Source organism: Polyodon spathula, chromosome 5 (genome assembly GCF_017654505.1).
Source record: "Polyodon spathula isolate WHYD16114869_AA chromosome 5, ASM1765450v1, whole genome shotgun sequence".
NCBI classification, from domain to species: domain Eukaryota; kingdom Metazoa; phylum Chordata; class Actinopteri; order Acipenseriformes; family Polyodontidae; genus Polyodon; species Polyodon spathula.
In genome coordinates, this window is record NC_054538.1 from 16,719,582 (window position 1) to 16,791,670 (window position 72,089).

Sequence of the window (72,089 nt, forward strand, 5' to 3'; positions counted from 1 at the left end):
ACTGTGGTTAGTTCTCCAAGATGTTTGGGCCAACCTACCTGCCAAGTTCCTTCAAAAACTTTGTGCAAGTGTACCTAGAAGAATTGATGCTGTTTTGAAGGCAAAGGGTGGTCACACCAAATATTGATTTGATGTAGATTTTTCTTCTGTTCACTCACTTTGCATTTAATTGATAAATATAAACTATTAACATGTTTATTTTTTAAAGCATTCTTACTTTACAACATGTTTTCACACCTACCTAAAACTTTTGCACAGTACTATATATATATATATATATATATATATATATATATATATATATATATATATATATATATATATATAAAATATCCTACATTATCCAGAAAGTTTGGTCCCAACTTTCTGGAATTTGATGCTGGAGGCACTTTTGTGCTTTTTCCAGGACAGAAACATCCAACTTCAAAGAGACATCTGTGAAATTATCTGTGAAATTAATTGTTCCTCCACAAATAATAAATAAGCTAAATCATACTCTGAGCAAATGAAAGAAGAGTTACTCCATTACATAGCCTGTTTACGCACTGGTAAGTCTTCAGACTCTGTACAGTATTTGTAATCAGTGCTATATCACCCTCTTGTGGCTTGAAACAAAACACATAGGCATGGTTTCCAACCTACATACAGCAGCACTCAGAGCTGCTGGGACTGCAGGAGGTATGTGGTAAATGTCCTGTGTTTTTGTTTGTTTCTTTAAACCTGGTTGAAATTTAAATTAGAGATTGGTTACGTACCTAGGTTATGCATTTGGACCAAATTGGAATTTCAAATCAGTCCTGTGTTTTTCCATTGGCAGCAGACCCAGATCAAACCTGAAACTCTAGGCCAGACATTCCAACAGATCAATATTGTATAGATACAGTCATTCATTTGAATGTACAAAGGCAATATATTAACTACACATGTGCTACACTGAGCCTGAAAAAATGTATAATTTCTCATGCCAGATGGGCCACTGCAAAAAACTGTTAAAACAAAGTCCAGTAGTAGGTCCTGTAGGTTTGGACCTACAGATGACTTGGACATCTTCAGTTGTTTTTAACTTTGAACAGTTTCCAATCAAGCCATTTTTACAGACAGAGATATACTTTTTAGTTTTATAGAAAATCTAGTCTAAAACTGAAAACATGAAACAAGCACATTGTAGTATTACATTTGTACTGCCAGGGCAATATGTTTGACTGGATTGCCACTCTTTCAGGTTTCATTGTTCCTCATGGAATGCTTTTCTCAAGCAGCAAAGTAAATGGGTCAAGTGATTAATCTGGCGTCTGAAGTGTGATTTAGAAGCATGCAACAAAGCGTATTTATTAAACACGGGCAGTTTCCTTTAATCAGACCCAAGAAATTCCAAGATTAGAGATGTGACTTTTCATTTGTTGAGGTGATGAGGGGAAGGGTGCTCAAAAAACTAAACAAACACCAAACTGAAAGAAGTCCTTTCAATGAAGCCAGCTGGAAATGTCATCATCTGGTTAAAGCAAGGGATTGAAAAAAAAACTGCAGCATTTAAACCATCCACATTTATTTATTTGGAGACAAAAAGAAGTGAACATTTGATTTCACTTCCAACCGGTTATAGAAAGTAAACTATCTTTGATAGGACGCCTTTGTAAATGAGATCTAGGTCTCAATGGGTTAAATTCCTGTATAAATAAATAAACACATTAAAACAAAAGCTGTCCAAAACAGTTCATTTTTCAGGGCAGCCCCACTGGTGAACTACCCTGGAGCAGTAATGTCAGTAGTTTGCTGTAATGTAAAGTGAGGGAGCAGTGGGTCTGTGAGGGAGAGCGACAAAGCTGAATACAAACTAAAGGGGCATCATTCGTAAGCAGTTCTGGCAGGCTGCCCTCTCGGTTTTACTCCTTACCTCATTTGACCTATTCTGAAAAAACTGTTTTTTGTTACTTATAACTGTACAGCCTCTTGACTACTGACTGTTCCGTGGGTGATTTTGTTTGTATTGTAACTGGTTGTTTTTTTTGTAACTGCTGCTGACATTTTGTCCTGTGTTTGCGCTCTTTGATCTCAAGTCTTGTTACCCTTTCTTATAAAAAGTAGATGTGGTTCTGGATTGGACACTGGTCTTTAGACATTTTTTTTGTAGAATTATGGATAACTTCAGTGCCATTCCATAACAATTGAGTTTTTTTTTTTACTTGGCATTGCTATTAGACTGATATTGATGACTTATTACTGGAACAAAAGTACCCTTTTTCTGAAATGGCATGTTACATTATTTAGTAATCTTTAAAAAAAAATCTTGTAATGCCAATACTGGTATACAACATGGAATCTGAATAAAATAAAGCTTACTTCATTAGCTAACAGTGGTGTACATGTACATCATAATACCATCTGGGTATGAATGACATGCATTGTAATATCACCAGATCACCCAAAACAACATTTCACCTCCTTTGACTTCACAGATGCCTGTTTATATGCCCAGATGTCTCATTTACATCTGCTTGATTCAAGGGTTGAGGGTAAACAAATTCAAGTGCCTAGGCTCACAAGCATCAATTTGCCCAAAAACAATCAATTTGTAGAAATACTGTACAGAGAGCAAGAGATCTACCGTAGGGTTAAAAAAAAAAAATTGTTTGCCTTTTTTTTCAAAACCTTTTATTTATAAAAATCTCATCCAATGAAGTGAAAAATATGCTGATTTGAAATCTGCATCAGAATTCAGTCAAAAGTTTTCTTATTATAACCTACTTAGAAATAAGCACAGGAATCTGGGAACCCTGTTTATAAGCTGCCCCTGTTTACACCTTTAAAACAGAGTACAAATCAGTGGCAATTAACTTGCTCATTCAGAGTTTGAAAAGACGATTGGAAGAGAAGTTTCCTCTCATCAGGGCCACTGACATTTTTACTGCCGAACTGAGACTGTAAACAAACTGTGAAAAACTAGCAGATGCAACTGATTCGTCACACAAACGTAACCTTTCCTTAATCCTAACTTGAGCTACCGCTGTGGGATATGTATTTCTTTGTGGAGTTTAATCAGGGATAACACCTTGCCAGGACTACAATCCCTCAATTCACAGCACAGATGACACAATTCTAAGAAAACTAAGGAAAAAAATGATTTCATATCAAAAGGATAGAAGAAATGCAAGACAAATAATTACTTATAAAGTATAAATGAGTTTGATACTTTGATCACAACAGGTTCTATATTAAATAACACTAAGACATGTATTGATTTATACTTAATAATTGCTATAACAAGGGAAACTGGGGTACTGCATTGTTTTGTGTTTAGTAATTAACATGTTTGATTCCATTTAATGATTACCTAATCACTAAAAATGTCTTAAAGGAAATAAAGGTATTGGCACACCCATAATGATGACTATGTTAGCGTTAATTTGTTTATCCTGAATATGATATCTAATTTACTTCTAGTACATATCAACAGCATAAAACCTCTTTTTTGTCCATTGTGACAGGGTACTCGTGTCACGTGTGTGGGTAACCAGTGATATGCATGACAGACACATGGGAGTTGGAGTTGAAACGGCGCTCAGACGCGCAGGATTTATTAACACACATAAAGTAAACAAACAGGCCATTTGACGTTACCAGCAATGGTAACCCAGAGGACACATACAGAAGACTACAAAAGGCAAAATAAAAAAACTACAAAGAAAACGTACCACACAGGACGAGCGCTAGCCTTATAAATGAGGCGTCCCGCTCCAGGAACCTGCTACACTACGTAACCCTTGCTATACATTACTTGGGATCAATATCCCCTAAACTAACCTACTTATGAGCCGGTATTCATACAACGGCCCCTGCTGCTTCATATGGTTGCCTTGACAAGTACCGTGCTGCAAGTTCAGGGTTGTACAGCTGTAGTTCCTGCAAAGCGGACGCTGTCCTCTTTTTATGCTGACGGAAAAGCATTCAAGACCCGCCCCACCTCCTGACTGAGGACTGGCACAGCCAATCACTCGCTGCCCTTCCTCTCAACTAAGCCTAGCAGGTCCTTATTGACACGTTAGATACTTTACTCAAGTCACTGTAAAATTGTAAGGTAAAGACGTAAATATCAACGTAAGTTACTAACCCTTACTCGTTGGTAAAACTCATGTTAAAAGTAAACTTTCAGTGGCCCTAATTACAAAACAGTCATTCATGAGTTGTTAAAAAGTCGTCTTATGTTTATTTTTCTGAATGAAAGGTTTGACATTCATAAAATTGTAATTCTTTCCAGAAGTGCATCTGGTATGGCACACGTCTGGGAATCCACCTGGGATCCTGTTGTTGGTGGAGGTGGAGGCTGAGGGCGATGGCTGTCTGCGTCTCGGATAGGCACCATCCACTCCTGCCAGAAGACTTCTTCCTGAGCCTCGCACACGTTGTGCAGAATGCAGCAAGCCATCACCACCTGGGGGGCGATACTGCGGTCCAGCTCCATGCACTCCAGTACTATCTGCCACCAACCCTACAGCCTCCCAAAAGCTTGCTCTGCCACTTCCAGCATGCTTCCCAGTGCGTTGTTAAATGCCTCCTGTTTAGTCGTGAGATTCTCAGAAGAGTAGTATGCGGTCATTAACCGGGGGAGCAGGGGGTAGGCAAAATCTCCAACAAAAAAACATGTGCACACCCTGACCCTCTAACTTCTGCACTGCCTGGGAATAAGGAAAAAAAAAAAAAAAAAAAGATAAATTAGTGCGAGTGTACTACATAAGTAGTATCTTGATAAAAAATAAATATTGTATATAGAATAATAATATAGTAGAACAGAGGCAGATAAATGAATACTCTGCTTTCCCAGTTTAAGTAGACTGAGACAAAAATGACGGATAAGTCATCCGTTACAGAAACTTTCAAACTCTTGAGGTTTGTTGCCCTTCTGTTCCAAGGATGTCACAATAGTAATGTCATCTGAAATTGGTTCAACAAAATCTAGTTCATATAAGTTACCTTCCAGTTTACTTTTTTCATCCATAATAAATCAGATAAATGCCACAGCAAATTATTGTTAGCTGCAGCTATAGACTAGCAGTGTTCAGGAAATAGTGAAATCAACGACCCAACGCCATAACCTGTGCACCCCATGAGAGACCAATGCATAGAAGCTTAACGTTGTTTTAATCTTTTTAATACAGTAATCTGGGTGTATTTTGAACATTGGACAGAAATGAAAAAAATGTTATTTTTTGCAATAAAACACTACGTTTTACTTTTTAAATATAAACAAACTATACACCGTTTAAAAGCTCTGATTCTTAGCTTTCTAATGTGCAGTTTAGTTTTATTCTATTCTTGGGTTTACCTATCTTTTTTGCATGATTTGTGCCAGGAGTGAAAATGACTATCCAAACATCGTGGTCAAACTTTCATCTGCACAGCCCAGCCTGAAGCTCGCAGGCAGATCTGCTCCTTATTGTCAGAATCTGCGCAAATCGCTGATTTGGGGACATATTGTTTCTTATCTGTAGCTCTTTCCATGGCCAAGAAAATGAGCTGTCCAGTGTTATCTCCAAGTAGTGTGACTTCTTTGGGGTAACTCTAGACAGAAATAGTTCTGTATATGTACCATGGATAATATAAAATGATTACAGACGATCCTCGACTTACGACACTCTGACTCTTTTGCATTATTACCCTGCTTCGACCTTACGACATTGATACAGTATTTATGACACGGCGAGACCTGAACCATGCCTTCATGTGCGCATGCTTGGTGTCTGAACAGCAGTACCTACCGGTGGTCACCCTGACTCAGTCTAGTGGTGTTTTTTTTTTTTTTTTAAATGTATTTGCCGTTAGCAAATGTCTGATAAGAGCAATTGACTCAAAACAAAACCTAATCTGTGAACTCTGTCACATGATGAAGGGCTTAAATTCAGGCGATCGTATTTCCTGCTAGGAGTACCGCATACACACACTGAATACGTCATTGGAAAGCCCCTAGTACGTAGTTTTAAACAAGCCTGGTAGGTCTCTGAGTAATAAGCGCATAATCACCGGGCTGAGTGTAAAGAGTTAAATAAATATTTGCATAAGTACAATATAACGGGTCATTTTTGTAAAACTACATTATCTGTCCGAAGAGTCAGGAACGTAACCCCAATTTATAACATTGCTCCTATGGGAAAATGTGCTTCGACTTACGATGCTTCGACTTACAATGCAACTTCCAGGAACCAATTGTGTCATAAGTGCGAGGACTGCCTGTATTACCCTTGATAATATATGTACTAACGTTACTATACCGCATACTGCTTTACCACATAGCATGTGATTTTCATCTCTACTTATCATGTGAAGGTGTTAACATTAAATCTTGTGATAAGAATGTCAGACTAGGAAATCCTCATAGCTAAAGGGCATTATACTGCAGAGACAGTAGACATGGTTCAAACGTATAAAAGAAAACTTGGTGCTCGAAGCTATCATGATTGTACGGAAGTCGGGGAAGAGGTGCTGTCCAGTTTGAAGAAGGCCTGTTGATGGACTCAATGTTCAGTGAAACTTAAAAAAAACAAAACAAAACAAAAAAAGGGGGGGGGACCAAAATATTTGTTTGCAGGTTAACATTACTCAGTTTATGTAATGAGAGCAAAAAAAAAAAGTAGTTCAGTAAAGTTCTGTCTGCACAGCACAATTGTTTTGATTTTTTGGCCAAAAAGCACTTTTTTTTTCTTTACTATTTTTGTTTATTTATTTATTATTTTTTTTAAATTTTCTCAGGTGTCCAGTGTTGAAATGAGGAAGGTTTAAAGTGGTTCAGTCACAGTTTTGAAGGGGAGTCCAAAGACTCCACAAAGCCCTTGAACACTGGACACATTTTAAATTAAAAAAAGGGTCTTTAAGTCACGTGTTACAAAAATGTTTCAACTCTAGTATATAGCCCAGAGGTATAACTAAATATATCACAAACTTAGTTCCAAAAAAATGATTTATAAAAAAATACTACAAAAAATGTGTCAAAACTGTCCAAAATAGCCCCAGATTACGGTAGTAAATTGGCCAAGCAGTGACTTTAAATTGTGTCAGAAGCTTCAGTCCTGTGTTTTCGACTGAAATGATTCTATAGTCACTACCACTACAGGTACCCTTTAAGAACACTTTATCATTTGAAGGAGGCTGGTGGTCCTGTAGTTAAAAAGGGGGCTTGTTACTAGGAGGATCTTGGTTTAATCCCAGCTCAACCACTTACTCACTGTGTGTGACCCTGAGCAAGTCACTGAACCTCCTTGTGCTCCATCCTTCAGAAGAGACATAAAACAAACAAGGTCCTATTGTAAGTGACTCTGCAGTGGCTGTTGTGGTGCATAGTTCACCCTCTAATCTCTGTAAGTCGCTTTGGATAAAAGTGTCTGTTAAATGACTAATTAATGTGCAGTCTTTTTTTTGTTTGTTTTAACCAGTCAGTATACATGTTTCAGTACAATCACTGAAATGAGTCTGGTGGAGATGGTCTTGGACATATTTTGGATCCCGCTGAAGAACTAGGTGTTTGACGGTAGTGGTGGTCATAACTGTATATTTAAACATCCTGTTATGTACATATTTGGCATGGTAGTTTCCTGTGCATGACTGCAGTCCTGTGATTGAACTACATGATCATATGTTGAATGGTATCATGGAGTATTGTAGGTGCTTTGGCAATCTTTTCTCACTTTTCCTAATACTGTGCATTACATTAGTATAATATTGTATGTTTCATTTTGGTTTTACAGTCATAGCTGGAATTAAGTATAAAGGCTGTTTCCTATTGAGTGTGGGTGGGTTACTTCTTGACAGTTTTATGGAACAGATAAATTCCAATCTAAAATTCTTGCTATGCCTGAAAATCCCTCCATTAAAATCTGGACCCCTCCCTCTTTTTTTAAATCTGTCAATATATATTTTGTGTATACTAATACATTAAGCAAATATTACATTACCCACCTGTCCTTGTCACCCACCACCGCCTGTAAGATGGTCGAAGCCCAGTTCTTTCGGTTAAAGAATGTCCTTGTCGCTTGATTTGCAGCGGTTGGAATGTGGATGGCATCAAGCATGCCCATGTCTTGAGAGAGTCCATACCTCTCAAGAACACGCACTGCTATCTTCCAAGCTTCTCCCCTCTTATGGCAAATCTATGAAGCGATGTAAATGTCCAACGAGAGAGCTGCAAAACTCGTAAAGGTACAGATGCACAGTACATTTGTTCACCGCAAATTTATCACCCACCATCTTATGGTCAACAGCAAATGCAAGTTTATAGAGAGCTATAGCAACTCACTTTTGCAGTGGTATGGGGGCACGGGCAACGAAGTGGGCTGACAGCTCCATATAAGCTCTTACAAGTTCAACAGTAATTTCGAAGGTAGCCCAGGTCACTCTGAACTTTTCCACTCATTGGTCGTCTGTAAAGGAAGGCCTAAGCACAACTTCTTCCCACCACAGGGAAGGGCAGTGGTGGAACACAGAAAACTGAAAGCTGACAACGTGTTCCAATGGCTCTTTCACTAATCGCATGACACACACCCCTGTACTCAGCAATGCGCCTCACGTGAGTATCTGAGCGATAAACCGTACAGTGTGCTGCTGGATTCGATGCAAAACCCGCTTCCTTCGTGTTCTGACAGACAAATCAATGATGCTGGATAGAGCTAACGAATATTATAGCAATGTAGTAAAACGCACACCAAATGACGCGATGTACAGACAGCCAAACAATTATAAAGAAAACTGCTTAATATTTTAACATAGTACACATACAACTAAATTGTTACCATTTTCCCTCTTCGTAAATTCTGTTTTGTTTTGATTTTTTTGTATGTGTAAATGTCAAACACCGACAAAGTATTCCGATCTCAACAATCTGAATAGGGTGATTGCTTTAAATTACTAAGTTGCCCCTAGGGGAAAAAAACAAAAAACAAAACATATACTCGTATTGAAAGGTATATACTACCGTTATACTTCTTACGACTCTGTGTATACAAACGTGTGATTATAAAGCTGGTGAAACACAAGCCAATCTACCAGTGTGTGTTCAGAAAAATTATCATTACCAGAAACACTGATTGTATTGCTTAACATCCGACGTAGCTGATCAAATATATTTAATAAGTCATAAACATACCAAACACAACAACACCCACACACCCACACATACATACATACATACATACATACATACATACATACATACATACATACATACATACATACATACGCGCGCAATGAAAGCATACAAAACCAATATTGGTCGATTTAACTTCGCCGTCTGGCATTAACTGCAACTGCCTTTATAACCTCAGGGCAGCCGGAACTCTGGTTCTCATCGGTTTGTTTTTATTCGTGGACAGTGTTTGCCGCACTTCCGCATTCTGGGAGGGGAAGAAGAAGAGGACCCGCAGGAATCTTAGGTTTTATTGTGTGTTATGTTTACAAAATACAAAAACGGATTCACTGATTTAAAATAGAATATTACCGATATTTATGTAAATTGTTTATTTACAAATTATTTTCACATTGAGACAGTTTGATTACCGAGCTCTAGTGTGAATGTAGAGAATTGTTACTCAAGAAAAAGATTGCAGAGTAGTAGCAGCAAAAAATAAATAAATACATACATTTTAAAAATCTACTGCCACTTTTAGAACTTGTTTGTGAATATTATAAAATGAATAATCACTAAAGCTTTTTAAATAGTCAAGTTACTGTTCATATTTAATTTGATATGGAATACTTCACCAAAGTATGGTTTTATTTAATCAACTATCAACCCATCACCCTTAAAAAAAAATTAGCGCAGTGGTTTTCTTTGGCTAGTTCCGCTAAGAGTTTATAAATGCATTTATTTGTGTGTTGTAATGAGCGTCATGTTGACAGCTTGTCATGCGTAGTGAAGTACAAAGTACAAAAACATCAATAATGTCGTGAGGCTGTTCGTAAAGACGGCTGCTGAACATTACTAGCAGTACAATAGTTGTTAAGCGAGTATCTTGCATGCCTAACCAGACTATTCTGTTTCATGTGGGATGCTGGAATACTAGACGTGACTCACACAACCTAGTTCTCCACTTGTGTATGTATACATTAATATAATGCAGTAGACTGACAACATTTTGGTCATCTTAATATATGTACAAGCTCCTTGTCTCTGCTTGTGCAATACAGTGGATGGGTACACTGTGACTGTCGATCCTGCCATAGAATCTTGTTTTATAGCTACAGAGTAACACTTTATGTCGCTGTCCTTTTTGTCACAGACAGCCAGCCAGCTTTGCAGGACCTGTACAGTTTTTAATAATGTACTGTTTGTTTGTGTGTGTGTGTGTTTGTGTTTTTGTAGCTGCTTCAATGAAATAGCATCCCCCTTCATGTTTATACGTCATTGTTTACATTAAGAAGATCCCTCCACCACCCTCAATATAGCAGATTGTAAGGATGGAATTTGTGGAGTTGATAAAGACCCCACGGGTGGATAATGTTGTCCTGCATCGGCCCTTCATGTCAAAGGTGGAGGGGACGCTCTGTCTAACCGGCCACCACCTCATCCTCTCCTCTCGTCAGGACAGTAGCGAGGAGCTGTGGCTGCTGCACTCCAACATAGACTCCATCGAGAAGAGGTCAGTCTCTCCTAGATTGCGTTTACAGTGGATTTATCTACCCTTTCATTCTCTATAGTTTTCAATATTTGTTATTTTGTTATGAAATTAATTTTATTATTACTAAATATTCTACCATTGAGTGTTGTAAGAGTTATGTGCAGTATGAAGGTTCTCATTACAACATTATCTTTGGATTCAGATACAATTCCACCAAGCTCTATGTTTAGCTGTAGTCTGGTCTTCTTTAAGTTATGCATAGTTGTGGTTGTGGAGACACTATCATTCCAGACTAGGAAATAGCCATTGCATACATTATTCAAAAGAAATCAATCTCTTAATTTTTATTTTTTTTTAAAGTCTTGTATGTGTTAATGTCTATTCTTTTGTCCCAACTGCATTCATATTTAAGTACTTCATGCACCTTTCATGAGTATCTTGTTTCAGGTTTGTGGGCACATTAGGAACAGTTATTATAAAATGTAAAGACCTGAGGATAATTCAGCTGGATATTCCTGGCATGGAGGAATGTTTAAACATTACAAGTTCTATTGAAGTGAGTAAAGCTTTATTTAAGTTGTATGTGTTTAGTCAAAAGTTGTAGTCATCAAAAGTTTACATACCCCAATGGAAATTTATAGTTTCTAGAATTATTGAAAACAAATAAGTTTGGCTTTTGTGGATGAGGAAACAGTTACAAGAAATAGATGTATACAGTTATTTATTTCAGTAATTTTTATTTGTGCAAAACTTGAAAAATACAAATTCAAAAGTATTCATACCCTGACAAGGAAAATTAAACTTAAATACTAATAGTTAGCAATACTAACCTCTTTTAAACCATTAAGATATTTGTCAATGAGCTTTTGGCATGATTCTTTAGTGATTTTTGACCATTCTTCAATGCAGAATTGTTCCAGTTCATTCAAATTCCAAAGATTTTTCTTGTGCACAGCCTTCTTCAACTCATACAAAAGATTCTCAATCGGATTTATATCAGGACTTTGACTAGGCCATTCTAGAATCTTGATTTTATTCTTTATTCTGAAGTAGATTTTTATGTGTGCGTTGGATCGTTGTTCTGTTGGAACGTCCAGTTGCGCTTTAAACCAAGTTTTGTAGTGGAGGGTTTCAGATGATTGGCCAATATCTTTTGGTAAGCTATGGAATCCATTTACCATGCATTGGAACTAAATGACCTCTACCAATAGAGGAAAAACAGCCCCATAGAAGGATATTACCACCTCCATGTTTGACAGTAGGTATGTTCATCTTTTCTTTGTACACCTCACCAGACTTTCTCCAAACATAACAATGAGCGTGACCAAATAGCTCATTTTTTATTTCAGCACTCCACAAAACCTTTGACCAGAACTCATATCCATAATTCAAATGCTGTTTTGCAAACTTTAAGCAGTTGTTCTTGTGACCCTACGAGTGGCGTTTTCCTTGGCCTGCGACCATTGAGACCTTCACCATGCAACACTCGGCCTGTGGTTGAAATGGAAATCCCAGTCCCACTTGCAGCCAGTTCACTTTGACAGTCAATCTCATATTGTTATTAACCTTCCTCACAATTCTTCTACATGTTCTTGGTGAAAGAACCTTCTTTCTTCCAGACCAAGGGAGCGTTGTGACAGTACCATGAGTCATGTACTTCTTGATAATACAAACAATAGTTGAAATTTGGATACTCAGATGTTTGGAAATCTTCATGTATCCTTCTCCAGCTTTATGACAATAAATAATTTTCTGCCTAAGGTATTCAGATAGCTCTTTACTTTTTCCTATATTGACTTATGCGTAATGACAGCAATCATTCTATGCCTAACCCTTTTATACTTTCTAAGAATGTTCACCTATAATCCAGCATTTTTTAGACTTTGAGAATTAGTTCTGCATTACCATATTGAAATAGCTAGCAGCTTGTAGACAATACTATCATAGCATCAAAGGGTATGTGTGTGTGTGTGTGTATATATATATATTTTTTTTTATTATTTTTTTTTCTCTATTCAAGTATTTAGTTTGTTTTTCTGAATAAGGGTGTTTTTGGGCTCTTCAGGCACTATCTACTCTGGATTCAGTCACCCTCATGTACCCGTTCTTCTATCGGCCCATGTTTGAGTTGATTGAGGATGGATGGAATATGTTCCTTCCTGAACAATCGTTTAAGCAAATTGAGTCATTGGTAAGTTTTAATTAAAATAGTTAAGAAAACTGTATCATTTCAGTAGTTCAAGTTTTATAAGGTTTTCTCATATAGATAAAAAAAAAAGTGAATGGGCTCTCCTTCTCCCATGAATTTAGACTGATATTCCATAGTTGAGCAGCCAGATGTCGATTTTTTGGTCACTGTGACAAATGTCAGTGCACAAGTTCATCAAAATCGAGTTACCTATATGCAGTCTACAGCCTGCGAAGTATGTTGCATCAAGAGAAATTCTGTGACCTCAATCCATAGCATGCTGGAAGGCTGACACCCGTGTATTGTTTCATCAGCCCATGCTTGACTGCAATTTCTATCATGCAAAAACAAAAAGATTTTCAACATAAAAATAATGTGGTAATGTTGCTAGCACTGCTAAGAGGTAAAACCTTTATTAGCAGTCCTTTTAAGTATTACTAATGACAGGAGTAAAACTGTATTTGTGTAAAGTTTTGAAATTGAACACACATTTTGAAGAGAAATCCATCATCCAAAGGTGGATTTCTCTTCAAAATGTGTGTTCAGTTTCAAAACTTTGTTGTTACAAAGTTGTATAGTCCCAGATTTATTTCCATAGACTGACGAGTGGAGATTGAGCTATGTGAATGAGGACTTCAGTGTCTGCCCCTCTTACCCCCCCGTTCTGGCCGTGCCCAAGTCCACTGACGACGAGACAATCCGGAAAGTCGCCACCTTCAGGCATGCTGGCCGCTTCCCTGTTCTCAGTTACTACCATAAGAAGAACGGCATGGTGAGGTTTTTATTTTTATTTAATGTCAAACCCACATACACTTGTCTTGTGCAATTAAAGAAAAATGAACCATATATATATATATATATATATATATATATATATATATATATATATATATATATATATATATATATATATATATATATATATATATATATATAATGTACAGTGCTCCCTCGTTATAATGCTGGTCTTGGGGGACACACAATAAACGTTATAACCGAAAAGCATTATAAACGGTTGAGGGGGTTAGGGGCGCCGCAGGACACAAACCAACACACATCTGACTAAAATACAAAATAAAATAACTCCCTCTCTGTAATGCACATACAATCAAGCAAATTAACCATGCATAAAAGCACCATGTAAGCAACGCTATATATTTTACAAAAAAAAATTTAAAAGGTAACATTTCCACTCGTTGATCATTTCAATTAGCAGTTTTAAAACTATACATAGCATGGCTAAACTGCAGTTGGGAGTTCAGTTCAAAGCGACAGGCAAGCAAACCAAGTGCGAGAAGGAGAGCGGGTCGGGCGAAGGTAAGAGGGAATGGGCTCGCTTCAGGTTCGGCTGCCGGAGAGAGACTTAAGTGTCTCGTCTCCCGGAGAAAGCTGCAGCTCCTCTCGCAGCAAAAAGGTAAATGCATTAGGAAAGATAACCAAGTAATAGGCCTAATATTTGTTTAGTTATAAAACAAATGCTGAATAAGATGTCTGTGTTATAATGTGCCAGCGCAGCATTTCTTGAGTTCAGATGCTGTAACAAAAGGGAGAGACAGAAACGGAAGTTAGACTGAGAAGTTGTTTACAGTTTGAACAACGCCAGTACTGTATTTACTGTAGAAATATTGCATGAATCACTTGTATGGGGAATTGGGGGACATGCTGTAGGAGCGTTATATCCGAGGCACGTTATAACTGAGAGCCTTATAGTGAGGGAGCACTATATATATATATATATATATATATATATATATATATATATATATATATATACACACACACACACACTTTATCTCTGAACTATGCTTACTCAGGGTAAAATTGAGGCACATTTTTGCACCATGCCCTCAGTTCATCATAGAAAAGAGATGGAACAACTTAAGTGAGCACACTGTAGACAGCTGTCTGAGAAGGAGTACTTACCGCTGTGGAAGATGTGGCTGGGTGGCTAACCTGGAGTTAGGGTTTAAAATTGTATTGTGATTTGAACAGCGCAGTTCTGCCTGATGCATTGCTGTGCTGCTGTGTAATTTGTTGATTAAATTCTCCCAATGCCAGTACATCATCAAGGTTTTGTTCTATAGTCAGTGATGGTGTTGTACTATGACATCAGGAGCTGGGCTTGCATGTCTTGGAGGCAGCGATATTTCAAATGTGTTCAAGCCATGCACCGCCAACACAAGTTCACATCATTTATGTGATTTATTTTAAAGCAAACATTTTATTTAAAGAAAGAAAAAAAAAAAAAACAGAGCAACATTATAGTTCAATACCAGCCCATACATCAAAATAAAGATAGCAGCTTTAATAAGTGACATGTATAGCTCATAACAAACATATATACAGGATGTATATACTCTTTATAAGGTATAATATTATAATGATGGGTCTAGTCTATGAACAGCTGACAGAACCTCAGATTCCATACATTCTGCCTGTGCCTATCATTAAATCAAGACTATGCTGAAGATTGCCTGACACCCCCCCCACCACCCCCACCACCCAAGCGTGAATGTGGATTGCTGTGCCTTTTCACTGCAGCTGACTTGTGGCAGGCAGGACCTGCAATGTTTATTGTATGCCCCATGCTTATTGATTAAAGTCTAACAGCTTGCGCATTGAAAATGAGGTGATCAATCGTACAGCTCCCCAGGCTCTCCACTCCTCTCACCGCCCACTTTTTCCACTCACAGCAGCTATTTTCTCGCATTTTTTTTTGCAAATTCACTATGATGCACACTAGCGTCACCCATTCCTGCCCTTCCATCATCTGTTGACTGGAAATGATTTAGATGAACCCATGATAGTGGTCTTAAACAGAAGTGTTTTGAGCAGAAGATTACTGCAGGCACACAGCAGCTGCTTCATCAGTCATATCCTTGAGCTTGGACACCAAACTAGAAGAGTGAATGCAAGTAATATAGCATTCAAACAGATAAAGCATCCATCACTGTAAATCATTTACTTTATTATCAATTTAGCTACCTCCCCTATCTTTCTGTATATCTGTCTATCACATTTATATGTTACACTGTGTATCTATCTACTGTACATAAAATACCTGCTAATCCCACTATTTTTTCATATTTGTGTATTTGTTTTTTTTTGTTTTTAATAAATTTAGTCGTCTCCAATTTTTTACCCTGATTTTTTCCCCAATTTAGTTTGCCCAATTATTGTCTGTATCCTCGGCCCACCGCTCGCAACCCCCCCAAGCAGACTCGGGGAATGGAGGCTGGAGCACGCGTCCTCCGAAACGTGCTCCTGACAATCCGTCATTTCTCGCAGTGCGGATCCACAGTGAGGCCACCAGATATAGAGCCAGAGGACAACACAGATCTAGCGGCTCCACTGCAGAACCACAGGCGCCCTATCGGCCACAGGGGTCGCTGATGCTCAGTGAGCTGTGGGTTCCCCTGCCAACCTAAGCCCTCCCTACCCGGGCAGCACTCGGCTAATTGTGCGCCACCCACTAGTAACTCCCGGTCACGGTCAGCGGTAACATAGCCTGGACTCGAACCCAGACTATAGGGCACATCCTGCACTCCACGTGGAGAGCTTTTACTGGATGCGCCACTGCTGCCAAAAATGAATAATAATGCAGCTTGTGCTACTTGAGCCCAAAAAAGCCTGTACTGTAGTGTGCTGAAGATTATTCTCCCTCGCTGTAGATGGTCTGTATGCAGGTTTCACTTACATTTTCTACATATATCTAGAAGACCGCCTATTCAATTTTGATTAAACTTGCTAAGGACTTTAGTGCAAGGGGAGGCGCCCTAATTCTGTCCATATTTAGATAAGCGCTTGTTCAATTGATGAAACTTGGATAGGACATGTAAATCATGTAAATGAGTTTCTGTGGTCATGGCAGGGGGTGTTTGTCACTGACATATTTGTTATACAATGCAAGTATCTGTTTTCCCGGTCCTGACCCAAATCCAATATACTTCCAGGTCATGATGCGGAGTGGGCAGCCTCTCACAGGCAGCAATGGGCGGCGCTGTAAAGAGGACGAGCAACTGATTAACGCCACCCTGCGGGCAGGAAAGCGTGGTTACATCATCGACACCCGCTCAATTAACGTGGCACAGCAGGCCAAAGCCAGGGGAGGGGGCTTTGAACTGGAGGCCCATTACCCACAGTGGAGGAGGATCCACAAGTCGATTGAAAGGTAAACCATACCGCTCTGTGTGCACATATGTATACACTAGTGGGGTTAATTGTACATTGGAGTTTTCCAATTTTTCACAGAGATTGCACTTTGTTGTGACACAAGGGTGTTTGTTGTTCTTTTAATGTCTTGCTAAAAAAATATAATAATAACATGTGCTCAGTTTAGTGGGCATATCATGTAGGTAATGGTAATGTAACATACTTGCTTGACTTCCCCCAGGTCTAATATTCTACAGGAGGGCTTGATTAAGCTAGTAGAAGCCTGTAATGACCAGTCTCACAATATGGACCGCTGGCTTAGCAAGCTGGAGGCCTCCAATTGGCTGTCCAACATCAAGGAAATACTCACCACAGCCTGCCTCGCTGCACAGTGCATTGACAGGTAAAGACATGTACAGCCTAAACATTTACATTTAATAAACAGATCTTTGTTCCAAACAATTTCTCAGTTATTTAAGAGACCCTGCTAAGTATCAATTTCAAAAGTAAGAATCAGGTTAGAACATAGCCTTGCAATGGATGGACTGGGAAACACTGAGGTTTATAACCCCTGCTTTAAGCTTTTTGGTTTTTTTTGTTGTTTTTTTAGATTTTTTTTTTTTTTTTTTTTTTTTTTTTTTTTAACAAAGAAAATAGAGCTGCACAAGAAGGGGCTTCTTGAGAGTAAGGTGTTTTTTTGTGGAATCTCGTTGTACAGTGTGTGCATGTTCGGCCACATTACATGTCTGCTGCTGTTTTAGGGAGGGGGCCTCGGTGCTGGTCCATGGAACTGAGGGGACAGACTCCACACTACAGGTGACCTCGCTGGCACAGATCATTCTCGATCCGACCAGCAGGACAATCCGCGGCTTTGAGTCTCTTGTGGAGAGAGAGTGGCTGCAGGTAAGTTAAATAACGTACCTGTAATTTTTCTTTTCCTTGCTAACATATTGACAACCTTTTACACTTATAACTTTATAGTCTTTCAAAGCTTTTTTCAAAATGTCCACTGTTTTTGTACCAGACGTGTCTAAGACAGAAATTATGTTTAAAAAACAATATGCAAACTAACTGGCTTTGGAGGTTGGTGAAAAATGTTTTTCTGCTTTTTAATAGTACAGTTATTATATACTCATGAATGCTTGTTTCAGAACATTGTAAGAATCCATTTTTAAAGATGGCAACAAAGAACAAATAAGAGGTCAACAGTACCTCTTTAGCCCTATGACAAACCACTTGCATATAAAGATTATCTTAGTAAATCTTGATCATTGAGCTTAAATATTTTGCTTGGTTTCATACTTGTATCTTCCACTACACAAAATAAGCAAAATCCAAATCTTGAGGTGGGAAGCTCTGGTTGAGTTGACGCAGAATGACTGTTATTATTATTATTAAAGCACTTTGTGATGGTGGTCCACTATGAAAGGTGCTATATAAAATAAAGTGATTGATTGAAAGATTGATGTTACCGCCGTATGCCACAATAATGTGATTGTTGAAAGTTTTCATAAATGTGTGGTTTTTTTTAGGTTTAACTAGATCCCCTTTATGGTTTTCTGAGTCAGTGTTTCTCAGTTGAAGCTTTTGAATTGTTCTTGGTTATCTGCAGGCAGGCCACCCTTTCCAGCAGCGCTGTTCTCAGTCTGCCTACTTCAACAGCAAGCCTAAGTGGGAGGCGCCCGTTTTCCTGCTCTTCCTGGACTGTGTCTGGCAGATCTTGCGTCAGTTCCCATGCTCCTTCCAGTTCAATGAGCATTTCCTCATCCTTCTCTTTGAGCATGCCTATGCCTCCCAGTTTGGCACCTTTTTGGGGAACAACGCCTTTGAGAGGTCAGCACTGTCCCTCACAGTCACACAAGCACACCCAGAAATCCCTCCTAACTCCTAAGATAAGAGTCTGTGAAAACCAGGCTGTCACTTTGTATGGTTCTGAATTGAATGCCATGTCAAACGTCCAATAGACACAAGTGTATGACAAGGCCTGGTAGAAACAAGAAACACTTAACTGTCATGCATCAATTCCTATATACAGTCACATTAGGTTCTTGTGTGACTGTCATTTTATTGAATTATAATGCACATTGGGGTCAACCCCTTGTTCATCTAGTTCTTAAAACTAACACACAGTGCAAGATATAGTAGGAATGGAGGCTGGAGCATGCGTCCTCCGAAACTATATTGAAGTGTCAAGTCTTAAATTCAAAGATTACTATCCTATACCTCTATTTATATTCACTACAATGTGCAAAATTTTTTCAGACATTATTTTTAATTATCACGTCATTTTAAAGCTGGAAAACATTTTCTGCTTCAGTATGGGCTATTAACAAATACTTACGCACTTTAACAAATGAATTACTTTATCCCTAACTAGACAAATGGATGCATGCAGATTGACTACAGATTATTATTATTTTCTCTGTTTGCTAAAACCACGTGCAGGAGAAAAGGGTCAAAGTGTGCACATGTGCAGTACACTATCGGAATAAGTTTTCCGAAAAGTGTGTTTAGATGATATACATTTTGTTAGTTTTCGGAATTTAATCGGAAATTTCTAGGTGCGGTTTTCCGAAAACTGACTTTCAGAATGTTCCGCTACATTTTTCGAAAACTGTGTTTAGATGACTTTTGATATCGGACTTGGGCCAGTTTACTTAAAAGAATGAACTAAAAACAAATAAATAAAAATAATAATAAATGAATACTACCAGAGAGTGTATTTCAATAATACATTAATACCACCAGAGAGTGTATTTCACTAAGAAATGAATACCACCAGAGGGTGTATTTCACTGAGGGTGTGTTTTCACAGAAAAAACAGACAAAATACCGATACAAATGCAAATCAAAATACAATACTAGAAATGAAAATGAAGTTTCTAAAAAAATTTATATATCTCAAATTACAGTAATATAAAGTAACAGACACAGTAATGAATGAAAATAAAATTACATGTCATAATGCTGTGTGTGTGTGTGTGGAGCTAGTGGACTAATGGGGAGCCCCATTACTAAGGTGCTCGGCTATAATATTAGCTGCAGCCGACCAAGAAGTCTTGATGACAGGTTTATGAAAGGGGGTCGCTGGGAGCTTTGCTGAGACCGCATGAACTCAGTGACCCACAGTATACTCTGCTTCACATACTCTACTATCAACCTGGGATAAAATGAATAAACCAGTGGTGAAAGATTTCTCTTATTGATCCGTTACATTAACATCCTCATTTCAAACTAGCCCAAGAAGCTTGCCTTGTTTCATAGAGAGCAGTGTGATTCGAGCCCGGAACTGTCAATATGTTCTCTAAATAGTGCAGTGTCCAGCTCATGCTTCTCCCTGCAACAATGCTGGTGCTCCCGATTGAAATGAATGGTGTGTTGTGGAAACAGAAAACCAGCCTGAAATGTGTTTTTTTTTTTTTAACTGGCGAATGTTCCCAATGTTGAGAAATGTATTGCTCAGTTGATTTATGACTCATGTTTTTTTTTTTTTTCAAGACACAGCAATATGTTAAAAATATAATACTATGATGTGGACAACATTGGGTACAGCAAAGGTAATGCAATGCATTTCTTGTAAACTTTGCAGGATGTTCTGTAACACTGTTTGGTATAATATTAGTTCGCTGGTTTATAGTGCTATGGCTTCCTGCAGTTTTTAGTGGATATATTTCTTAGACCTTTATAACGCTGTGTTGAAAGAGTTGAGATGATTTAAAAGATTACCACCACTTGTACTTACACTTACGGTTATACTGTCCCGTTTCATATGAGTTTTTTCAAAAACAAACCAGTTGAATTTCAATATAATATTTAACCATATCTATCCAAAATTTTTCAAAAATATTGTTGACCATGGAGCTGCATAATTGTATGTTAACTTTGCCGGTTTGCTGAGCCCTCAATTTGTAGACAAGGGCTGACGTGTGTGTTGTATCTGCAGGAGAAAGCTGAAGTTGCCACAGAAGACAGTGTCGCTGTGGTCCTGGGTGAACCGGCCCCAGGAGACAGAGATGTTTCTAAACCCCCTGTTTGAAGCCAACAGCCTGGTGATCTGGCCCTCTGTTTCCCCACAGAGCCTACTGCTCTGGGAGGGTAAGAGCTTCTGTTCTTCTAGGTTTATTTCAGATTTGTTGGGGTACTCACATCATTGTGAATGTTTTTGGCTTGTTTTTCTTCACTCCAGTTGACAGCAGCATTTTATAGAAGAGCACACATTTCTGTTTGCATAAATGCTCAAATTAATCAAATGTTAAAGTGTTGTATGCAAAGGTGAATGTGTGTGTAAGTATGTATGTGTATATATGTATGTGAGCAGGGAAAGGGTTAAATTCCTCCCTGCCCAAAAAAAAAAAAGTTCACGTTTTGTTTAAGTGTGTAATTTAATTTATTGTTTAATTATCACCCGCACCTGGGAATTATTGTCAATTAGTGTGAGGTGTAGGGATTAAAAAGGGTTCAGCCAGTCTGCTCGGGACTGCTGTGGAGAAGGAAGCTGGAAGGTGTGTGCCCTGTATCTGAGCATTCACTACTGTGAGTACTGTGTGTTTGTCTACCGGTAAACAGCTTAGCTGTCCAGTGTGTTAGTTGGGGTGATCCTGACTGTTTAGTTAGTGCTCTGAGGGAGTTAGGTGTTTATTTTGTATTAAAGTGCGTGTAAGCAGTAAAACTGCAATTCTTGTGCCTGGGTGTATGTTTTTAAAGGGGCAAATGAACCTGAGTGAGTGTATGGAGATAAAGTTTTTTCAAAAAGTATCTAACAATTAAATAGAATACACACAATCAATATTTATAAAAACAGATGTTATGAAATCAATTCAGATCCACCCAAGGTAAACAGAACAATACATAAAATACTGTGGACACATAACAATTCACATCAGATACTCCTCCAGATCACCACCGTTAACAGCACACAACACACTGTCTACACACCAGACTTCCTCAAACATTGCTAAATTATGCATTGCCTTATAAAAATTAAAATCCAATCTAACCCGTGTTAATACAAGCATTCTAAAAATAACAAAAGGATCAGTATTTAAAACGCCATTCACTTTGTTTTTCCTGCTCTTTAAAATTGCTAATTTGGCCTGTCCAATAATAAAATTCACCAGCTGGATTGAGTACTTTCTCTTTTTACAATATGTAAAACCAAAAATAAAAACCACCTCAGAGAACACAAAACCCAACCCAGCAAGCAATTCCGTCAGAGCAGCAAACAAAGGTTTCAATCTGGTGCAGAACACAAAACAATGATAAACAAACAGTCTCCCTCTGTGAGCAAAATGGACAGGAGTCCTTCACCTTGGCGTTTATGATGCTCACAAAGGAGTTAACAGCAATGATGGTGTGTAAGATCCTCCACTGCAGATCCCCGATCTTTTTGGCAGTGGTGGCTTATACAGGGTTCTCCAAGCTGGCACTATCTGTTCCGCCACCCTCTCTCTCCAGTGTGTGTCTGGTAGTGCCCTGAGCTGTTGCTGGTATCGGCCCATTACGCACACCCTATACAGCTGTTTCCCCTCTACTGTGCACAGAGGGAGATCTCTCAGACCCTCTACAGTCAGTAAACCCTGCTCATCAGAAGCCTGACCGATCGCTGGGGACACTAACAGTGATGGAAAGGGGGAATCAGTGTGCGGAACTCTGATCCCTGAAGAGCTGTCTCAAGAGCTCCAGCCCCTCACCGGGGAGAGCAGCACGCACCTGGGTGAGGAAACGCTCAGCAGTGCGGACAGACCGCATCCCCAGAGCCTACGCTAACCACTGAGGAGTCACCCAGCTGTAGGTGTTGAAATCTAAAAGGGCTTTAAGCTTTACAACACCTGCCTTCACTAACATATGTATAAAAGTAGCAGACTGAACAATATCACATTTCAAGAATGTGTTATATTAACGGCTCTTCTAGGAGCCAATCAAGGCTAATGTTTTCATTGCCCCTCTGCTCAATACGCACCCACTGCCATGCCCTCAGCAGGCTCTTATAGTAGTCTGGCAGTCGGTCCATCTCCAGTTTACCCATTTCTAGCAGAAAGAGACCCCTATCCAGACCCAGCCTCCCCACCTGCTGCAGAAAGGCACAGGCAAACTGCCTCCACGGGATGTCCTCAGTGCAATACAGCAGCCTCTGCAGGGCCTGTAACCTAAAAGCCTCCGTCCTGCTAGAAAGGTCTATGAGTCCCTGCCCCCCCTCAGCCAGAGGCAGGTACAGCACACTCTGTCTGATCCAACGCACCCCATCCCAGAAAAACTCCAGCATCACAGCCTGAACCCTACCTCTATAGGAGATCTGGGGAAGCAGCCATTTCCACCGCTGTAACCTGCCTTTCACCTTCTCCACCATCCCCTCCCAATTCCTCTGCACCGTGCTGTCATCCCCGAGATGGACACCCAGAAAAAGGAGCCCGCCCCTGCTCCACTGCAAACCAGCAGGTAAAATTGGAGGACGACAACCCCTCCAGTCCCCCAGAAGCACTGCACTACTCTTATCCCAGTTTACTTTAGCAGATGACAGCTTCTCAAACAGTCTTTGACAGGTGCCTACACTGTCAACATCAGTTTGGTTGTTAACAAATACAGCAGTGTCATCTGCATTAGCTGTTGCCTTCACTGGTTTACTGGGACACAGAGGAATGGACAGTCCAGTCAATACCCTCCTCAGCTCATTTATAAGAGGCTCTATTGCTAAAGCATACAGCATACCAGACATGGAACACCCCTGTCTAATACCTCTCTGAACAGGGAAAGGGGCGCTTAAGCCACCATTGATTTTCAATAGACCGGAAACGTCACCATAGAGCAGCTGAACCTTCTCTAAGAAACCGGTCCCAAACCCAAAAGCTTTTAGTGCCCTCCACAGATAGAGGTGATCTACCCGGTCAAAAGCCTTTTCCTGATCCAACGACACTACACCTGCATTGAAACCAAAAAGCTTGGAGGCTGCCAGTATATCTCGAATTAGAAAGATAATCGAAAATGGATCTGTCTGGAACGCAGTATGTTTGGTCTCCTTGCACCACTCGCCCTATCACAGTCCTGAGACTGTTTGTGAGGGCTCTAGAAAGGATTTTATAATCGGCACAGAGCAACGACACAGGTCTCCAATTTTTAATACTACACAAATCTCCCTTTTTAGGGAGGAGAGTGATGACCGCTCTTCTGCAGCTCTGAGATAGAACTTTATCATGCACACTCTCCCTGAAAACATCCAACAAGTCCTCTCCCAGCAGAGACCAGAACTTTTTATAAAACTCCACTGGGAGGCCATTAAGTCCAGGTGTCTTTCCATTGTTCAGCCCCTGCAGGGCATCAGAGAGTTCAGAGAGTGTCAGAGGACTTTCCAGCCCCTTGGCTTCCTCCTCAGACAGCTGAGGGAGGTCCTGCAACAAACGCTGTGATTCCCCAGTTTCCTCCACCGCCTCTGCTGTATACAGGTCCTTATAAAAACCCACAGCCAGCTTCCGGGTCTCTGCATGCTCCCTGAGCTCCTGCCCAGCCGATGTCCTCAGGCAATGAATCACTTTGCTCTGTGCGCTCTTCTTCTCCAGCCCAAAGAAACAGTGAGTGGGTGCATCCATCTCCACTAAGCTCTGGAACCGCGATCTCACCAGAGCCCCCTGCACCTTTACGTCCAGCAGATCCGCCAACCCCCTTTTTTTACATTTCAGGCCCTCAATTAGCCTCTCATTTGGGCTGGACTCCAGAGCTCTGTGTCCATTTGCTCACCCTCTCCCTCTGTTCCGTGACTTTCTACGCTCTCACTTTTTTTTTGTGTTATCTTGTGCTTTGGTTTGGCTTTCCGCCCCCACTACAGCGTCACTGCCTGCCTCCTGGGGCTCAGCTGCCACCCCGTCACTAGCCTGCTCTCCCTCCGTGCTGCCTGCAGGTAATGATCCGCCATCGAGCCCAGCACCGGCCGGTCCTGCTTTCTGCTTATCAGCAGTCTAGTCTCCCTTACTCCTATCCCGCTCCCCACTCTCCTTCTCAGGAGAATTTTTCACCAGGTGTCCTTCAGTCCCACATCTGAAACACTTCATCGAATCAGAGGTTGCATAAATAACAATCACTGCCATCCACCTTAAACTTAAGCGTGATGTTAAGATCTTCATCAATGTTTAAGAATCATAAAAACAACTGCCTTCTGAACGACATAACATGTTTCAAATGTGGCGACTTGCAGCCTAAAGGTATTCTCTTCACCCCGGACATGAGCTGCCCATATCTAGCCAGCTCCCTCTCTATCACTTCATTTTTCAGGAACGGGGGAACATTAGAAAGGGTGATTCTCCTAGCTGGGACAGCTAAAGGAATTACTGGAAGAAAAGTATTAACAACAATCCCCTTTTCTACAACCATTGATACTAACTCCACCATACCCAATAGCGAGCACACATTCCTCCAAAGGGATAAACCCCTCGGCGGAAATTTTAACTCCGTGTCGGCGGGTTAACTTTTCAAAAGAAAAGTTTGGCGGCGGCCTCCCTCCTGTGCCGGCCATCCTGCCCACTGACAGAGCATTAGCTCAGCACACAAAAACGTTCACCAGTACACATTAAACAAGAAATGCAAAACAATATAGAAACAGAAAAAAAAGAGGAAAAGACCGACAAACCTGCCAGCAGCGCTCACGCACACACCACCACACCGCACTCACTCCGCCAGGCAAAACAAGTCGAGATAGATAAATAGAGAAAGATAGATATGCCTTTACATACCACATAGTACTAAGTAGGTATAGGTGTAGTACCACTTTAAACGGAACTGCTCCAGAAGTTAGAAATCAAGTTTCCCTACTTAAGTCAATTCCATTCCGACTGGGATACCTTATAAGTGAGTGTAACAGGGATAGCGTCATGTTACTAGCTTCATGGGACGGTATCCGAAAAATATTGCGTTATACGTCCCCATATGTTGCTACAACTGTTCAAATAACGTACCTGACATTTCTTTTCATCGTTAATATCCTGACAACTTTTTACACTTATAACATTAAAGTCTCTGTCCAAGATCTTTTCAAAATGATCACCCTAGTGCACTGGGGTTTGAGATATGATCACTGCAAGAAGAAGAATTTGAAAACATAACAAGTAGTGCTCTGGCTTTTCTGTTCGGTACCACATCATGGATTGTTATTGCTGCGTTACCTGTTTGACAATGTGATCAGTAATCCTTACACTATCACTGCACTAGGATGGTCATTTTGAAAAGATCTTTGACAGAGACTTTAAAGTTATAAGTGTAAAAAGTTGTCAGGAAGTTAACAGTGAAAAGAAAAATTAACTGCCCCTGAAATACAAGCTCAGCTAAATGCTACTAGAAGTACAGATGTTTCAACATCAACTGTTCAGAGGAGATTGCGTGAAGCTGGCCTAACTGGAAGAATTGCTGCAAAGAAACCATTGTTAAGAGTGCAGAATAAGAGGAAGAGACTTGCCTGGGCCAAAAAACACAAACTGGACGTTTGAGGAGTGGAAGTCGGTCTTATGGACCGATGAGTCAAAATTTGAAATATTTGGGTCCAACCGCCGAGTATTTGTAAGACGCACAGAGGGTGAGCACATGAGTTCTGCATTTGTGGTTTCCACTGTGAAGCATGGAGGAGGCAGTGTCATGGTCTGGGGTTGCTTTGCTGGTGACAGAGTTGGTGATCTTTACCAAGTCCATGGCAAGCTCAACCAGCATGGCTATTATAGCATACTTCAGAGGCATGCCATTCTATCAGGATTACAGCTAGTTGGGCAGTCCTTCATTCTTCAGCAAGATAATGACCCGAAACACACCTCAAAGTTGTGCAAGAACTATCTGGCGAAGAAGGAAAGTGAAGGACAACTCAATCTAATGACCTGGCCTGCCCAGTCTCCAGACGTCAATCCTATAGAACTTGTATGGGACGAACTGGACAGAAGAGTCAAAGCAAAGCTACCCACAAGTGCCCTACATCTCTGGGAATTGCTGCAGAAGAGCTGGGAAGCGTGTCGGGTGATTTCCTGCTGAAACTTGTTAACCGAATGCCTCGTGTTTGTGAGGCTGTTATTAAGGCAAAGGGTGGCTATTTTGAGGAATCCAAGATTTAGAGACAATTTTCAATTTTCTTGAACATTGCTTTGATACTCCTTATGTTTTGTTATATATATTGTAACATGTGTTTTCATTTTCAGGTATTTACAGAAACGTGTACGACAAAACATTGTCAACTATGAAAAAAAACTAGTTTCCAGCAACTTTTGACTGGTACTGTGTGTGTGTGTATATATATATATATATATATATATATATATATATATATATATATATATATATATATATATATATATATAATGTGTGTGTGTGTGTATATGTATATATATATATATATATATATATATATATTTCTTGACAAAACAAATTCATACCAGTAGGTACATTTTAAGAGACCCTTTTGTGCAACTTGTTTTTGCTATTAAGTTACCAGATCTGGCGCACATGAGTATGTGTACTGTTTATTGTAATTTAGCACATTTTCACCAGGAGTATTAGCTCTTTATGAAGTAGTTTGAAAATAAATAAAAAAATGATAAAGTAAATGGTTTAAACTTTCAATGCCAAAAATACCAGTAACATTGATGTTGGGTAGCTCAATGTTGGTATTTGTTATAATATAGAGAAATTAAATGTGGCATGTTAATGTGTAACAAGTACAGTATTATTGTTTAATTTTCTTTCTAATATTGCATTGGGACAAGGAACTACTACTGAGTTTGGATTTGCATGAGTTTTTTTTTTTTTTTATTAGGAGATGATATCAAAGCATTTAACTGAAAGGGTTATTTTATATGTGGACTATATGCACAAGACTGTACCCATGTGGATTCTCCAACAGTGATATCAAGTGTATAGATACAGTTGATTGGGCATTTGTCTTAAATTCATGTGACCCAAGTACCAGCAGTTTAGCCTGTTAACTTGAAATAATTACGGCTGAGATGCAGAGCTCCCATTGTAATGCTGCTTTATTTGCAGCTTCTTGCGATGCTTGATGTGAAATGTGATTTAAAAAAAAAATAATAATAATTGAGGCAACAGCTTAAAATAAGGAAGGCACTAGCCAAAAGTTAACTTAAGTTTTACCAACAATCTAGTCTGTTTTTTAGTACCTTGCATTCCTGTTCATTTGAATGTACTGTAATGAATTGTTCCTTTGGTTACTGCTTTCCTGTAGGTGTGTTCCTGCGCTGGAACCGCAGTTCCAAGTGCCTGGATGAAGCGTATGAAGAGATGATCCGCATAATTGAACACAACAAGGAGCTGCAGAGTAAGTTGAATACACTGCGCAGGCAGCTGGCTGAACTAGAGACTGAGGATGTGCAACTGGAGACCCCATAAACCATGACAGAGGTGTTGGCCAGCAGCTCTCAATTCTTCATTTAAAGTACACTAGGATCTCCCCCTTCCCCTTACAAAATACCAGAAAGAGATGCACAGGGACTTCCTTCCAGTAAGAAAGAGCTTGAGCAACCTTTTCCTCAGTCCATGAAATTCAAAATGAAAACAGAATTCATGTTGTTCCCCTCTCCGTTGGAAGGTTAAATAGATTTCTAATGATACTGTATTATAAACGGTCGTTGGCAAATTCTCATTTTCCTTGCAATACAGTGTGTGACCTTGAGCAGGTCTCTTTCCTTGTGTCTCATCCAGATATCAAATTCAAACTGAATAAGAAAAAAATCTGTAAAAAAAATAGTTTGGGGAGAATATTCATACATTTCTAAATGAAGTTAAGTTAAAAACAAATGTGCAACATTATAGTAGAATATTACACGGACAGATCTCAGAAGCACAGTCCTTCAAGTTTTTTGCATCACTGGCTTGTGTTGTTTTTATTAGAGGGATATAGTTTGATAAGCTTTGGGGTTAGAAACACTAAGAGTGAACTAACATAACAAGCTGGTCAAGCTGTACTCTTTACAATTGTTACAGGTTAAAATTGATTTATACATCTGGACTATAAGAGCAAGGATACAGAAAATACATTATTATAGACTTTGGACTCTGCAAGAATTAACATTTTAGAAATTAGGAAGTAATAATTTTACAAATAGTGGATGATGACCTGCGTTGCAGTTGGAACAAGGCGTTTTTGTAAGACCAGTTATGAACGCACTTGTACGCATTGGTTGGAATTCACTGCTGCCAGATGAGTACAAAGAATCCAGAATGTTGGATTAATTAAGGTTCTGCCCACATTTAAATTATTTAAGTTGGAACGTGCTTTAATATGTTTGTAAAACACTCCAGTTACTGTACATGAGCACAGGTGTAGTACCTTTGCTGTGCAAACACTGATTTCACTACGGTGTCTTGAAGAAAGATTTTGTGAGCCAATATCATAAAGACACTAATTATTATTATTAACAATGTGCTTAACTGCCATTATGCTCCATTGCTTTCAGTTTGAATTTAAAACCAAACCAGGCTGATGGGCAGTAAAATCATCCTGGAGAGCAAGCGTTTAAACTCCAAAGTTCAATCCTTAATTCGTGAAAGTGTATTCACTGTTATTTCAGAAAACTTGACACTGCGGGGAAATGGGGATATTTTGGATTTCCCCATTTAGAAATTATTACAAATGAAGTGTCAAACAAATAAGTACCCTAAAACTTTGTCATCCTATTAGCATGTGTGATGAGCGGATTGAGGGTAAGCCCTAATGTTCTAAAGCTGATTCTTTTTGTTTTTTGTTTTACTGTATGCATCTACCGGACGTATGGTCATTCTATTCCAGTTTTTTTCTTTAAGTCTTTGTTTAAAGTCATTACATTTCCATCCAAAAGCATACAGTGTTTGCAAATAGTGTTAGCCTTTATATTCCATTAACATGCTGAAGAGAGATGAGTACAGCATTTTTTAATGGTTAGTGGATGTGTCATACGTGTAGATTTTAAAATCATAAATACATTTAAAAAGTGATGTTGGTGTACTCGGGACCACTGTAGAAACGACTCATCCGTTACAGTATTTAATTATTATTTGCGCCTTAAGAATGTTTAATAGAAATGTGTTTAGTTGTTGCTGTTTTAAAATCATGTGTTTTGTGTTCTGTGACGTGTTGCAACAGCTCTAAAGCACTGGAATGTACTGTGCAATAAATTATGTCAACAAATGATTTGAAGACTGTTTTTTCAAGTTGTTAATCAGGAATACACAGATATACTGTAAATAAGCGTTACAATAGCAAAATTACTAACATACCACCAGTCTCGACCCAAAATCAATAAAAATTAGCATTATATATATATACTTTTTTTCAACAAATGATACATTTGGCTCCTAAACAATATCTAAATAAAAAGCCGTGCAAGTTGTGCAGGGGCGAAATCGGGAATGTGGACCACCTGTCAGCCAATCAGTGTCCAGCAGACAGAGTTCTAGTCTTGTGATGACCTGGATAGTGGTGTTCCAAACTCTTCCTTTGTAAATATCAAAATAACACATTCATGAATGCGTTTTATTTTTTCTGCAACAGATGGCTTAACTATAAAGCAGTTCATTGTAAAATATCTATAAGGTATTATATCTGACCAGTACTAGTATTTTTATTAGATGTTTGTTCTTTTTAGTGATTAGCCAATGTAATTAGCAATGCGTGTGCTACGTTTGTGAGCACTCATCTGTCTTGAGTGCTGTGTGTCTTTTGCATGTTTGGAAGGGTGTCTGCATGTGTTTAGTTTGAGGTATCACCCAGGGGAGTCAAATAAGAAATAAGCAGAAATATGTATTTAAGAAAATGGTTATCTGGTGTCATGTTAATTTATGGTACACATTAAAAAGTGGTACACAGTGTATTGCGCTTGCTCGGGCATGCACAAATGATGTTAGCTCAGAAAACAATGAAATGCTATTCTGAAAGGGGTTTGATGTACTGAGTTGGGCCATTTAAAGTTATTTTTAATATAGTTTTTTTTTCACAATTTAGCAAATGTTTGAGACTTTAACTGATGAGCAACAAATTGGGTTATCTAAAATTGTAAACATACAATTTTGTGTGAACTAGTTGGTCTTGTTCATAGTAATTTGTGCAGTAGTCAATCACAGCACCTCAGAATCAAAGATAGCATACCAAAGCCTGTCAGTTTGTACTGGAATTAATGGTTCCATAGTTTCTTTATTCATTATTAATTTGTAACCTATGCTGCTTTAATGTAGTATCATAATGAAATCATCGCTGCTTGTATTGGTTAGCCAGATGTGGTGACAGCAGCTTTAAGTCAGTGGGAAACTTTCACCGGTTTCAGTTATTGTAGCTTGATATTGTCATCTTACACAGCAGTTCAGATTAGGCATTTAAAAAAATCCTAAATACGCACTAAATTAAAAAGGGATGCTTAAAAAAAAAAAAAAAAGCACAGCTACACAGCTTGAGTTCCCCTAAAACTTCCACGTACAACTACATCTCCCAGAATACAGTGTCTTCACTTACTAGGAAACTATACACAAGAAAAGCCAACCTAACAACATGATCCAATCTGTGGCTATCCTTGTTGTCTTTGCAGGCAGCCAATCACAGTAAGAATAAGGACCGTTCGAAGCAACACAGGTTGAAGCGTAATTGCGCTTCAGTCTAGCTACAATACAAATGGAACTATTGTCAACCGCTAAAACAATTTTTTTTTTTTTTTTTTAAAACAAAAAAATATTAAACTGTTTTAGAACTTTAGTGTAATTCCTTATTTATCTGTATGGCTTTGTGCTGAAATTTTAACGTGTTCACTGATTTTAAGAATGCAATGTTAAAATTTAAGTAACGGAATTAATTTGCAGAGTCAGTGTAATCCCTCAAATAAAATTTGCTGAGCCAATAAAGAACCTTGTAGAACACACGCTTGGTTGTACAGTAGTTCAAAGTAACATTGCAGTTAAAATGGAAGGCTCTTTTTTAATGCCTACCTCATTTATCGGAATTGCTCGTGACTTCAAGGTAATGTGAATAACCAATTTATTACTTAGAAAATCTAAAAAAAAAAAAACATGGTTCTCAGTTCAGCTCCTCCTATATGGCACAAGGCAACCCCAGCTCAACGGAGGAAGCTGGTAGTCAGTGAGGTGCAAAAGCAGTAGGAAAGGATCAGGTGTGTAAAGGCCATTTCCCAGGCCAAGCACGGAGAATGGATGAGATGTGGAAGTGTGGAACAACGCAAGATCGGCTTGCAAGACCTATGGACAATGGAACAGCAGGATCAGTTTCCTCATCAGATCAGCATATGATGTTCTCCCATCACCACAGAACCTAAACCTCTGGGTGGGCTGAGGATCCCTCATGTCCTTTGTGTTCATCACCTGCAACATTAAGGCACATTTGAAAGGATGTAAGGTGGGTCTTAGCCAAGGACGGTTTACTTGGCGCCATGACCAGGTGCTGCGATGTTTGGCCTTAGCATTTTAAGACAAGCATAACCTGACCAATAAGTTGCCACCAGTTCCATCAAAGCATTACACACAAAAGACAATAACCCTCCGTCCAGGAGAGCAACCACCAAGAAAAGGTGTTAAAACCAAGCCTCGCCCAGGACTACTGGAAGCTGCTGGCTGATGCTGGTCAACGGCTTATTTTTCCACTTGAGATTGCCACCACTAACCTTCGACCAGACATTGTCTTGTGGTCTGGATCAGAACGCCTTGTTCATATGGTAGAGTTAACAGTGCCATGGGAAGATGCTGTGGATGAGGCGTATGAGGGGAAGAAACTTTGGTATGCTCAACTAGCTGCTGAAGCAGAACAGCGAGGATGGAGAGTCCGAGTTTACCCAGTGGAGGTGGGTTGTCGAGGATTTGTACACTCTACAACCCAGTTTCTCAGAGACGTCAGGTTCAGTGACCAAGAGTTGCGTCGCACAGTGAAGACATCTGAAGCAGCAGAAAGGAGCAGCATCTGGCTGTGGTTGAGACGGAAAGACTCTGGATGGGAATCTGAAGCACAATAGAAAGAAAGCAACGCTGATATACAGGTAAGTAAGCTAGGCTTAGCTGAGTGGGGGATGGAGGGGGGTGATGCTGGGACACCAAAATCACTGTTGAGCCCTCGAGGTGTCGTGGGCTAGACAACGAAACGCAGAGGATGGAAGGTGCCCACTTGAAGACCCCAGAGATGTACCCTACTTAGCTCAACACAGACTGTTGTCATGCTGATGCGCTGGGGAGACCGCACTGGGTTGATCCCCGGAGCCAGCATCGCAGCCATTGTGTGTGCTAATGCGCTGGGGAGGCAAAATGAGCCGATCCCTGGAGCCAGCATTACATTTCAGCAATCAACACCAGAAAGAAGGATATCTGCATCATCAAATGGAAAACAATGCAAATGGATGGAGATGCAGATGGATCACATTAGTTTACTGCAAAGCTACATCTTAGTTGGTGCTTATCTTGGCTAGAGCCAAGTTCAAATCAGCATGAAGTTCAACATCTACTCTCATGTAATGGAAATCAAATTAATATTTGCAATTACTTCAAAGTATATATAAATGCAACTGTTCAAAAACTACACCTACTATCAACATTTAAAAGAGAGTTAACACATTTGTTAGGAACAATTACAAATACAATGAATACAAAAGAAGTTTAAAAAATATTTCTCTTCATTATTATAATGGGTATTTTTGTATACATATGCAAAGTTTTTTTTTTTACTGTAATCTCCCTTTGGTTATTTTTTGTTTTATTTTAAATAATAATACTACTACTTCAGTGTAATGATGCATTTGTATCCACTGAAAACACGTTTTACTCTCAGTGACAATCAGACATTAAGTTAGGGTCCCAGACCTAAAACCTTACCTTGACCGCTGCTGTCACCTGTACTTAGCCGATTGCGTATGTTTCTGACCCCTCACGACCCCTCATTCCAGTCCAGATTCAATACCTCTGACATCATAGTCAATTGAAAAGGCGGAGCGAGGACGTGAGAGGCACACCTCCGAGAATCAACCAATCAGGAGAGATGCTTGGTAACCATCTGGCAGGGAGTATATAACCAAGGTTCTGTAGGCTTGTGCGATAGTGCGCTGGGAAAGGGACTACTGTCAATCAAGCTATGGAAAAATAGTAATCAAGGAAAGGGGAGTCGAGCCTATTAGTTTATTTCAATTAATACACACTTCGATTGATTATTTTGGTAAGTAGCCCTCTTTTTGAGGTTAATTCTTACTTGAAATTGTACATTCTTAATTGGAAATTGTGATCCATCAGCATCGTGGAATACTCTATATAGCTATTCGATACCGTAATTATGAGTATTCTTTGTTTTCTCAGCATAGCAGTTTGAGATACAGACAAAAAAGAGCACCTGCTGGGTGCGGTTTCCGTATAGACGACAGGCTACAACTAAAGCAATTCGCAGCAGATCTGGCTAGGCAAAGCCCCACACTGATTTGTGATACAGCCGAGGAAAGTTTTGAAGCTTATGTAACCTGTATGAAGCCTATGCTAGGCTGTGAGTAACATCGCTGTGCATTGTGGAATTTCAACATTAGGGAGAGTGTGTGTCTCAGTCATATTAGTCAGTATATTATATATATATATATATTATATACTATATAATTAAATGCGTTTTTTGCAATTAATTTTTTTTTTTTTTTTTAGACATTAGTACAACGAAAAACGTTTAAAAAAACAAACGTTCAAATTGTTGGAACCCCCCGTTGAAGTTAGCTGTGACATAAAGGGGTCTTTTAAAACTTATGACTGAAAAACCCATTTGGGTAATGTTTTTCTGGAAAACAATTTTTTATTATTATTATTTACTTTTTTTATAATCTTTTGCTAAATTGCATGACCTTTTACATTTTACACAGTGCTGTGCATGGGTAACATTTAAATTTTCTTTTGCTGTTGAGTCGTTGATGGGGAATTTTACATACCGCTACAATAGTATTTTCTACAGGTCTGTAGGTTCTATAGACATTGTCATCACAAATACATTGCAAATGTCATGGACTTTCCTATGTTATGTTCTTATTATGTTATATTATCATGAATCTACTTTGAACCTTAATCTGTCTAGCTTTGCCTAGAGATAACGATCAACCTCACACCTCGAATGCACCAGGCACTCAGGAAATAAATGGCTAATCAAACCCGTCTAGGGAGAGAGAGGTGGTTTAGCATAGGAGTCTGAAAGAGAGAAATGTCTTAAAAGATTTAAAACAAATTTCACATAATGATTTAATACCACTATGAGTACAAGATGCAAGTGTTTTTATTCTTAAATTAACTAAAAAGTATAGAATAACCCAAGTAATAAATCCCTAAGAGAATTAAACTGTTTGCAAGCCAAGCCATAACCAAAACCAAACCATAACCAAAACCGCAACCAGACATGTTTGGTGTCTAAAGAAATGTAAGTTCTTATGGTAAAAATAACGAGAATTCAGAATAAAATCTGATTTAGCAAAAGTTGTGCATGTTTTAAAGTTTCCCCTTTCCAGATTATGATAATAAACCAAATCAGACAGAGGGAGCAATCAAGATTGTAAGCCCATGTGCTACAAAATAGCCAATCGGAGCATGCATTGGGAAATTCAAATCTCTTTGTTTGAAAAGTATAAAACCCCCGCTTTAGCCCAGCTCCTCGCTGCTCCAACCTTTTGATGACTGACCCAGACCTTTGAAGCTCCCCCGGACCCGCTAGCCGCCCCAAACCTAAGACGCTAAGAAACTAAAGACTGCACCTGGAGCCCTCAGCTCAAAGTATTTATCCATCAAGGTTGGGAGCCCTGACACTGAGAAACGCAAGGCAACGGAACTCTGAAAGAGACTACTTTTCAGGCTAGGTAACAATACTCTTAAAATATCTATTCAGGTATTGTGACCCCTTGTGTCAGTATGTAATAGTATTTCTTTGGTGAATTGTTGTTTTAAACCTTAGTTCTCATTGTAATGCTTTTAATGTGACATTTAAATTGTGTAACTGTTTTGTGTGATTTTTCAAACTTATTATATGGTATTTATTAAGCATGCAATCTTTCCAAGAGATTCCCAGTATTAAATCATTTGCTCATGTTGAACAAGCATGATTCATGAACTTTGAACAGTCTGGAACGTGGTCTATTTTCGGCTTGTTGTAACGTGTAAATCCGCCATCGTTTTCAGAGAGCGATATTAAAAACGGGTTTGTACATTACAATAATACCCACAGCTCTAATTGGAGGTCCCACCAGTACCTTGACTATCGAAGGTTCTTGGAGGTCCTTTAATTTATTGCTCTTAAGAAAATATTAACTGCCCACAATAGTACCCACAGGTCTGGGATTATTTATTTATGGGTAAAATATAGCTGCAGCTTTGGAAGATGCATAGGGCACTCTTTTAATTGATAAATCTATCCTCATTTCATTAATGCAAGTTCTATTTAAGTGCTTGTTTGGAGTATTCAGTTCCAGTTAATCAAAACGGTTCCTCTTAGAACCCAAGCTGAATATTTGTACACCTCTCTTTGAATGCAGGTAACAGAAAATGCCAGTTATGAGGGCTCTGACAAAAGCTGCCAAGCAGGCACTTCTAACCCCGGGATGTGGATGTTGGACCGCGGCTATTGCTGTCCGGACAATCGGCTTCTCTCCACGCCAGGTCACCTCGGACGCCAGTTTCCACTCAGTTTCCTTCTCTGAGGCTGATCATCCCAAAGTTTTAATCACAGGTAACTTGTTACCTTGGACTACAGACATGAATTACAGATCCATTTTACTGCCACATTTAAACCTGTACAAGCATTAAACAGCAACATGTATTTTCCTAAAGCATTTTTTTTTTTTTTTTATGCAGCCCTCCTTTGTAAATCTATAAGACTGCACAATCTAAACTGAGAGAAAGTTTCCATACTCACTTATTTAAGTTCCAGCATGGTTGAACTGCTATGGCAGTCTGGAGCTATGTCACTGTACTGCAGTAGTATTGCTTTGTCATTGTGATGCACACAGTCTGTTACCTGTTGTCAGCATATCTCACTGACTGGTGTTTTACAGGTGGTCTCGGACAGCTTGGGGTGGGCCTTGCTAAGATGCTGAGGTAAGGGCTTTAGACACTAAGAAAACACCGATTTATATACAGTGCTGTAGCTAGTTAATTTGAATATTCTGCCATATTTAATGTGAGATTTTTCACCTTGAACAAGCTTCACTAAATTATTTTCTTTCTACAGAAAACGTTTTGGCAACAACAACGTCATTCTATCAGACATCAGGAAGCCACCCAACCACATCTTCCACAGCGGTAAGTACTCCTTCTCAGACAGCTGTCTACAGTGTGCTCACTTAAGTTGTTCCGTCTCTTTTCTATGATAAACTGAGGGCAATTTTACCCCGAATAAGCATAGTTCAGAGATAAAGTAGTAAGGTGTGAGATCCCAGGTTTAATCCCAGTTCCGCTACAAATTAATTCTGTTGCAAGCTCTCCAGAGACCGGCACTGAAGTGGTTTCTTAATATACCTCCCCCTCCTTTTACAGGACCTTTTATTTATTCTGACATCTTGGACTATAAGAACCTGCGTGAGATTGTGGTGAACAACCGCATCACCTGGCTGGTTCACTACAGCGCCCTCTTGAGTGCTGTTGGAGAAGCGAATGTACAGCTGGCCCAGGAAGTCAACATCACTGGTGAGTGGGCTGTAATAAATCCACACAAGTTTGTGCTGTTAAGCAGCTCTAGGAATGCAACCAGTCATACAGAGGTTAACTAATTTCTCTCATTATTTTTAGGGTTACACAATATTCTGGATATTGCCTCTCAATACGGACTGCGTCTGTTTGTCCCCAGCACCATCGGAGCATTCGGCCCCACCTCCCCACGTGACCCCACTCCTGACCTGTGTGCGCAGCGGCCACGCACGATCTACGGCGTCTCCAAGGTGCACGCCGAGCTCATGGGAGAGGTAAGAATGGCAGGGCTGCTTAATGGATAAACCCACATTTCATTTTTGGAGCTCTAAAGTATCAGTAGTGGAATGGTAGAATTCAGGAAATGGTTTAGTTGTGCCAGAAAACCATTAAACAAAATCAGGGGGAATAATTTCTCTAAAGAAGGGATAAGAAGTCAGTCAATAACTTTTTTTTTCTTCTTTGTCAGTACTACCACCACAGGTATGGCCTTGATTTCCGTTGTTTGAGGTACCCTGGCATCATCTCTGCTGACTCCCAGCCAGGAGGCGGCACAACTGGTAGGTCACATCTTCTGTCATCAGTTGGGGAAAGGTAGCTGGGACAAATCGCAACCATCACGTCACTGTATCACGCTCTGCATTGGGTCTACCTAGCTGTGAAGTATTGACCTTCAGAGTGGAGGTTTCAGAGCTATATTGCAGTCCATTTGTTCGGCGCTTGTCAGGCATGCAAGATCCAATTTTTCACACGCCTTGTTTAAAATATCCCCCCCCCCCCCCCCCCCCCCCAGTAAAACAGGTTTAAAAGGCATTGAATTGCAAAAGAACACTCAGTACTGTACCTCTAGCCAAGCCCTTTCACATACCTCTTTATAGATGTGCATACTGATAAATCCTCTCCTGATCATTTGTTTTATCACCAAACTCCTCTCACTCTGCCATTGAAAGGTTTTCTCTGCTTTTTCCGGAGGAAAAAAAAAAACTAGTGACCTGTGCTTTGTCTTTTTGATGTCGGACAGGGACAGACGTCGGACTGGAAAGGGAAAATTGTAATGTCAGACCTGGTCCGACATAGGACCGCAAAGGGTTAAGCTAACTGTAATTAATGTTTGATTGTCAATATACATTACAAAGCTCCAGCATATTGAAAAATGTTGTGCTTGTCCAAACTCCTAGCATGGAGCCCTATGGTGGTTTATTTGTAGCTGCTGGGAGCCTATAAATTTGACATTCTTGCTGCTCCTGGCTTAACTGGGTAACCATGTAAAACAGTACCTTGAATTGGCAAAGGACACACTTCACAAATCATAATTTATAAACTCTTGCATAAGTGCTGCAGCCCTTTCCCAGGCTGAAAAGTTGTAGAGCTTTCAACCAAAACTGAGTGTTCCAGGCAGCATATTCACAGATATAACAAAATCTAGTGAAGAAAAAGTTATGTTCTTGCCAAAGCAGTTATAGATCAGAATGTATGTGCAAGTTTACAATAAGTTGTAGGTAAAACCATGACCAGAGACTTCCCCCATGCATGAACTCTGCTGTCCTTCCTTATTAGACTATGCCGTGGCCATCTTTCATGATGTCAGCAAGAATGGGACGTTTGAGTGCAACCTGAAGCCAGGCACACGCCTGCCCATGATGTACATTGACGACTGCCTGCGAGCCACGCTGGAGGTGATGGAGGCCCCGACTGAGCAGCTCCGCATGCGCACCTACAACATCAACGCCATGAGCTTCTCCCCTGAGGAGCTGGCTGCTGAGGTCAAGAAACAGATACCAGACTTCCAGATCACCTACAACATTGACCACGTGAGACAGGCCATTGGTAATAAATATCTTAATACTAAGACATCATTTAAAAAAAAACAAGTTATTGTTTTTATCCAGCGTGCAACAGCGGGTGTAGTTAGTGTTAGGCAAACGGCTGCTTTGTCTTGAACAACAAAAACATAAATCAACTCCTCTGTTGGTGGAGACTTGGTGCACACTGGCTAACAACTCCATTGCCCTGGGTGCAACTATTAGTCATAGGGACTTGAAGCATACATACACTGGTCAGATTTAATGCTGAGTAGGCAAGTGTGTAAAGATCTGAAATGGTAACAGGATTTCTGAATGAAAGCCGAGAGCTTTCTTTAACCAAGTGTAATACCTATAAACCTTATAGGTATAAGAACATGTCTGGTGAATAGAAAAAGGAAAACAATGTGTTAGTTTTATGTTTAGTTGCTGTCTGCTTGTGTAGAACATTTAACAAACCAAATCAGGGCATAGCTATTATGAAATGAAAGCCAGTTACCAAGTTGAAAATTTGACTTGCTTCCTTACAATATGTGTTTCGTTTATATAAATTGTAAACTTGGTATTTTTGATCCTCTCTCTAGCCGACAGCTGGCCGATGAACTTTGATGACGGCAACGCCCGCAATGACTGGGGCTGGAAACACGTATACGACCTCCCCAAGCTGGTAACGACAATGCTCATCTTCATCGGCTCCGACTCCCGCCTTGCTCACGCCAACTAAACCACGTAGCGCACCAGAGTCAGTGTATATAGTATAAAGACTTATCTAAATATGTATATTTTATATACATCCATTTAGATATGTATATATAATGCCTCCATATAGATTTATATCCAAGTAAAGTTTGAATATCAATCTTTAGCTTACCAATATGTATATTTTGGAATGTATACTGATGTGTAAAATGGTATCTGGCCCCTCCTCCGCGTAGTTTCTCAATTAGAGCTCAAGGCAGGGGTCCTTTTGAGATTCATAGATTATATATAATATATATATTATATAAAATGTAATAAGACCTGGCTTCAAGTATTGACCACTCCAGAAAAGGTGTGGTTTGTGTTTTTTTTTTTTTTATGGTCATTCTGGTTTTGAGCAGACATAATTTCGCTGTACATTGTTTATTTCTATTTTGCTTTCTTGGTACGAACATGACATGGTGTTACTGCTTTTGATATTGCTGTATGCAATTTTAAGGAAATTAACGTGTAAACAGTTTTCCTTACCAATATTAACTGGATATGCCCAGGACATACGCAGTGGCTTATCAATGCAGTCCTATGATGTATTGTGCAAAATATGCATCAAAACCCTATCGTCAATGTAGAGAATATTAGAGAGGGACACTCTGTTTCTCAGGGATTATCTAGTCTGACGTCAAATATAATAGTAGCAGATTGTTTTAGTTATCCTGTAAAGAACTTTGGCAAAAAACAGGTACTTCCTTAAATGGCTTTATCTCCCAAAAAAATTATAGGTTAACTTGGAACATTGCCAAAGCATAGTTGTGCAATTCTTAATCTTGAATAGACTGGATGGTGTTGAGGACGTACAGTACCTTGTTGCCTTATGCATCGGAACACTGGAGAGACCAGTGCTGGCTCTGACACAAACTGCACGAAAGAGCACAAACTGACTTCAGTTCTCGGTTTGTCTGTGTGCCAATGGGTTTCACGGTACCCCTCAGGAGTATGAAAGATATTTTTGTAATATACAAATCTATATATTGGCAGTTGCAAGACATTAAAATATGGTTTCAAATTTTCCTTTTACTTTAACCTTTTCCTTCTGTGTTACCATTTGTCTTTGGTTGGTATATTGTGTAGATTAATTTATTTAGCAGGGTGTCTCAGTGGATCTTTACAGTGATGATTTGAGAAAATGGGTCTTGTTGCCCCTTTTCATAGTAATAACCAAATTATTTCATCCTGGCTTACTGAGGTACGGGAGCCCATGTTCAAAATAATGCCTTGCTCTGGTGCTTCAGAATTATTAATGTAAAGAACTTTCTTTGTTTTCTGGCAGAACAGAAACCTTCATAGAGGGTGTCCCCTTTGTTTGTTTTTGTTTTTTAATCTATTGGAGCGCTATGAGAAGTGGCTGCCAGGTTGATAGACTAGTAGAGTATCAATAGACAAATAAAACTGATAAATTCATTAACCAGAAAAATCAGAATGTGTAGCACTTATTTAGAAAAGTTTAACTACAGTAGTCTCACTGTTACCATACCAACCGGTTACATAAGTTTCAGGTCAATTAGTATTCAAGTTGTTCTTTTTCATTGTCTTTTTTTTATGTAAAATTCATAGGGCACTTATTGTATGTAATTAAAGTGTTGGATAATATCTCAGCTTTGTCAGTAAAGTTAAATTTTTTCCATCAACCCTGAATGAATGTGTTGTTTTTACAGTATTGTCATTTAAATTTGACTCGAGAAATTTTAAATATTCAAATCCCTTCAATTCAACCTTGAGGCCAAATATTACTCTGTATACAAGCATGTGATGTGAAGTGATGCCTTCCACATATTGAAGGAAACATGTCCTACCACCTTTTGGCCTACAGTCTACTGGAATAATACTCAAACATACCTTCAAGCTACTGTTAATGTTTTCTTTCTAAAGGCTGGTTTGGAGGCGACTTCTGTATTTAAGTGTTGAATTACTAATTTCTGTAATTCAAGATTACTGATTTTTTTATTTTTATATAAAGGCTTCACTTGAAAGGATCACACATGATTGATCCTTGTGTGTTCCCCAGTCACCAGCAGCAGTGCAGGGACACCTGCCATACCTTTGAGGTCAAACATTCAAGTACTGAGCAGGTTCAACCATGGTAACCTGATATCCAACAGTTTACAGTATTTAACAACTAGCCATGGATCCTTTTATAAAGGTTGTGTAGCATTTGATTTGACTGTAGGAAAGTGGTTTGCTGTAGTATATCATGTTAAAAGAAAATACAGGGCCATGTGTATTGTTGCATTTTAATCTATACAGACAGGAATAAAAGGGAGTGATCAAAAAGGTTTAGTTAATATGATTAGGATAAGGCCTTAAACACTAACAGGACAGCTATGCAATACTCAAATACAGAATGGAGAATTTGTACAATAATACTTTGTATTGGTGAACTAATCAATTTACCTTAGCATGAAAATCATTTCAACAAAATTATAAAAGCAGATCCATAAAAGTACACAATTCTGTTAAAAAAAAAAAAAAAAAAAAAAAAAAAGCAGTAGCGTAGCGTAGAAGTATTTGAAAATGTATATATATATTATATATATATATATAATATATATATATATCTATATATATATATATATATATATATATATATAATAATGTGTACAGACACTTGGACTCTGGTGATGTTTAAAAATTTTTTCTTAAATCAGCAACTCTACATGTATGGCAGCCATTCCATTCCAGTGTCTGTTGAATTCCAACACAGGCACACCTCATTCTACTGAATGAGGTACTGATTAGGGGATCACCTGACCCAAATCTTATTTAACTGAGGAAAAGTATAAAACCCACTCCTGTGGTCATCACTATCCTCTTATAATAGGACCAGCTGGATGGCAAAACAGTGCTACTAGTACCTCAAAAGTAAATGGAATCAAAAAATAACTATTGACCATGCCCAAAGAGTTGAAAAGGAAAGTTTTGAGTGAGGAAAAGAAGGGTTCAATTCTGACTTTACTGGCAGAGGAATACAGTGAGTGTCGGGTTGCTTCCATCCTTCCAATTTCAAAGACAGCAGTTCATAAGAGCAAGGTCAAGCAGCACATATTGGGGACAAAGCTACAGCCCGGCAGAGGGAGAAAACGACTCTCCCCTGACCGGGATGACCGCCAACTCATTCGAATGTCACTCAGCAACCGTAGGATGACATCAAGTGACCTACAAAAAGAATGGCAAACAGCAGCTGGGGTGAAGTGCACGGCGAGAACAGTTCGAAACAGGCTCCTAGGGGCAGGGCTGAAGTCGTGCAAAGTTAGAAAAAAGCCCTTCAGCAATGAGAAGCAAAGATCCAGGCTGAGGTTTCCAAAATACCATAAGGATTGGTCCGTAGTGGACAGGAGTAAGGGCATCTTCCCTGATGAGTCTAATTTTCAGCTTTGCCCAACACTTGGTTGTCTAATGGTTAGACGGAGACCTGGAGAGGCCTACAAGCCACAGTGTCTCGCACCCACTGTGAAATGTGGTGGAGGATCGGCGATGATCTGGGGGTGCTTCAGCAAGGCTGGAATTGGGCAGATTTGTCTTTGTGAAGGACGCATGAATCAAGCCAAGTACAAGATTGTCCTGGAAGAAAACTTGCTTCCTTCTGCTCTGACAATGTTCCCCAACTCTGAGGATTGTTTTTTCCAGCAGGATAATGCTCCATGCCACACAGCCAGGTCAATCAAGGTGTGGATGGAGGACCACCAGATCAAGACCCTGTCAGTCATGGCCAGTCTCCAGACCTGAACCCCATTGAAAACCTCTGGAATGTGATCAAGAGGAAGATGGATGGTCACAAGCCATCAAACAAAGCCGAGCTGCTTGAATTTTTGCGCCAGGAGTGGCATAGTCACCCAACATCAATGTGAAAGACTGGTGGAGAGCATGCCAAGACGCATGAAAGCTGTACTTGAAAAATCAGGGTTGTTCCAGCAAATATTGATTTCTGAACTCTTCCTAAGTTAAAACATTAGTATTGTGTTTAAAAATGAATTTGAACTTTTTTCTTTGCATTATTCAAGGTCTGACAACACCATCTTTGGTGTTTTGACCAGTTGTCATTTTCTGCAAATAAATGCTCTAAATGACTATTTGGAATTTGGGAGAAATGTTGTCAGTAGTTTATAGAATAAAACAAAAATGTTCATTTTACCCAAACACATACCTATAAATAGAAAAACCAGAGAAACTGATAATTTTGCAGTGGTCTCTTAATTTTTCCCCCAGAGCTATATACAATTTATTTTTAAACTGTAATCCTAAAATGATTTTGTAATCCTTCTGTTTGCAGAAGTCTAGAGTGCCAGCCACTGTTTCTCTTACCATTGTTTTTGTATTTTATTGTTGAACTGTATTTACTGTACCACAGTTTATTTCTCTTACGAGTGTGCGCTCTTAGAGCTCACTGACTTAACATTAACCCTAAACAATCCTCGTTGCGAATGCTGTTCCCAAAGCTACCCAAGATTGTTTTACTCCTGTTGGAACTCTGCTCAGACTGCACTATCAAGCAGGATAAATTGTCACTTTGAGCGTGTGCACGTTATTTTATGTATATGTGCACACATAAGCAAGCATGGTTAAATAGTCATGTTAAAGCATGCTGAAAATGTATAATTCAATGGAATCAAATTATGGATGCAAGCCAGGTGGAACTGGTTTGGCTTCTATGAATCCTTGGCTGGAGAGTCACTGTTCTGTTGTAGGGCAGTGAACATTCTAGAACTGTTTTCCCCGAATACACCAGTTTCTTTCTATTGAAACACGTGGTCTCTGGGCTTCTCTGGACAAGAATTTCAGTGTGACCCCATCCTGAGCAGCATGTCTATTTTAATGATGTGCAGACACAGCGACATCCAAATTAAAGCCAACTAAGGTGCCACGGCCATATCATAATCTAATGGGAGGGGGGGGGGGGGGGGGGGGGGGGGTTATTTCAAACATTAGAGATTCAGAAATTCTGTGTACCCATCATCTTAAATTAGTTTAAAATTAAATATTGGAAATCATCAAGAGACATACAGGTCAGAGCCCCAGTATTGTGTCAATGCACACACTCATGCAGAAATACAGTACATACCATAACAGGGAATGGTTATCAAAGTCTTTTGTTTGAGCAGGTAATAAATTCCATGACTAGGCAGCTATAGCTTTAGATTGGATAGCTGGTTGGGCCAGCAATCTATTATGCAATATGCTTGACTTAATACTGTCTTCTCTTACCACAAACAATCTTGTTACACAGAAAAATGAACCACCACAAACATTTCAATATCTAGGGAATGAATTTGTAGCACAATGTCATTATCAGTACTACACGGTTTATATTTGAGCATACTTTGTGCTGACAGTTTTTAATCACTGAAAAGAACTTCTCCAGTACATGTTTGATATGCTTTCATTTTTGCAAGGTAAAACAAGTTCAGAATGTCTACACAGGGTATAGGGCTGTGCGATTTGATCAAACCATATGGAAGTGTAATTTCTTCCAAACAAAGTTTTGCCTCATCCAGAATTTTAGGATTGAGATATCATTTAAAAATTGTATACATTTCTCAGGATTCGCAATCATAAAATCCTATATAAACTTGAACATAATTTTGATCTTGTATTTATCATGTAATCAAAGAAACTACAAAATGATATCACAAAAATCAACTGGAAGCCATAATAGTAGTACAGTATTTCAAAATGGTAGTTAATTCAGTATGTCAACATTATTCAGCAGGTTTCATTATAGGGCAGTGGCTCTTGGGCACTTTGTCACATCAGTCATACAACACTGCAGGATTAGTCAATTACATCATTTGTTTTTAGTATTCACACACCTTTCAGGTTAAGCAGAACATCTGAAATGGAGGAGTCCTGGTGTCTCTGGACAGTTCTTAGTTAGAGCCCACAGCATAATATTCCAATCCCATGGAGTCTGCTCAAAAAGTTAAAGTACCTATTGTCCATTAAATCAAAAGTTTTGGTTTAGCCAGATCAATTACTTTTCATCATCCACTGCCATGAAAGTGTCACTACAGTAGTTACACTGCACTTTGGTGGACTATAGACAAGGAAGCAGCTTTTTCCACACTAGCACATTAAGAAATGTACTGAAGTTTTGTCTGTACAAGTGTGATAGACAAGGGACTATGATATTTCACTTTGAAGCAGGTGTGAAGGTAATGGCAAGAACAAAAAAGAAATGAATTACAAGAAATTGCTTTGGTATTTCAGTGTTCTTTCATCCTTTAAATGATTGAATGGAACTCTAAATGTTTTTGCATTTGCACTTTCAAATAAGATATAATAAGCCCTGCTGTAATACACCCATGATATGAACATATAAAATATGTATTTGAACTTTGGGAATGTTGATTTCTAGTAAACAGATTGCTTTCTGTAATTAAAGAATAAAAGATAACCTTACTTGCAAACCAGGAAGTTATTTTACAAAAGTTATTACTTTACAAATGCTATAAACTCTAATCTATTCATCTTTCTTCAGGGTGTGGCCACTGTAATATTAACTATTAGGGAATAATGTAAGTCCATCTAGGGAATGGAAAGACAATGACCTGTGATTGCAGGTGCCTGAGGGATGCTCCTCTACGTATTCTTGAATAAGTCACCAGTATTATTACTGTGGTTGATGTACCTGTACTGAAGTAAGAATGTTGCACAGATAGATTAGATGGCAGTGGAATTGCAGACAAAACAAAATTACATAGCCAAGATGGCTGAGGTTGCCATGGGTATGAAAATAGAATATTGAATATATTATTCTTTAAAACAAAGAAACATGTAATGTAACCTCTGAGTAGAGGTTGAAAAGATCATTAAAATCTTCAGATCCACAGCAAATGAATGAAGGCTAACTGAGAATGCAGTGCAGTTAACCGCTTTTATTAAGTGAAATAAGAATTGAATGAGGTATTGGACAGAATCTTCTTTACTAGCTAACAAAGGTATGTTTATGCTCAATAAATGTGCTGCGAATGTAAATTAGTTACTAGAAACTGCCTCTGACTATACACCAGTCAGATAAACTTCAAAAGAGAAAATAAATTAACACACCACAGAAAAGTAAATGTGTAAAGTAAAACTCAAACAAACCACAACACAGTTCTTTAAACTACATTAATCAAATAGCGTACATACATTTTTCAATGCTCAAGCCCATCCAACAAACTGGTTTGACCCTGTCCTGCGCAGCACCAGACTCTTCTTATAGTGCATCCTGAAGGTCCTTCCACACCAAAAGCCTCAGCACGATATTAAAGCATGCTGCATTACCAGCCACTGGTATTGTGTGTATGTGTGTGTGTATATATATATATATATATATATATATATATATATATATATATATATATATACACACACACACACAACACCTCACGGTCCTGGGGTTGGCTCCCCATTTTTACTGTCCAACTGCGCATACCTTAGTTGCAATATATACAGGCACTTGGAATTACTATTCATTTTATTTCACACTGCAAATCAAACAATATACAAAACAATTAAAAACAAAGCATTACTATCGTACTGTTGTCATACACATGTATTGCACAATAACAAAGCAAATTAAGTATCTACTTGCTGAAGCAGTTTTTATTTTAGCTAACAAGGTGTTCATGTGGCAGCAATGCACCAGCAAAAGCCGCAAGCAGCGACGTCAGCTCCCTAGCAACAAGCCTCCTATGTTTGGAATGGGTTCTTTCAATGCAGCGGGTTTGTGCATTTCAGAAATGAGGGGAAGACTCATGAAATTGGACACTAGCTGATGATTACCTTCCACAGTACGAATTAAAAGAGTGCTGCTTTTCATGAAAAATTTGAAAAAGCGCCTTGCGTAGAGGACTTACATTGGACCCTGACAAACGAGGGAGTGGTTGTACAGTATTTGTTAGCCTATTTTTTTCCTATGGGTCTCTCGCTATCTCGGCCCTCTATAGATAAGTGAACAGGGAAAGTGAAAGAAAGAGGGTTGAGTACCCAGGGTAAATTATCCCAGCAAGGAGACCCACAGTAGGCAAAGGAAACCAAATAGTGGTTTAAGCGAAAGGGAGTTCCAGGAATCCATGGACAAATAAATCAGAGGGAAGAATAGAGGCTAATTAAGTCACTATTATTTGAGTATTGGGACTTGGTAGAAGTCTGGCGTGGAGCCAGATCCTTGTTAAATCTTGGTCTTGGAGATGGACTTAAAATCCAATGGATGTGGTCCGAAGGTCTTGGAGACAGACTTAATCCGACGGATGTGGTCCTAAATTCAATTGTGAGCTCAAAATATAATACTACAAGTAATACAAAGCCTTGGCATTTTCAAATTTTTGCATTTTTAAAGCACATTTTTAATCTAGTTCTTGTGTTTAAAATTGATGAAAAAAATAAATCATGTGATTTAGCTAAACCAGGCTCGGAACAAAAAATAGGTTAAAAACATACTAACCACAACAAATGTGTTGTAGTTAAAACAGACAAAGCTTTAAAAAAGATGAGAAAATGCAATTCAAAACCAACTGCCTGTACAGTGTGATGGAATGGTGCAAATATATATGGGGAAGCTCCTAGAGACCAATCCAAAGCACTATAACATGCTGTTGTAATTCTTCACATCATCCCTGGAGCTCCGGGCAGCTGTGCAAGAACTATAGTTATGTCAGAAGAACACAGCAATTCATAAATGAGAGCCGAATGTCCCCTGGTAGTCTGGGTAAACTGAAAACTAACAGCAATTAAAACCCAACAAAATCCAGTAAGTGTAAATAAAGACTGGAATTAAATTAACAGTCTTGAATTGGTAATCGAGCAACCTGAAACCAAGACAACATGTTGGCTTAAAGCCAAATCATAAAAATAACATTGAAAGTTAAACAGCTGAAACTGTTAAATTGGTTGCAAATTCAAAACCTGTCCATTCTCAAATTGAAAATAGAAAAAGGTAATGCACAGTATAAAACTGCATAACAGTATATATTTCACCTGGTCCTTAGACCATATGGGACCCAATGTCCTATTGTAAGTGACTTCTTTGTGATAGTGGTCCACTATGAAAAGGTGCTATATAAAAATATAGCATGTATCAAAATTGAATTATTGGAGAACAACTAATTGCATATTAAAAAAATCCAACTTCATAAATCCATGTCAGCTTTTGTTTTTTTCAATCCATGAATTTGTCAATAACCACTAACATAACTGCGGCAAGTAGCAAAAGATCCGTCTTCTGCTCTCAATATTCCAGAGCACAAATTAAACCACACAAAATAACTGGAACAAAATTAGAAAAACTGCCACAGATTATTCTTGTTATTGTTTGCTGGTGTGTTTGGGGTAGCTGGTTCAGAAGAAACTAACTTCAAAATGCATGCAATGTACTTTACTCCCTTGTCAGAATTCTTTAGATTTTTTTGGCATTCAAAATAACCTTTAGGCTGTTTAATATTGTGCACATCAGTTTAAAGCTAAAAAGTTTGGACCAGCAAGAAAAGATGGAATATTTCTAGAGTAGAATTCCAATAACAAGCCAGTCCACAACAATGATTTTTGCTGCTCTCCCAAACAGTTACTTTTGTTTTGTGTTATTTCTTTGAAAGAAAGTAGTCAGAGAGTTCCCAGCTGGACACCAAATACAGTAAACAGATTGACACAGCAGTAAATTAAATATTAAACCTCACAACACATCCCCATTGTAATATATTGTACAGTGTAAGGGTTTGGAGAAGAGAAATTTTCACTGTGGTAATATACTGCCCTCTAGTGTTACATAATTCACGGTACTCTGTATGAGAACAGTATTGATTCCTCCAGACCAGACTGTGACCTGCATTTGGAATTCAACCAGGAACCTGGATTACCCACCCTGCTATTCTTTGATAGAGACCAAGCGATCTGATCATTGATGCCAAGCAGCTGGCACAGCACCTCACTGCTGGGACTCTGGCCGAGTTCTGACCCAGAGACCCTGCTGTTGCACCATCATAATGACCCCAACTGTAATTCCTTAGAGACCTAACCACTAATTGCTTGAATGGGTGTAGTATCTGAAACAAAAAACACATTGGAAATGTTAAAACAGCAAGTTAAAGTGGAGATATCAAAAACGCAAGCCAAGTATCAAGAAACCATTGTTTCTACTAAACCCGCTTGTTTTTGATGCAAGTTCGATCCACTTTTATTGTGGATGAAAAACACAAGCTAAGTTAGTAGAAGCAATCGGGTTGTATTTTTGATATCTCCACTTTAAATGGCTGGGCACTTTTGATAACTTAGATAAGACTCTATAACAAGTAACTGATTGGTAAAGAGATTTTATTAAATACATTTTACACCACGCTTCACAGTAGGGATGGTGTTCTTCTCTGGGTGATGCGCTGCGTTTGGTTTGCGCCAAACATAACTCTTTACATTTAGGCCAAAAAAGTTCCGTTTTAGTTTTGTCAAACCACAAAACTTTTTCCACATGGCTACAGAATAGTTTTTTTTTTGCATACTTCAAAACGGGATTCAAGGTGGGCTTTCTTAAAGGCTTCCTTCTTGCCACCCTACCATACAAGCCAGATTTGTGGAGTGCTTGGGATATTGTTGTCACATGCACACTTTGACCAGTCTTGGCCATAAAAGCCTGTAGCTCTTGCAAAGTTGCCAATGGCCTCTTGGCAGCCTCTCTGATCAGTCTCCTTGCTCGGTCATCCAGTTTGGAGGGACAGCTTGATTTGTCATACACCTTCCACTTAATCGTCTTGACCTTGCTCCAAGCAATATTCAAGGCCTTTTTTTTTATTTTTTTATACCCATCACCTGATCCGTGTCCCAGGGATCTTTTGAAAGCACCTTGGTCCTCATGGTTGTCTTTGCTTTGAAATTCACTACCCAGCAGAGGGAACCTACCAGAACTACTGAATTTATCCTGAAATCATGTGAATCACTGCAATTTAAACACAGGTGGAGGCCACTTAACTTGGTGTGTGATTTTGAAGGCGATTGGTTACACCCAAGCTAATTTAGGATTGCTATTACAAGGGTGGTGGACACTTATCCAGCCAAGCTATTTCAATTTTTAAAATTTCCTACAAATTTTATAATTTTTTGTGTGTGTTAATGTGTATATATATATATATATATATATATATATATATATATATAGCCGCCTCCTCACTAGGGCTATTGTGTTTGACTACTGGGATATGCAATAAACCAGTGGTGCACAACTTAGTCCTGGAGGGCCGGTGTCCTTGCAGGTTTTTAGTCCAACTGCACCCCAAAGTACTTCATTGGACCTTATTAGAAGCTCAATTTGGCCAATTAACTAATTTATGGTATTGTTTGGTTATTTATGGCAGGGTATGGTTAGAACAAAAACCAGGAGGGACACTGGCCCTCCATGACCAGAGTTGCGCACCACTGCAACAAACCCTTGTCCATACTCTCTAGGGCAGCGTAAACTAGCAGTCCTGGGGGTAAAACCCCCTCTCCAGGCCCTAAAGGAACTAGCAGTACCACTGAATGTGTAACTACATTACCCTGTGGACCAGTTGCTGGAACCTAAAGCATGGTGCCTGCTGGGATACACACAGGCACCTTACCTTGCACTTTTGCTTTACCTAAAAAGATCTGTTTTAGGTAAAGAATCAGAAAGCATTACCATGCTGAGCAACAAATCACTGTAGCATTCAATAATGTCATTCACGCTTAAACCTGGAACAGCCTCTTTACGTTTCTGAACACTGGTACTGGGAGGATCTCGAACTACCAACATCCCACCCCCCCCCCGCTTGGGTATACTTTTCCCTAGTACCCTGATATCAAGTTCCATGTATCCTATATATGCCATCTTCAAACCATTTCCTGCTTTAAGACTCAGCCACCCACAATCATGAAGCTGCTTAATGCCCAAGGGCTTAAAGACCTGGTTATAAAACCTGTTATTGTGATGACCATTGAGCCGGTGTCCAGTAGACAAGGCACTTCTACCCTGCCAATAATGGCATTCACTACTGGACACCAACCCTCCAAATGCTGCAGTGTCATAGGGCATACTAGGGCTGCCCTATCAGAGCCCAGGCTAACTCTGCACACCAGAGGGCTCTAGTTTTCCATCTGTTGTTCCTGTACCCTACTCCTATACTAGATCCCCAGGGTACCCGATTTGCCCTGGCAGTCTGTCCTAATCCACAGCGCCGTGCAATATGGCCAATTTAGTTACAACAAGAACAAATAGGCTTTTTTAAGCATTTGGTTATCTTTCCTTTTAAATTTCCTTAAAGATCTTAGTTCTGTAGCAGGGATTAAATGGAAGCACAGTATATGACTGCCATAGGCTTTTTCATTAAGAATAATAACGTCTAAATTATGATGTAAACACTTTTTAAAACAAACAAAATAGATGATTAAGTGCTGTATTATTTCCCTTCACCAGCATCCATTAACCCTAAGCAAATGGATCCTGATATAATCTTCCCACCTTTTGACCTCATGACCGGTTTCACTATTCCATTATTGGCACCATTACAGCATTGACAGGCTATACCCTTTTTGTTTGTTTTGCTTTGGGTTTTTTTTTTTTTTTTTTTTTTTTTTTTTGCATCCATTCAAATTTGGCAAAAGTCGGCGCTGGTGCCAGATTGTAAAATAAATCAATTATGTAACAAGATTAATCAATGTGATTAGTCAGGAAAACTTATTATCCATAACCATCAATCAGATTTTGTAATTAATGCTGTCGAGTACAAAAGTTAGTATGAAAACGTTTCTATAAAAAAAAAAAAACACACGTTTATCTCCAGATTTAGCCCATAGCACAAATGTATTCAATACAACTCATAAGCGAAAACAGCATGTATTCGTGAATGCGGTAAATATTAATGCAAAAGTCCCCACATAAGTTTCAGTTATTCAGCATATCCATATTGAACATTGGTATAGGTATCCAACTAGATTTCATTTTGTGTAAACTGAAATTCATAAATGAATTTAACATTCTTTGTAAATAGTGTATTTACAAACAATACCAAAAATAACATTTCATTTTCTAACTTGGTCTACACGTGGATTTTAAATAATGCACATTTTGATTACCTTAAAGTTTCAGACAAAGTGAAAATCCCTTTTCCAATGGGCTGTCTATAATGCTGAAAATAAGCTAAATTAACTTTTGTTATTGCATTAATTTTAGTTTTTTATTTTTTTATTAGATGGAGATCAGCGTTAGCCGTGACTGCAGAAATAACTCGTGACCCATGTACTGGAGGAAAGCTGGAGCACTGGAAGCTCTGGGGGAGGACAGTTGAAGATTTAAACAGTAAACTAAAGCAACTTTTGCATGCTCCAATAGTGAGCAGATCTGAAGAGGGAGCTGAGATCTGCTGTAGCGAGGAGCAATTAACAGTGGAGGGAGGGATCTGCTGAACAGAGCAAGTAAATTATGTCAGTAGTGTGCAGTGGCCTGCTGTAGAGATTAGAGATCTGCTGAATGCAGTACTGAGGCACAGGCTTGCAGTGCCTGATGAAGCTGCCTGGTCACCATGGCAACTTACCACTCCCCACAGCCAATCAATGAGGCTGTTGCCTTGGTAACCGTGGTCTGTGAGGCACCGGTGAAAGTTGCAGTACAGCAGTGCCATTGGAGTAGGTTATGAGACCCGTGAAGTCACGAGCCGCACTGGTTAGAGTTTGTAATGGGCTGGATAGGTCTTTAAGACGTTGAACATACCTGATGGAGGTCCAGGACAGGATCTTCTGATAGAACGGTAAATTGTGCTGGCTCTGTGGGAGCAGGCGAGGAGTAAAAGACAGATTCAGCAGACAAAGCTTTGTGGTGGATTTAAATAGAGCTAAGGCAAGGCAATCACGGACGACAGGAATGTCAATGTCTTGTGGGCAGAACTTTTGAAAGTTTAGCACAGGGCCAGTCTTTCTAATGACGACGCGGACAAAGTTGAGTAATGGAGCTGCGCTTTGAACGGCGCTGTTGCTGGGCTGGAGACTGAGGGGAGTAGGAAAGATTAATGTTGGAACTCCTGCAGCCAAACAAACAGAGAAGCTGAATGATGAGAAGGGTCACTGGAGCAGGTAGGAAAATAATTGATAATATCTTGGTAGCGCTGCGCACTTGCAGTGAAAGGAGCGAGGCAACAAAGTTTAGAGATTAGCAAAGACTTTAACAGAGTATGAATGCCAGCGTTTGCTACAACAAAAACACTAGACAGTGGGAGTGCAGGTGATCAGGGCTTAAAGAATTAGAGACTAATTAACTTGAAATCAGAGACCCCCAGCTACCCGTCCCCAAACTGCGTTATGCTGTATTTAAAGTGAAACCAGCATGGAGATCGCCGATTCGAATCTAAGCTATGCCACTGTCGACCGTGGACAGCAGTTCCCCGGTGGCAGCGCACAATTGGCCAAGCGCTGCCCCGGCAGGGTAGGGGTTAGGTCGGCTGGGCAGTCATCAGCTCATCGTACACTAGCAACCCTTGTGGCTGGCCAGGTGCCTGGAGACTGGTCTGTGCACAATTCAGAACTGCGTGGTTCTCCGATGCTGTAAGTTCTGGATATGGCTGCAAGGCAGGCTTGCAGAGTGAAAAAAAAAGCGGATGGCTGATGGCACTCATTTCTTTGTCTCGAGTTAGTTCTGGGGTTGCAGCAGTGATCCAAGTTCTATAATAAATTGGACATTCTAAAGTTGGGAGAACATTGAAAAAAATCAATATAAAGCTACACTAGTCACTTTCAAAAAAACATTCCTAATTGATGAGTGACAGCGACAACACTGATCGACAGTCCGCCAATACTGCCACGTTATGGTTTATTTTTGTAATCCAACTAGATAAGATGGTGTCTATACATTTAACGTTTAATCATTAAAGTGGGCTCAAAAGTGGATTTAGCTCCCCCCCCCTTTGTGAATGAGTTCTGCCATGTTATTTTAGCTCTGTGGCAGCACTTCTTCAAATTGACAGACAACAGCCTGCTTCACTGATCATTTCGACCTCAGAAATGGCTCTTCTGATCCACAGAAACGGGTCATAGTTGTTATTTATCAAAGTGCCATTAGGGAAAGTCATCCTGACTTCAAATGACCTCTTCCAGCGGAGGATGTAATTAATGAATCGGTCAGTTGTAACCTGGTACATTAATTATGAATTTTGGCACAAGTTAAGCAAACCTTTTGAAGTTTAATTTAGAACCACAATCGCTCAATTTCAGGAATACCAACCAACTTTTTTTCATACTTGCATAAATATTTTCTAGATTGAGACTCTGCCTGGAATCAAAGGTTTCTCACTCCCTTTTCCTCTTAATTTCTAAAGTATTTTTAGCATGATGTGGTATTTGAGATCAATATTATTTGTGGTAATCTGCATCTACCTAACTTTTCTTCTGCTGTTGGCAGTTTTTTTTCTGTATTTTGTGAGTGTATGGCGTCTTGCATTATGTTCGTTTCATTTGCCAGAATCTACCTGCCTAAAGCTATTTTTATTTTTCTCAGTTATGCGGGAGCCATAAGGACTGGTTTCAAGCTGTGGAACCAACTCCATTTAAAGCTGTTAAACCAACAAAATAACAGCCAAAAAAAATTGACACAATACAAGAAATAATTAGAGTCGTCTGGCTATATAATCAAAAGGACATTTTGCTACTGTAGAAAAAAAAAAACATTCACCCCCAGATCAATGAAACTTGGAAGGGGGCACCTAATATGAACCAGATCTTGGTTCCACCATGGTGGGTTATTAATAAGGCACTGTACTGTAGCTGCAGCCCGATGCCTATGTTCTTAGTACTGCCATCGACTGCTGGATTCTGTAGTTAAAATGATGTCGCTAAACACCATTTTACTGTTTTTTTCCTTCTGCCAACTGAGTTCAACATCAGAAGCAATGTGCAGGGCTTTCTTCAGGTCACGCCCTATAACAAAATCTAGTTGTAATGTTGTCGTTGCCAGACAGAGCCATCTTCAGCGTCTGATGGTTGACATCCTGCTCATTGTGACCTCAGGCAGTTCATGGGACTTGCCCGGACAAAGCCTTGCAGCCAAATGCTAACCTGAGCCCCCTGTTTGAAGTGTGCAGCGTGATGCATGGGCATTTCCAGTGTTTATCTTGTGTTGCTTGGCAGCCTGGGGTGTTGCAGCTTTCACAGGTATTTTTTTCAGTTTCAACAAGCAATTTGAGTCACATCAGTGGTCATTTTATCCAAATCGTAGCCATATTTTTCACCTGATCAAAACTGTTTCTTTGAATTACAGGCAAAGTAAAAGTCAGCTTTAAATGTAACTTTTTTTTTTTTTTTTTTAAAAAAAAAAAAGTTTCAAACTACATCAGGTAGTTTTGCAAAAAAAGAACATGGGCAGTTGTCTGGTGACAAACTGCAAAACTGTAGGACCCTGGACTAGAATCAGGATTTTGCAGACATGTAAAGTAACTTTTTTTTTTTTTTTTTTTACAAAAACAAGTGGCAACTCAGCAAGTGGCAGTCTTGACAGAAGCATACATTATCAACATTGTCTAATTTTTCTAAACCTGTGGTCAGACTTGAACTGATCTCAGACAGTTCTATCGCAGTTGTTAGTCAGAACAGTCACATTGGTCTGTAATTTGTTTTTTTCAACACGTTATTCATGCAGGCCATAGTGTAGTTCTCCTAAGCTGAACCAGTGCCTGCAGAAGGGTATGAAACACCATTCCAAAAAAATGACAACGTGACAAAAGCTGGGCAGTCTTGCCACTGATTTATGTCAATTTAAGTATAAGCTACTGTACTAAAAGAACCGAGATTGATTTGTGGTCCTTTTTGAGAAAGGCACCGGAGTCTCCTAGGTGCTCTGCACACCTGTTGTGTAAACCAGCAACCTAGTTTTAATTACATTTTCATTCATCAACCTTTATTTACACTCAGATCCTTGAGATTAAGTTGGTAGCCAACTACTATTGATTAATGAAGCCTTTCCAGGCTGGAAGTAGCTTGGCAGTCAAACCCTGATAACCCTGCATGTAGAGACCCAAGCCAGAACTGGGATGTTTTTTCATTATGTGATCAGGTCTAGTTGATCGTAATAAATAGCATATTTTCTTTGTTTATCAACAGGGATTGCTCAGCAGAGATACAATATCCTTTAGACATTTTGGCTAAGGTTTCTACCCAGTTGGTTGGAACCAAGGTGAGATGAATTGCTCACACAATAAGCCACTGTTGTATCCTGAAACCCCCAGATTCAGGACCTTGGCTTCAACTACAAGGCTGCTGTCATTAGTCTCCCTCCAATTACCTTATCTTTCCAACTTAACTTCTGTCTTTGATAGCCAAAGTAATGCAGGGCAACATCAGTAAATCTTTTCTCCACTTTGTGGTCTTGTACTGTACCCTTACCCAAGGAACGCGATACAAGAAGAGCAAATGCAGGGAACCCCCTACAAATTAGTTCTCAATGGAACTTTCCTTGTAAATGCCAATAAGAAAATAGATTGTTGTAGAATCCTGTTTTGCTTGTGCAATTTCTTTGATTTAACTCTAACTTGGCTTCAAGCTAAACAGAATCTAGATTTGAAAATAGACATGCGATTTCAATAGTGACAATGAATTGCCCAATAGGGAGTACAACTGTTAAAAACATAAGAAAGTTTACAAACGAGAGGAGGCCATTCGGCCCATCTTGCTCGTTTGGTTGTTAGTAGTTTATTGATCCCAAAATCTCATCAAGCAGCTTCTTGAAGGATCCCAAAGTGTCAGATTCAACAACATTACTGGGGAGTTGATTCCAGACTCTCACAATTCTCTGTGTAAAAGTGCCTCCTATTTTCTGTTCTGAATGCCCCTTTGTCTAATCTCCATTTGTGACCCCTGGTCCTTGTTTCTTTTTTCAGACTGAAAGAGTCCCTTGGGTCGATATTGTCAATACCTTTTAGAATTTTGAATACTTGAATTAGATTGCCACGTAGTCTTCTTTGTTCAAGACTGAACAGATTCAATTATTTTAGCCTGTCTGCATATGACATGCTTTTTAAGCCCGGAATAATTCTGGTCGCTCTTCTTTGCACTCTTTCTAGAGCAACAATCTTTTTTTTATAGCGAGGTGACCAGAACTGCACACAATATTCAAGATGAGATGTTAGCCCACTACGCTGGATTTGAGTAAACTGGGTTGAGGCCTGCTCTAGGCAAAAACTGATTGGAAAACAGTGGCTACTGGGTATGGTATAACTATTTAATTGTCCTTAATTGCAAAGCTGCTGCTCATGTTTGATTTCTCATGCGATTTATGCCACAGCAGATAAAAACATGGGTCTCTTCAGGAGGTGTATTGTGGGGTATGAACCTCTGTGTGCCCCTTGAATTTTAGCTCCCTTACAAAAAAGTACTATACTACTAGTATACTTCTGCCAAAATAGGATGGTGTAATGTTAGTTTTCCATGGCCAAGGCTTATAGTTATGACAACACTAGTCAGGACTACATCACCTTCAGTTTAAAAATCAAGAAATTTTATTAGGATTGGGAGTTCCTTATAGCGAGCAGAGCAAATACCACAGAAATGAGGCAGGTAGGACAACCCCCCCCCAAAAAAAAAAAAAAAAAAAAATATGCCACAATGTTTTAGTTCAAACCATCAAAAAGTGCAAAATAAACCAGCTAGGAATTGGGGTGGTTGGAGTGAGGTACAAATTATGTTACTACAAAAAATTTAAATACTTATTTAAAAAAAATAAACTACAAGTCCCAATCTCAGTCCTCCTTATCCAGGTCGCAGTCTTGTCACACCGTAAACAAATGTCCTCTCTGTATTCCAGTTAATGGGTCGGGTCAGGAAGGCCAGACACAGAACAGCTATATGATCAAACACAACAGGGAGAGTGGGGCAGTGGAGCGCTAGGAAGGGACAGGCAACGTGCATCAACTCCTTCAATATTAAGACGCACAATAGCAGTGTTAACGATAGCTACACCAAAAATATCATTAAAAAAAAATTAAGTCAAGCACTTACATTTGGCAAGGGAGCGGCGGGATCAACCCAAGCCAACTCCTCTCCGCCTCGGCGCTGCAGACGCTCCGCTGCAAATCAAGTACTCTCTACTACAGCTAAAAATAAATCGTCGAAATAACGCTGCCACTGTTCGCCAGTACCGTAGAGTCCGCGCCGGTTCTCTCACAGTCTTAATCTCCGTTGTCTCTAAAAATCAAGCCTTTTAAACTAAAATGTCAATAGAGGATCATTAGGTCCAGGTGCAGGTAGTTCTCTAACATTACGTTGCAGGGCGTGTACGCAATCAAAAAATAAATAAAATCTGCAGTGATTACAAAAATAAATAAAAGTGCATATGAACACATTTAGTGACAACTCAAGTGTACAAAATAATTAATACAAACAACGTGAACAAATCAATAATTAGAGCAAAAAAAGAAAATAAGGCAATCTCAGCCCTGCAACAATAGTATAATAGAACTAACAGTATACCAACACTAGACTATTTTGGCACTAGTATAATTGCAGTATAGCATTTTTTTGTAAGCGCTGCCTTTGTCTCAAAAAACAAAACAAACATTTGAAATCGTTGTAAATAGTTTTCACTTCTCAAAGTACTCTACTAGAACAATTATGAACTCTGCTGCAACCATTTTACAACTGCAAAATAATTATGACACTGTATAAGCACCAAATCACATGAAACTTGGAACTAACACTGTTTAGCTTAAGTTATTGAGTGTCAGAACTTACTTTATAGTATTTGTGAAATGTACTGTTCAGTTTAAATCTTTATTTGTAATAGCTACATAAAATTAAGTATTTTACTTTTTTATTATTATTATTGTATGGCTTTGTTGTTACTGGGTGTGTCACAGCTTCAGTTGTAAAATCCAAAAGTGGGTCTTCAAAAACTAAGGCTGAGAACCGCTGATTAGGGGGTAGATCTCAATCCCAAGTGCACTACAGCAGACATTTTGCAAAGAGCTTTGAAACAGACTTTAAAATGATAAGTGTACAAAGTTGTCGGGATGTTACCAGTGAACAGAAAAATGACCAGTAAGTTACATAAACAGCTGTAGCAACATGTGGGGATGTGTACCACTATATTTTTCAGAACCCCTCTGTTTACTCTTTACGGAGATGTGTTTCTGTTCATCCACCCTTCTATGCCACAATCACATTTTTGCTTGTCTCTGGAGAATCTCTTATGAAATTTGTGATGAAACATTTCATTACTAATTCTTGTTCTACACTGTTCTGTTGAAAAATGTCTTGGTGATCAGTGTTTTCATCATACTGATCACTCTAAAATTCAGTTTACAGCCGTAGTGGGAAAGTTTGCAACAGACGTATTTTCTTGTGAAAAAAAGTGCTTTCAAACCCTTCAATATTAGAGCTATTTGTATTTGTTTTCTGTTATACAATGTAAAGCTATATGCAAAGATGTGCATTTTTGTAGGAAAGAACTTGTCTAACTGCAGTAAGACTGATCTGGCCAGCATCTTTGGAAGGAGGCGGAGAAGATGTAGAAATCAAGAAGAGGTAAGATAAATGAATTTAAGGAAAACGGTTTGTCTGGCATTCATTTAGTGATTGTCTCAGCTGTCCAAATATCTTTACTTTTAATTGTTTGGATTTTTCTTCTCCGATATAACTTCTATATTATGTTTTTAATTATACCAATAATATAGAACAAACCCTCAACATGTGTATTGTGTGTAATTAATCTACCCTCTTGACACTTTTTTAAATTAGTCATCCTTCTCAAGGGCTGACTGTCTGATGACAGTTTCTATGCATGCAGTTTTGGCTGAGAGGTATGTGTACCCTTGGATACGCTGGGCCGGTGAGTGGAAAGCTTAGATTTAGATTGCATGGAGAAGTTATATCTTAACGGTAATATCTGTAATATAACTATATCTTAGATGTAATATCTTAAAAATTTATTCAAACTTAGAAGGCACAATTCTTTAGTTTTGATCATTTGAATTACATATTTTGAAACAGTTTTTTGTTATTAAATGTTGGCCCTGATAATTAGTATGCATTGCTTTCACACCAACAGAGATTGAACTACTTATTATCCCCTGCTGGGTATGCATATCCCTGGTGATGTGGGGTATAGTGGAGGCAAGCTGATGTATATAATGTCTTACACCTTTGCATATGCAGGAGAGAACTTGTCCAACTGTGATGGGATTTACTAAGGATATTCTTTAATACAAATTGAGTGGGGTTACAACTTGGCTGTGTATCAAAGCTTTTATCTGTTTCTTAAATATATTTAGTAACTGTCTATGCAGTTATGATAAAACTGAAAGGCACATCAGAATTTGGGGTAGGGGGGATGTTATATGGAGGTGTCTGTCTGCTTGTCTCTCAAACTACCATTTGCTCTAATTCTCATATATACAGTCTTGGTAGGGGATAAATATCATTGACGTGCATGTTTTAATAACGGTTATTTCAGCAAGTCTATTTAAAAAAAAATAAACGCGGCAAGCTACTTCTCTTCCATGTATGATAGACTTATAGTTAGTTCTGACATTCTAAGGGGGGCAGCTAAGGGTTAACCTGCACTCACCAAATTATTGAAAGCATTTCTCCATTCTGTTTTCTTTTCAAGTGTTTGGCTAAGAAACAGGATGCATAATCCATATAGTTTGTTAACGTGCTCTACAGAGATGCAAAAACAATGGCCACAGCTCCAGCAAGATCTGAAATTGGAAACATCTGCAATCCCCTTTTTTTTCTTCTTCTTGTTTTCGCCTACAGAAAGCCAATGAAAAGATCGAAATTAATTGGAATTACAATAGTGTCTCTGGAGAACTTATGGATGTGGAAGGGGAGGGAAGGTATGGTGGGGGGGGGGCACTTTTGTGTTTCTTGTTTTTTATATTTATATATGTTTTACAGCGAGTTGCTGTAATTGTGTATGATTGGGAGAAAGCACTGCCAGTTGAACTTCCTTGAAAAAAAGTCGTGCCCCCCCCCCCAAATTGGAATTTCCTTCCTTCATCCAGCTGCGTTTCCTGATGGGGCCTTATCGCTGACAAAAACTGGCAGATAACTGTGGAGGGAGACGTGGACGGCCCTTACCTTACCCATCGAACAACATGTCTCTGACTCCAACCCGGACTGCAGCTGTTTATTTATACAAGGAGCCTTTCAGCGCTGTTGCTGCAATCGCCCCCCTTTCCTTTTGTTACATGCAACTGGATAACACTTTTTTTTAACTCTGTTTAATACATTGACTAGTAGGTTGATGGAAAGAAGGGTGGGAGTAGGACAGCAGCTGATTCTTTCCTCTGCCTCTGGGATAAGCCACGCAGTCTCTCTGTATCTTGTGTGTAAACATTAATACAAATCATTTCACAATTAGTTCTGAGTGAATCAGACAAAGATCTTGCACATTTTTTCTCATTTTGCACGTTCTGTTCTTGAAACTATTTGTGTGTATTCTGCACTGTAAATCACTAGAATCTTAACTGAAAGTGCAAACAGTGACAAACATTTTGAATGCCCATGCTGGCAAGGAAGAAGTCTCCTAAAGCACAGGTTAAATAGCTAATTACATGTGGAAGTTGAAACACCATTCAGTCACCACGTTAGATATATTACAGTAAAAGCCAGTATACAAATATTTTGAAAGAAAGGAAGTATCTTCATTAACTAAATGCAAAAAACAAAATGTCTACAAAACTTAATTTATATTTGTTTATAATTAGGGTCCTGCATTTACTTTTATAAGGCTTAGTTACTGCATATTTTTATTTATTTATTTTTAACAATCTGATAATTACAGTTCACTGCTAATGCAACAACTTTATAGTTCATTAGAAGTTTGTTTTTGCCTTTTTTAAAATATTAAATGACTGTGCATTTAGCTGCTGTCTGTATGTATAGATGCAACTATCACTCTGTACGACTATCTATACTATATATCACTGTGTGCCTGTCTGTGCGTTGTGTCTTTTCTGTAACCACACAATTACTCAAGCCCAAGGTAAATGACGAGCAGCCAAAAATCAAAAGCTGAGGTGCTCTTAAATGAAGGCACTTGGCACTTTTCTGTTCTCCTGCTTATCAGTGGTGAAAGTTGCCCCTGACTGTTTGCTCCTCGAGGGTTTTGTTAGGGACCATTGTGGCGCTGAGGAGAGCATGTTTGATTTATCTCCCTTCCTCTCTCTTCAGCCACTTCAGCGAGCTAAAAGAGCCGAGTTGGCTTTAATGTTTTGCCTTTAGAGACTCAGCATTAGCTGAAAAAAACCAACTTGCCTCCCCGTGAAAAATGTCCCCTGATTGGCTAATTAATCAGTCAGAGGGGAATGACATGGCTCTCGGCTTGAGGGACCCAAGCTGAGAAGTATACAGGCCTGCTGATAAATGGTTTCCCAGTGAATTCATATATCAAGAACACTTAGTCATTTTTTTAAAACTGCTGTTTGCATGAAAGGTAGATTGCAATGCTTTTTCTTTAACATTTGTTTTTAGTAGGCTAAATTAAAGTACTGGCTACTAGGGTTGTTTGCTTTTTAAGTGTTTTTTAAAGTGTTGTAGTGACCCAGGCACCATTCTGTTTCCATTGCATGTTGTCCCGACAGGACGCCCATTGGATCAAGCAGCTCCATGCATTCCAGTACCGGATCCAACACCGAGCGGGAGAGAAACAGCAATGCGGACCCCCTGTCCCATCAACCCTGTGCTTGGGAGGGGTGCAGCCACTGCAACTGGAAGGAAGAGAGCGAAGCACAGCTGGCCGGCTAGGGTGAAGAACAATGCTGGGTGGGGGTATCGTCCGAGAGGGAGGAATGGAGGGCGCACCAAGAACAGGCCCGGACCTGCGTCCCGTGTTGTAATGGCTGGGAGAGCAGTGAAGGCCTCTCTGAGAGGAGGTGGCCCCCTTTCCACTGCCACCCAGGGGCTGTGGGCCCAGTGGACTGGTCTGGCCCTGCATGACGGGGTCCTCCAGCAGCAGTGGAAGGAGCCGGCAATGGGGGAGGTGAGGTGGCAGGTGGTCGTCCCCGAGGTGAGCGCCAGTAGGTGCTGGACGCCCATCATGGATCCCCAGGTCCCAGCCATTTTGGAGTGACGAAGACCCTGAGGCGGCTTCACCAGTCCTTCTACTGGGGTCAGTGCAGGCGGGATGGAAGGGATCCCAGGACCGGTCGCACCTCCGCTCCAGCAGTACCTGGTCAGTGGGCCCATGGAGAGGGTTGCCATGGACGTATTAGGCTCCTTTCCCCTCTCCGAGAGGGGGAACCGGTTCATCATGGTGGCCCTTGAATACTTCACAAAGTGGCCCAAGGTGTATGCGCTGCCAGACCAAGAGGCGGAGACAGTCGCTGAGGCACTGCTGGAGGGGTTCTTCAGCCGGTTCGGGATCCCTCAGGAGCTGTATTCAGACCAGAGGCACAACTTTGAGTCCAGGGTCTTCGCAGAGATGTGCTAGCGCTGGGCATCAAGAAGATGTGGACCACTCCCCTGCACCCACAGAGCAACGGGCTTGTGGAAAGGTTCAACTGCATGCTGGTCGTGCAGCTGGCCATCACACCACCGCCCACAAGCTGGACTGGGACACCCAGCTGCCTCTCATGCTGTTGGCCTGCCGCTCCTCCATACAGGACATCTTTATACAGAGACCTTTTTGTAGATTGGGATGGCCTATTTTATTAATATGTTATTTTGTTAATATGTATTTTTTTCCCCATTTGCTTTTGGATGTTTTTTTTAATATTTTATTGTATATTATGTTATATTATATTTATTATATTTATTATATTATTGTGTCGGCCTGTGAGGGCGCTGTATATCAGGAACAGTGTGCCCCGGACTGAATTGTTTGGCAGTTCATTCCAGGGTCAGTCGGAAGCTGTCCATCCAGGAAGGGGGTGGAGTCAAAATGCTAGAAGTCTTCGCCCTAATGTGGTATGCAAAGTGTCAGTCATGGATTGGAGGAGACGTGTATAATAGGGGATATGACGATGTAATCTGTTCCTTTGATGTGGTTGCCGAAAGGAACTGTATAGGAGACAGAGAGTAATTTATACCACCGGGAGCTGTCATACAAGCCAGCACCAAACCCGGACTACACTGCACTACTGTTTCACAAACTGTTGTCTTTCACCACACCTACACTCGAGCACTCACTGTCTGTGTTGTGTGTTAGTTATTAGTGTCTTATTGTTTTGGGACTGAAATCCTGGTTTTGCACGGAGCAATACACATTGCTGTGTAGCACCAGTGCTTACTATTTAAAGGAGCTGTTTTATTGAACTTTCACTGTCTTGTGCGTGTTATTCCTGAGCACTGCACCAACTACACCTGCACAGTGTAAGCCACCTTTCACAGTATCCCATCAAAGCTTCTCCTAATGTACATCTGTCTGTGTCTGGGCATAGTCACTTAATTAGAATACCACCAAGCTGTATTGTAAACCTGTGCATTGTATTTTAATACAAATATTTTCTTACCGGTAGCCTTATGTGGAAGTGTCCTACCATATTTCAGAACCCGGTAACAATTCACACTTTATATATGCTTCTATAAAACCACTACTGTTTATTTTTTTTCAACTCTCCATTTTACATCATATTTACAAACCATTCTGTAAGAATACCTTTTTTTTCAATTTGTTCCTTCAGGTGGCCTATATGTTTATTTATGGATAATGCACTTCCACGAATGCCCTAATTTTGATCGGGTTTTCAATTTATTTATTTTTTTTTAGCAACGGTACAGATACAGTATGTTTAGTTAGGGTGTTCATTGTAAAAGTGGGTGGATTTCATTTCCAGTTGCATATGTCTTACCTGTTCGTACCATCATATACAGTAAAGCCTTCCCCTGCTTCCATACAACCTTGGATGCTGATCTTACCATATTTTTGGTCTGTGGCAGGGCAGTCGCATGTGAGACGCATGCATTACCGATTAAATGTTTCAATTTACAAATAAAACGTGAATTTGTATGATTTGTTTTAGAAAAATCAATATTGTAATTGGCCTTCCGGAGAAGTACAGGCATGGAAAAGTGCAGAGCAGTTTAGAAGCAGTTTGAAAGCAGGTTGACAGCTGCAGTATATAAACTAAACTTCAAGATGTAGAACTACACCACTGTATGTAAGGTTGGTGGTACCGCCAGTATATTTTACTTCAGCACTGCATAAAAAACATACCTATTTGGCACCTGTTTGGCACTCCACTTGGCTGGAACTCAACCAGAGCCTCTGAATTTTTCAGATGAGACATTAAATGAATACTATCTTGACTGTTTACCCTGGTGACCTAGTTAAGTTCTTATACATATCTAATTATTCTGTCCAATTTCTGAGTTAATATACTAAATTGATTCCGACACTCGTGTCTCATGGGCAAGTTCGAGCAAAAAGAATGTCTTGAATCGGAATAGATACTGTAAACATGTATTTCTTTATCATGCACATCTTGGCTTTAGGGTAAATATTAAATGCCTTTTGTATGATTTGGTAAAAAAAAGGCGTATCTGCGCTTTGCAGGTAGCACATGTGGTGGAAAAAGTGAGGTTTCTTTTCTTTATGAAAAAAACAGTAAACCCTGACCCCCTATTTCAGATTTTGAATTGGGAAATAAAAAGATAACATGACAGACTGGCTGCTTTTTCACTCACAAATGTATTGCATCTTGATTACTAAGCTTCTGGTTTCTACACCTGAGAAGATATTTAAAGTGCACACAGCCTACTATAAACAACATTTAGGCTTAACTTATCCATGTAATTCTGAGTGCAATTCACATTATTTTACAAATGTGGTGTCACTTACATTTTACTTCTATCATTAGAATTAAAATTCAGTTAAGATATAACTTGGTATGGATGCTGGGTTTAAATTGATGACACTTTTAATCAACATTTCTAACAAGAACTTATTTTTCATGTTAACAGGTTTGGGGTAGTTTTCTATTTTTCAATTCCTTTTTAAAATCAATTCCCAATTCCCATCCCCTTTTAATAATACCAATTCCAAGTCTTTGATTGATTGATTTCCATTACATGATAGTAAATGTTGAACTTCATGCTGATTTGAACTTGGCTCTCGCCAAGATAAGCACTAAGTAAGAATTAGCTTTGCAGTAAACTAATGTGATCCATCTGCATCTCCATCCATTTGTGTTGTTTTCCATCTGATGGTGTAGATATCCTTCTGTCTGGTGTTGATTGCTGAAGTGTAATGCTGGCTCCATGGATCAGCTCATTTTGGGTCCCCAGAGCATCAGCACACACAACGGCTGCGATGCTGGCTCCGGGGATCAACCCGGTGCGGTCTCCCCAGCGCATCAGCATGACAACAAAAGGAACATGGAATTTAAATTGATTATAAGGGATTTGAAATTGGAATTGAGAATTGATTTTAAAAAGAAATTGGAATAGTAAAAAAATAAATAATAATTACCCCAACCTTGGTTGTGAATCATTTTATGGTAACCTACAATTTCACCTTTAATACCTCATGCACATTACCTTGCAAGATCAACACTGTTTGTAAAACAGCATGTCATTCATGAAGATCGCAGTCATGTTTTTAGCATTTTGATTGTCTAATATTTAGGTAGATCTAGTGATAAAAAGGTGAAGGTTGGTACTACTATATTTGTACGCAGTGGTGACAAAAAGCTAAGAGGTCCCTGTCTTTTAAAATGAAATCTATTGTCCGGATTTCTTTTGAGACCTTAAATCTTATGATAAGAGACACTACACACAGTGTGTTCATTTGTTGAAGATAATACTCAGGACTAGATATTCCCCCAATTTCAAATGGTGTAGTGTTCTATGCACGGGATGACATATGCTATTATCCATATTTTTGTGTTTTTATATATATTGTTCTGAGCATCTCCTATGTTGATTTTCTAGTGTTTGAATGCAAAGGAAAATATTCTTTGATTAACAGAACATTGAATATTTTTTTGTCTTGATAAACTCTAAAATCAAATAAATGAAACAGCCCTTTTTTTCAAACAAAAGTTGATTCAAAGCAGTGTGTAATGTGTAGTGTGTTGGGTTCACCTCCTGACCTCTCTCACTCCCACTCTGGCTGGGGCACTAAAGGCATAAACAACGGGTAGTGCCAAGTGGTGGGACTAGTCTTGAATTGAGGTGGATGTTCACTCTATCGTCTTGTCTCTTCTGGTTAATGTGACATCCACATGGTCCCACTGGCCCGGGATTTCAATCTGGAGTGTCGGGAGACGGGGGTGATGGGTCAGGTCACATATCATGTCACAGAGGTGGACTTGTTGTGTCTGCAAGTCTGTTCATCTATCCATCCATCCATCCATCCATCCGTCTGTATGTCACACTAAAATGTTTTCATGAAATGTGCTTATCAAATTGTGATGTAAACATTCTATCTGTAAATGTTCTATACTATTCTGTATATATTTTATGGTCATCCACTTCTATATCATACCAATAGATCAATTTCTGAAGAAAAAAAGCACAGAAGCATTATTAATAATGAATAATCGTTATCTGCAGGTTATGGATGTGGCATAATCGATACTGGCCAATCACAATCACTTGATCACTAAGAAAGTGGTGGTTGGGAAGCAATTTAATAAAACATAAAGGAAAAAGCACAAATATAAATCAGTATTGCAGTTAGTTATGACAAGAGAATATTTTGAAGAGTATGAAATAAACAGATATGCAAAACTAAATAAAATAAGTCGAAAGTTAGCGTTTGGTCTGTATTGTTTCATTATGAGTTTTAGCTTTATATACTATGTGTGATTTTGTATGTATTTTTAAATACTTGAACCCTGGTTTATTGATTTCATATTTACCAAGAATTTCCTTATTCTAGCTTTTAACATTATTTTTGTGTGAGAACGCAGTTAAATTCATATTCTCTCTTTACTTGTCAACAGCCCAGCATGCTTTAAAATAACACAGCTTCTTAAAATTAGCTTTGTCATACTTGGTAGACTTTGGTGTAGATATGCAAACAGGTTTATCTTAAAATCTTTAACACAGACACAAAACCTTTGATACCAGTGTTTTGGATACCACTTTCCCGCTAAAGAAGATGTTGATGGTGAAGTTAACATTAATTATTGCTCAGATAGCATCTAACTGTCCACCAAAAGACTGTTTACTTAGTGCTGTTGCTAAAATTGAAAACCACCAGTGACACCCCCTTGGCTATGACAACATGTACTTTACAGCTCTGTTGTCCTGCCGGCTTTCCTACACATACCAATTTATAGTAGCCTTCCACTGGTCACCATCTGTGGTCTGCAGTGACTGAAAGATTGGTGTTTCTAAGTTACGAAGCATAGCAGGAATGCTGCTCTGGGTAATTGCTGTGGGTGCAGCTAACCCCTTAAGATTTGGAATTTCTAAGCTGTTTGTTACTCCAGGCTGAATTGAGCAACTTTGATTTATGTAATCAAATAAGTCGAATTTTGACGTCTTGCGGGATGGTGTTTTATCATTTCAGCCATAAATGGCATGGCACAAAACGTCATCCTCATTCATGTGACGTCAGTCCACTCTTAAAGCGATACACATACACGCAGTTATGAAGATAAATAATAGGCCTGGTGGGGATTAAAGTATTTTGTACTGATAAGATAGGAGGGTGTGCAAACTTCCAAAAGTCCAGACTAACATACATGTATCTAGCCTAAAGAGAACATGTAAAATCCATACAAAAAAATAAACTGCACTTGCTTTTATGCTTTCAATGAACAATGAGGACATGGCTTCACAATTAACAAGGTTAGCAGTATTGAGCTTAGGTTATTTGCAAATAACCCTGATAATATAATTGGGCAAACAGATTTTTTTTTTTTTTTTAATTTACTTCAAAGCACTGCTGCAGTTTAACCCAAAGAAGACAGGAACCAATTTGTTTCAACAGATTCTGGGATTTTGGGCTTAACAGGTTCCTCGGTCAATGTTTTGGAAATCAAAAGCAGGCCATCGTGAAGTCTGTTGCTCTTAATTCACATTTAGCTGCCTAATAATTGAGTAATAGGCTGAGATATGATACCCCACTTAATTGGTGTCCAAGCAAGTGAATTGATTAAAGTTGGAGACATGCTGATTTTGACTGTGTGCGTTTTGTTAAATAGAAGTAGCTGGCTAAGGAAGACAGTTTTAACTAATATTTTGTTTAGTTCAGAATTTCTGAAGTGTAAAACAATAATAGCAAAAACACTTACTTTTAGGACAGGGATACAGAACACAATTTATTTTGGAAAAGGGAAAATAATATTTATCCATGTACAGTAGGGTTTGCCTCTCTACAACCAGAGGAACCATAAAATTGTGAATTGGACATTTTAAAGTGTGTAGAAACAGCATAACTGGCAAAATATTTATAATTGTAAGTTGTCCTGGATAAGAGCGTCTGCTAAGAAATAAATAATAATAATAATAATAATAATAATAATAATAATAATAATAATAATAATAATAATTACCTTACCTAGGATAGCTTCATATAAGAAAGATTATTATGAGATATTCATCCTGAAACAAAACTTGTATTTATTTATTCGCATTGTGCTTTGTTTGTTGATTGAGATGCACACAGTACAGAGAAGGCATAAGCACTGAAAAAGTGCTCTTACTGAGACACACAAAAAAAATTTGTTATTCACAGTATTATTCAAGCTGACATTTAATCTATGTCTATTTGATTATAATTTAATATTTGAAGGTCGTGGCAAGTTAACTAACTTGGTTTTAACTAAAATAAAACATACATACAGTCACATCTCTGTTTTTTTTCGGACTTTCACATTAAAAATAAATAAATAAATAAAATGCGCAAATGTCCCGTCCAAGAAACATAGCCTCAACCCATTAAATAAATCTAGCATCCGTCATAGCTTATGATTTAGCTTTTACATTCCATGCTATTCGGGTAGGGATATGAAGTCCCCATAAGGTGTGTCAAATCTGAGACGCACACACCAATCAGCAGTGCTTTTCCTCTCCATACATAATGACGGCTGGAAGCATCAGCTCTTGCTTTTGCGGATGATCCGGGCAGGGAGGAGAAAGTGTTGACCTGAATAAATAGATAAATAGCTTCTCTGCTCTGCAAAAATATTTTGGTTATTTTAATGTTTCCAGCTCAATGGTTTGACAAAGCAAGGGATGGTTTGTAATGGTTATTTTTTTTATTATCATTTTTTTTTTTTTAAGTAGCATACTAAAATTACAGTTTGTAGGTATTAAAACTTCTTATTTATAATTATTTTCTGTCTTTAGGTTTTAGCTGATAAAGCATACACACATAAATGAAAGCAATGTTTGTTTATCCTATAACACCATAATGAACACTGTTGACTTATACTTTCTCATTTGTGAAAAGTTGAAAGAGGTCCTGTCATAGACTTCGTTAATTTCATACCTAAATAGAAGTCTTGTTGCCCTAGTGATGATATCTGCCCGTGAGGCTAGATCTGTATTACACATTTGACCCAGTCCATCTAAGAGCCTTATTACTTTATATTCTGTGTTGCTATGAAAACAGAAAGCTATATTGAAAAAAAAAGGTATCATTGTAATCTTCATGTACATGTAAGTATGTGCAAAAATGATATTCCTATAATATACATGTTCCTACGTCATGACACTCGCTGGTTGGCAGGTTCATTTAATAACATTGCTGCCATTATCACTCTCGCTACAACAAACACAATACAACGTAAAGAAAATAATTAAAAAAAAAAAAAAAAAAAAAAAAAAAAAAGACGTGGACATTCAGCCGAATTATGATGAGAACTTGGAAACCGTGAGGTTCAGTCCAATAAAAAAAAAAAAAAAAAATTCAAGGGGACGTTTTTAAAAGAGCAAAGGGGATAGGGCACAACGCAAAATAACCACGCTACAGTACCGGTTTATCTGAGAGTTTTAATACAATCCCCAGTTTGTTTTACCATCACTGACATCCCGTATAATAATTGTCAGCACTATCGCACACAGTATAGCCATGTGGTCCTGTCAGAAAAAACCGTCCATCGGGGTCCTGGTAGGATT

At 39.1% G+C, this 72,089-nt stretch overlaps 1 protein-coding gene across 14 annotated transcripts; it reads left to right on the forward strand.

Moving 5' to 3' along the window:
* The first annotated feature begins 8,466 nt into the window (after positions 1 to 8,466).
* Positions 8,467 to 41,749, forward strand: LOC121315630 (myotubularin-related protein 9-like). 14 transcript variants are annotated; one of them, XR_005950294.1, is made up of 14 exons: positions 8,467 to 8,551; positions 10,343 to 10,619; positions 11,046 to 11,154; positions 12,664 to 12,789; positions 13,385 to 13,558; positions 16,740 to 16,957; positions 17,180 to 17,341; positions 17,700 to 17,841; positions 18,551 to 18,771; positions 20,882 to 21,033; positions 28,139 to 28,236; positions 36,414 to 36,607; positions 36,933 to 36,975; positions 37,109 to 37,156. XR_005950294.1 is itself a non-coding variant. In XM_041249886.1 (11 exons), exons 2-11 carry the CDS (start codon positions 10,438 to 10,440, stop codon positions 28,300 to 28,302), a joined length of 1,650 nt encoding a protein of 549 aa, XP_041105820.1. In that variant the 5' UTR covers positions 9,355 to 9,421; positions 10,343 to 10,437; the 3' UTR covers positions 28,303 to 30,082. The 14 variants fall into 14 exon arrangements, 8 of the variants coding, with proteins under 8 accessions (XP_041105820.1, XP_041105821.1, XP_041105828.1 ...); XR_005950292.1 differs by lacking the exon at positions 8,467 to 8,551 and adding an exon at positions 9,338 to 9,413; XR_005950291.1 differs by lacking the exon at positions 8,467 to 8,551 and adding an exon at positions 9,355 to 9,421.
* Positions 41,750 to 72,089: the final 30,340 nt, after the last annotated feature.

Bases quoted from the DNA above. Each gene is read 5' to 3' on its own strand.
- LOC121315630 (XM_041249886.1), top strand. From the start codon at position 10,438: ATGGAATTTGTGGAGTTGATAAAGACCCCACGGGTGGATAATGTTGTC. The intron at 17,842-18,550 runs GTAAGTTAAATA...GGTTATCTGCAG, and splicing joins TGGAGAGAGAGTGGCTGCAG to GCAGGCCACCCTTTCCAGCA. The intron at 21,034-28,138 runs GTAAGAGCTTCT...GCTTTCCTGTAG, and splicing joins GAGCCTACTGCTCTGGGAGG to GTGTGTTCCTGCGCTGGAAC.